General features: G+C 44.0%; 2 protein-coding genes across 3 annotated transcripts; one reads left to right on the plus strand and one right to left on the minus strand.

Annotated features, from left to right (window-relative positions):
• Window positions 1–21,269: 21,269 nt before the first annotated feature.
• Window positions 21,270–42,335, minus strand: LOC308149890 (piwi-like protein 2; the record flags this gene model as incomplete). Its single annotated transcript, XM_080522770.1, has 20 exons — window positions 21,270–21,426; window positions 21,564–21,677; window positions 21,993–22,246; window positions 24,402–24,507; window positions 24,965–25,053; window positions 29,375–29,491; window positions 32,337–32,438; window positions 32,682–32,870; window positions 33,611–33,724; window positions 36,009–36,149; window positions 36,655–36,747; window positions 37,482–37,566; window positions 38,023–38,211; window positions 38,699–38,812; window positions 38,925–39,005; window positions 39,508–39,632; window positions 39,751–39,868; window positions 40,013–40,123; window positions 40,929–41,049; window positions 42,062–42,335. 20 exons carry the CDS (start codon window positions 42,333–42,335, stop codon window positions 21,270–21,272), a joined length of 2,694 nt encoding a protein of 897 aa, XP_080378896.1.
• A 7,958-nt stretch (window positions 42,336–50,293) lies between these two features.
• Window positions 50,294–56,860, plus strand: LOC308149616 (dnaJ homolog subfamily A member 3, mitochondrial-like; the record flags this gene model as incomplete). Of its 2 annotated transcripts, XM_080522487.1 has the most annotated exons (12): window positions 50,294–50,495; window positions 51,001–51,137; window positions 51,946–52,029; window positions 53,138–53,347; window positions 54,137–54,289; window positions 54,503–54,650; window positions 54,809–54,873; window positions 55,284–55,412; window positions 55,581–55,696; window positions 55,857–55,951; window positions 56,097–56,199; window positions 56,394–56,860. In XM_080522487.1, 11 exons carry the CDS (start codon window positions 50,294–50,296, stop codon window positions 56,183–56,185), a joined length of 1,428 nt encoding a protein of 475 aa, XP_080378613.1. In that variant the 3' UTR covers window positions 56,186–56,199; window positions 56,394–56,860. The 2 variants fall into 2 exon arrangements, with proteins under 2 accessions (XP_080378613.1, XP_080378614.1); XM_080522488.1 differs by lacking the exon at window positions 56,097–56,199.
• Window positions 56,861–57,500: the final 640 nt, after the last annotated feature.

Raw genomic sequence — 57,500 nt, forward strand, 5'->3', positions numbered from 1 at the left:
TGACAGATAACAGGTAACACATATGTCCAACTATGATATTAATATGAATGAATGAATGGTCTTTATTGTCATTGCTACAGTACAGGTACCAAACAACGAAATTTAGGAGGGGTGGCTCCCCTGGTGTTAGGAAAGAAAAAAAAAGAAAAAACACAAGAAAGGAGCTGGTTTACATAAATAAAGGCTATGTACACTATCCACTATACTATACTGTACAGATAGACGACTAGGGTTGTCATATTGCACACAGTGTTATTGCACATTTATTTAAAGTATCGCAGTTTGCAGGCTTGAAATGTACATATTTGTGCCTCAGCACTACACCTGATTTTTTCAGTCCAGCAGCTGCCATCAATCCGTCCAGACTGTCCAGGGCCCAGAACCTAGGTCTTTGCTGTGTTCAGGGCCTGGACGGCCCTGGGGTAGAAGCTGTTCTTCAGTCTGTTTGTCCTTGCGGCCATGGTCCTGAACCGCCTTTTCGAGGGCAGCCGGGTAAAGTGTTCGTACCCAGGGTGGGTTGGGTCCCTGGAGATCTTGGAGGCCTTCCTGAGACAGCGTGTGTTGTACAGCTCTTCCAGAGAGGGGAGGGGGGCGCCGGTGATCTTCTGGGCTGTTCTCACGACTCTCTGTAGCGCATTTCTCTCCGCGGTTGTGCAGCTGGAGAACCAGTTGCAGATGCCGTAGGTGAGGATGCTCTCCACTGCGCCGCGGTAGAAGGTCACCAGTATCTCCTGCTTGCTGTATTCCTTCCTGAGGACTCTCAGGATGTATAGCCGCTGTTGTGCCTTCTTGATGGTGGCTTTTGTGTTGTCCTTCCAGGTCAGGTCATCCTGCATGTGCACCCCCAGGAATCGGAGGGTTGAGACTCTCTCCACGCTCTCTCCGTCGATGAGCAGGGGCTGGATCTCGGACTTTTTCCTCCTGAAGTCTACGATGATTTCCTGGGTCTTTGACTTGTTCAGCAGCAGGTTGTTAACCTTGCACAGCTTGCTCAGTTGCTCTACCTCATCCCTGTACGCCGCCTCGTCCCCCCCCGAGATGCATCCCACCACGGTGGTGTCGTCTGCAAACTTTACGATGGAGTTGCTGGGGTGGACGGGGGTGAAGTCGTAGGTGTAGAGGTTGTAGAGGATGGGGCTTAGCACGCAGCCCTGGGGGGACCCAGTGCTGAGTCTGAGGGCTGTGGAGGTGTGGGGGCCCACCCGCACCCTCTGGGGGCGGTCGGTCAGGAAGTCCTTGATCCATGCACATATAGAGTGTGATAGACCCAGGTCTAGTAGTTTGGTCACTAGCCTGTCTGGAAGGATGGTGTTGAAGGCGGAGCTGAAGTCCACAAAGAGCAGTCTCGCGTAGCTGTTTCCCCTCTCCAGGTGGGATAGAGTGGCGTGGAGAGTCGTCGCGATGGCGTCCTCTGTGTTGTTGAATATGTTGTTAGATTTGTGAGCTTTTAAACCATAGTGCAGGCATTCTGATCTAGGCAGAGGCTAGCAGAGGCTAGCTAACAGAGGCTAGCTAACAGAGGCTAGCATAAATTAATTGTGTGTGTGTGTGTGTTTTCCATATTTACCAGAGTTCACTGTAACAATGGAGCCAACAGGGCCAACGCAGACAGCTAGCCAGCCATATTTACAGACACTGGATGAAAAGGTCTGCTTATTATGTGAAAAAGCTCTACAAGGACATCAAAATAATCCATATGTCAAGAATCCCACTTTACAAGGACTCAGAACCATACTGAACGTTGCTCAAGGACGAGATGATGAAGTTCATAAGAGACTATCGCCCCACTCAGATGACATACTGTCCTTCAAGGTCAAGGTTTCATATCACAAGTCATGTCGGGCCAGTTATTCAAGCACACATAACTATACGCCTACAACCAGTGATCAAGAACCACCCCAGGATCAGTGTCAAAGTAAAAGACTTAGACTGTCCAGAGACACTAGATTTGACATCCGTAGCCAGTGTTTCATTTGCAGCCAATGTTTCAATTGCAGCCGGAAAGTCACAAAGAGAGAAGTCCTGACCCCTATCTGTACCGGTACAGGTGAAAGTACAAGGTCAAAGGTCCTCAATGCAGCCTCAGAGAGGTTTGATGAAATAATACATCACCGTATGCTGACCTATCAAGATCTTTTTGCCTATGATGCAAAGTATCACAGAAGTTGCCTAGGACACTATCTTTCAGAAAGGAACATTCTATCAGCTCGAAACAAACATTTAACAGAAAAGAAGTTAAATGAACATGAAAGAGCTTTCATTGAGCTAACTGAAGAATTAACTAAGACAGTTTTTTCAAAGCATATGACTGTCACAACACTGAGTGCTGTAACTGAGAGCTATATAGGAAAACTGAGTACAGCTACAGAACCAACAATGTATAAATCCTGGAAACTCAAAGAAAAGTTGATCCAGCATTATGGGGATAAACTCATCTTCATTGAACGTCCTGGAAAATCTGATCTGATCTGTTCTGGTGCCATGACTGTTGGCCATGCAATGAGAGAAGCTTCTCTCCTCAGAGAAAACATAACAGAAGACAGGGAGACAATGCCTCCACAGAGAACAGAGACCCTCACTGACACTCAAATCCTCCACCAGGCTGCAGGTATATTGAGGAAAACTATGGAAAAGGTTGAGCATGAGCCTCAATTCTACATAAGCAGTGACAAGCTTTCCCTTCTCCAGTGTAGTGAATATGTGCCAAACACTCTGTATGATTTTGTGAACTGGTGTGTCAATGCAGGTGCATTTAAAAATGTGCAGACCTGTGACGAGGACCCAGCTCTGAAGAATAACACAAGTGTTATAACCTTTTGCCATGATCTAATTGCACAATGCTACAGCAGACGTACACCTATCACACTAGGACTTGGGATTATGATCCATCATGAGTTTGGCAGCAAGGCCCTTATCAACAAGCTACACATGATGGGTCATTGTGTGTCGTATGATGAAGTGCGTCAATTTCTCACATCAGTAGCAGCAGATCAATTACAGAGAAGCAAAGGTGTTTACATTCCAAATGGACTGACAAGAACCACAGAACATGGGATAATTGATGCAGCCATTGACAACTTTGACCAGAATGAAGAGACGCTGGATGGCAAAAATACAACACATTCCATGGCAATTGTTGTATACAGAAGAGGTGATGTTGCCACAGCACACAACCCCATCCTGAGAATCCCGGAGAGATCTCTCCATGCCCTGGACAGCTGTGATTTGGATAATGAAGAGGTTCAGAGGTAAATATTATAGACCAACTATCTGCCAGACACATGCAATACTTGATTGAAATGGCTCGGATATACTGTATGTTAATGCAATATAATCCAATATTAAAATGTTAAATGTGTAATGTGCACTGGAGGCTTCAAGTTTCACATTACACTTGTGTAAGTCAGACTAGCATTTGTCCAATATTCAAGTTACACATTATTTGTGAGGTCACACATTATAATCTAAGGAATCTGGAGTGTTGTTGTTTGTAAGGGAATTTTGTTAAAGATTGAATTATATGACAAAAGATGCCTAATGACTTGTTCTTGAATTTCAGATACATCAAGCCAGGTAGGCGATCTGAACCACCAGCAGTTCTACCACAGGTCCTCAAATCAGACAGCACAAAAGCTCAGGCAGCAGAAGGCCAAGACTTACTTTGGAAGGTGAGCCGTATCATGAAAGAAGAAGAACAGAGAATCCCAGGATGGTCTGCATTCAATGCCTATGTATCCACGTCAGACATCCCATTAACAACAGTACAATATATGCCCTTCATAAGAGCTTCACCATCAGACCTATCTACAATCTATACAGCTCTTTTGCAGCTCACACAGCTTGCTCAAGAACTGGGACAGAGGCATATACTTGTAACTGCTGACCTTGCCATCTACAGCAAAGCACAGCAAATTCTGTGGAGCAAACCTGAAGCTTTGGATGGCAAGATCACCATGAGAATTGGAGGAATGCACGTCACCATGGCCTTTCTGGCAAGCATTGGGAAGGTGTATGCAGACGGGGGCCTCTTTGACATGATAACCGAGTCTGGAGTCTATGCTGACGCAACAGCTCGGCAGATGCTTCAGGGGAAACAACTGACAAGAGGTGTGAGGAGCATCAAGGTTGTTTCAGAGGCTCTGTTCAGGCTCTTCTGGATGGCACTGGTCTCCTGGCTGAACAAAAAAGGCCAAAGTCCATTGTCTGCTGAACAAGAACACCTCCTGCGAGATGTCATGCACTCACTGGCTGTGACACAACAAGTAGTTTGTACAGAATAGGAAAGACAACAGCATTCAACAAACTCAAGACCCATCTCAGCGAGCTCAAAGATCTGGCCCATTTTGGACTCTCTGCCAGCTTGGAAGAGTCTTTGCCAGTCGCAAGAGAATTTGCGCTTCTCCTATATAGAAAAAAGAAAATGGAAAATGGATTGATGTGCACAAACCTGGATGAACTGAGGTTCATAATTGCATCAACATCTGATACAGCCTCTGCAAATCTGCCGCCAACAGAGGATGCATTTCAGCAGCATGTGCAGAGAGCAATGTTCCAGACAGCGGTATGGTGTCACAGCCACATGCCCAAACCCCTGTTATGGAGTCCTATTGGCAAGGGGTGGATTATCAGAGATGGGGCCATTCAACCTGTCCTTTTCACAAAACCCCCAGCACCTACAGAAGTGAGAGACATCACTCACTTATATTGCAAAGATGCAAAGTGTGGAGAGAGTGGAAAGTGCCAGTGCCTCTCTGTTGGCCTTCCCTGTACAGAGTTCTGCACCTGCTGTGCAGAATGTCAAAATGTGTCCCCTAATGTTTGAGGACTGTATTTAATTGTACTTTGAATTAAGGTTCCAGTTTTAATAAAACCTGTACTATTTACACCTATGTTTTAGAGGCTTGTAATTTAGAACTAATACACTTTATTTTATTGGGTTACTCTTATTCTGACTATTTGGTGATGTAGTTCAGCCACCTGGTATTTCCCTCTCCAAATATGATGACCATCAGAGTGAGCATTCTTAACTTATAGGCTATTATGCCACTTATCCCCCATTCGGAATTTGACTGTATCAGAGAAGAGGTAGGCCTATGTCTAAAGACATTTTCAGGGATTGGGGTAGCTCTAAAGAACAACGAAAAAAACATATTTTCCCCCAAAATAAAATTTGACAACAATCAATTTCATTAATGGGAGACCCTAAAGATAAGAAAAATCATTGTTGTCATTTGCTCTACCTCGGGTAGGGGTATCTCAAAATCTGAGGGCCCTTCCTGCTAGACTATTAGACAAATGTATTTGTTGTAAGTGAATAATCTGTATAATCAGTCAGTCATCGCAAGAAATGTAAGAAAGAAATAACTAAAGAAGGAACGAACAGACAGACGAATGGAAGAACTGAATTACAAACGAACAGAAGAAACGGACGAACAGAAGAACTAAACAACTGAAGTACGAGCGAACAGAAGAATCAGGCGAACAGAGTAACTGAATTGCAAATGAATGAAAGATCTAAATAACTGAATTGCAAACGAATGGACGAATGAAAGAAACGGGCGGACGAATCTAAGAACTGAATTATGAATGAACGGAAGAACTAAATAATTTAAGTACGACCAAACAGAAGAAACGGAATTGGACAGACGAACGGAAGAAAGAAATAACTCAAGTACATACGAACAGACAGACGAATGTAAGAACTGAATTATGAACGAACAGAAGAAACGGACAAACTAAACAACTGAATTAGGAATGAACAAACGGACGAACTAAATAACTGAAGTATGAACAAACAGAAAAAACAGGTGGACAGAAAAACGAACAGAAGAAAGAAATGGGCGGAGAGACAATCCTAACCGATGAATGGAGGAAAGAAATGGGCGAACGAATTAATGAAGTACAAACTAACAAAAAAAAGGAACGACAAACAAACGGATAAAATAACAGAAGAAAGAAGATGGAGTACGACAGGAAATCATCCTCTTCAACAAAAATAATACAAAACAATATAAACAATACAAAACACCAAATCATCATGGGGTAGTGGTAGGGGATCATCATCATCATCATCATCATCATCATCATGGGGTAGTGGTAGAGGATCATCATCATCATCATCATGGGGTAGTGGACGTGCATCATCATCATCATCATCATGGGGTAGTGGTAGAGGATCATCATCATCATCATCATCATGGGGTAGTGGTAGAGGATCATCATCATCATCATCATCATGGGGTAGTGGTAGAGGATCATCATCATCATCATCATGGGGTAGTGGACGTGCATCATCATCATCATCATCATGGGGTAGTGGTAGAGGATCATCATCATCATCATCATCATGGGGTAGTGGTAGAGGATCATCATCATGGGGTAGTGGTAAGGCATCATCATCATCATTGGGTAGTGATAGGGCATCATCATCATCATTGGGTAGTGATAGGGCATCATCATCATCATGGGGTAGTGATAGGGCATCATCATCATCATTGGGTAGTGATAGGGCATCATCATCATCATGGGGTAGTGATAGGGCATCATCATCATCATGGGGTAGTGGTAAGGCATCATCATCATCATGGGGTAGTGATAGGGCATCATCATCATCATGGGGTAGTGGTAGAGGATCATCATCATCATCATCATCATCATCATCATGGGGTAGTGGTAAGGCATCATCATCATCATCATGAGGTAGTGGTAGGGCAGCATCATCATGGGGTAGTGGACGTGCATCATTATCATCATCATGGGGTAGTGGACGTGCATCATTATCATCATCATGGGGTAGTGGACGTGCATCATTATCATCATCATGGGGTAGTGGACGTGCATCATTATCATCATCATGGGGTAGTGGACGTGCATCATTATCATCATCATGGGGTAGTGGTAGGGCATCATCATCATCATGGGGTAGTTGTAGGGCATCATCAGCTAGTGGAAGACACACATTGTGGAGGTAATGGAAGAGAAGCAGTTCAACTCTTGGTCCAGTCACTGCTCATCTTCCGCCTTGACTACTACAATGCACTCCTGGCCGGGCTCCCCGCTTCCTCCATCAGACATCTGCAGCTCATTCAGAATGCTGCTGCCCATCCTCCCCAAATTCTCTCATGTTACCCCTTCTCCTTCACACCCTCCACTGGCTCCCGATAGCAGCTTGCATCAGATTCAAGACCCTGGTGCTCACCTACCGGGCAGCAAAGGGAACAGCCCCTGCCTACCTGCAAGCAATGGTCACCCTTCAAACATCAGCCCGTTCACTCCGTTCTTCCACCTCTGCTGGCCAACTGGCTCCACCGTCTCTAAGCGGATGCAGCAGTTGCAATATCCAGTCACGTCTCTTCACTATATTGGCTCCCCGCTGGTGGAACGAGCTTCCTACTGCTGTCAGGACTGCAGAGTCACTCCCTATCTTCCACCGTGGACTTGAGGCAACGGGAGGGGGTGTGGGGGGGGACGGGGTCGGCAAGGTAGGAGGGGGCCAGATTGTTGATGGCTTTGTAAGTGGTGAGTAGGATTTTGAATTGGATCCTGTATTTGACCGGGAGCCAGTGTAGGTTTTGGAGGACAGTGGTGATGTGGTCACGGCGGCGAGTGGAGGTGAGCAGATGGGCAGCAGAGTTCTGGACGTATTGGAATTTGTTTAGAATGTTATTAGGCAAACTGTAGAGTTTGGTGCATCCATGATTTTATGTCGCTGAGGCAGGTAGTGAGGGTGGAGTGGGTGTTAGGGGAGATGGTTTTGGAGGATATTTTATTAAGGATCCCCATTAGCTAGTGCCGTAGCAACTAGCTAGTCTTCCTGAGGTCCACACATAAAACACATAAGTAACAATTATCAACAACAATCAGTCTGTACTACAAAAATTATACATAATTCAGCATTGTGCAATGAATATAACTACCAAACTAAGTGATAGATGAAAAAGAAAATATAAAAGTGTAAGGTATAAAAAGAACCGACATAACAGGGCCAACAAAAACATGATCAAAACAAAATACATAAATATACAAATACATCTAACCTCCTTTTAGAAAATAAATTTAAGTTTGGTTTTAAAACACAATTTACTGTGGGTGGTGCGAAGGTTCCTAGGCAGGTTGTTCCAGAAAGCTATTGACCTATAAATAAATGACCGTTTTAATGCATTTGTTCTAGGTATAAGTACCAGCTGACCTGGCACCTCTTGTGTTGTGGTCCTGTATACTTTTTCTGTGGACTAGCTGTTTACACAAAAAAGATGGATTTTTACTCAACTCAACAGTCTTCAACAGCACGAGTGAGTTCAAAGATAGCCTGTTCTCCACTGTAAGCCAGGAGCGATCAACATGCATGCTGTTCACATTAGTTCGGACTGAGCAACCCAGAACCAACCGCGCCGCCCTATTCTGGGCCACCTGGAGCCTCCTAATCTCACCTCTGGCAGCCGAAGACCAGACTGGAGAGCAATAATCAAGATGACACAATACTAAACTCTGCACAATCTGACGTAAAAGAGGACGATCTACAAGGGATGCACATTTCCTGGAAATGCCGATAGCTCTACCCATCTTTGACACAGTGTTATTGATGTGCTTCTTCCAAGCTAGAGAACCATCTAGCGTCACCCCCAGGAGCTTAGCACTATCCGCTTGTTCAACGGTTGAGTTACATAAACCCAAGATGAGCTTTGGGTTGCAAGCCAGCCTGAGCCTTGACCCAAACACCATGCTTTTTGTCTTAGAGATATTTAGGACAAGTCTGTTCGATACTATCCAGTCATTTACTATGTTAAGTTCACTACTCAGGACCTAATTTAGCTGCTTGCATGACTGTGCAGCATAATGTAAGGTGGAATCGTCTGCGTATTGAACCAATTTGGCCTGCTGAGTGGCCCATGGCAGGTCATTGGTGAAGACAGAGTAGAGCAGAGGCCCCAGGGAACTTCCCTGTGGAACCCCACACTCCAGACTCCTGCTCTTGGACAGACTGCCATTCCAATACACCTGCTGTGACCTGGAGGACAGATAGCTCCGCATCCACATCAGAGCCAGAGGGTTGAAACCATAACATTCAAGTTTCTCAAGCAGAAGAGAATGGTCTAACACATCGAATGCAGCACTGAAGTCCAAAAATACAGCTCCAACCAACATGGTGTTATCAATGGCTCCGAGCCAGGCATCCGTCATCTGTATCAGAGCAGTGGACGTAGAATAGCCATCTCTATATGCATGTTGTGACTCAGTTGCCAGTCCGTTGACCTGAAAAAAATCCTTAATCTGCACAAACACACCTCTCCATGATTTTGCATAATACAGGCAAGATGCTTATAGGTCTGGAGTTTCCTTCATTGAAGACTGATTTGGTATCTTTTGGTATGGGTGTAACCATGGCCTCTTTCCATATCTTTGGACATCGTCCCTCATGTAAACATCTATTTATGATATGACAGACAGGAATAGCTATAATGCTAGCCGTCATCTGTAACAATTTGCTATCCATGTTGTCAGTGCCAGCTAACTTACTTCCAGGAAGAGCATGGAGGAGACTTTCAATCTTACCAACTTCAACCTGTTCAAATTCAAATTTACAGCATTTGTCTTTCATAATGATGCTCTTAATGATGTCCGTAGATATTGTGTTCTTTGAGACTTGCGTACTCTCCCTGAGCTTGGTTATCTTATCCACATAAAAGTCATTAAAATGGTTAGCAATATCACATGGTTTGGTTAGTACAATATCATTTGATTCAACTACAGGTGTAAGGACATTGGACTTTTTCCTACCCATGATTTAATTTAAAACATTCCATAGGTATTTACCTTCATGTCTTGCATCATATAACTTTTGTTTGAAGTACTCCCTCTTTTTCACCTTGTTCAACTTTGTAACATTATTTCGTAAAGCGCAGTACTTTTTCCTATTGTCCATAGAACTGGAACTCACTAAAAGTTTTTTAGCCAAGTCTCTCTCCTTCATCATCCTTCTTAGGCTACTATCTATCCATGGGGCAGACTTGTTTTTTACTGTGAACTTTTTTAAAGGTGCATGTTTATCTGCGATGGTAGCTGACATGAGGCATGTGGGCACAACTGCCTGGGCCAGTGACCGGTTAAAAATGTCAGTGAAGACCTCGGCCAGCTGCCCCGCGCACTCCCTGAGGACACGGCCAGGGATGCCGTTGGGGCCAGCAGCCTTGCGTGCATTCACCTTCCTTAGCGCACAGTACACATCGTTGATGGACTGTTAGAGGGGCTGGTCGTCTGGGGTGGGCACAGCTTTGGTGGCTGGGACCTTGTTCTCCTGGTCGAAGCGAGCATAGAACTGGTTGAGCTTGTCAGGTAGGGAGGCAGTGCTGGTAGGGGAGGCTGTGTTTTTAGGCTTGTAGTCTGTGATGGCCTGGATGCCTTGCGTCGGGGTCGGAGTTGTTCTGGAAGTGCTCCTCCATCTTCTGTTTGTAGCTGAGCTTGGCCTCCCTGATGCCCCTCTTCAGGTTGGCCCTGGATGAGCTGTAGGCCTCTGCATCACCAGATCCAAAGGCAGCATTGTGTGTTTTCAGCTGTAGGGGGACCTCACTGTTCATCCATGGCTTCTGGTTGGGGAAATAAAAGCTGTTATCTATTTGTGGGTGGTGACATATTTAACACAATTGTTGATATATTCCAAAACAGAAGCATATAAATCAATGTCCTGATTGATATAATGCACTCTAGTCTTAGCTGTCCTCACTGTAGGTTTAATCCGTTGATTTGCAGTGTATACTTGGGGAGTAGGAGAAATGAGAGATGATCAGACTGTCCTAAGTGGGGGAGGGGGATGGCTCGGTAACCATCAGCAATGTTTGTGTACACATGGTCGAGAGTTTTGTTTCGTCTAGTGACACAGGAGACATCTTGGTGGAATTTAGGGAGTACAGTCTTTAAGTTGGAGTGGTTGAAGTCCCCTCCGACAATAAAGACGCCATCTGGCTGTGCAGTTTGTTGTTTGCTAATAGCTGCATGTAGTTCTTTCATTGCTAGCTTAGTATTGGCATCTGGGGTAATATAGGCCACAATGACAATGATAGTTGGAAACTCTCTAGGCAGGTAAAACGGTCTACACTTGATCACCAGATATTCTATGTTAGCGGAGCAGTGGCTCTCAACAGTGTCAGGACATCACGTCTTGCTAACATAAACACACACCCCTCCACCCCTCATTTTACCTGTGACCTCCGCAGTTCAATCCGATCTGAAGACGCTGCGACCCTCCAGCACAGTCACATCATCACGGAGTAGTGGAAGAGCATCATCATCAAGGTGTAGTGGAAGTGCATCATCATCATCATCATCATTGATTGAAAACCTTTATTGTCCCCAATGGGGAAATGTTGTTGTCAAACAGCTCAGTTAGGGCAGACAGAAAACATTCAATAAATACATAAAACAGTGCAGGCTCAATAAAATACATAAAACAGTGCAGGCTCAATAAGTAAAAAGTTCCAAGTTCCAAAGATCCAGCTCCAGGTCTCCCCCACCCTGCAGGGCCTGGTTGTAGAGTCGGAGTGCAGCTGGAACAAAGGACTGTCCTTGGGGTATCATGGGGTAGTGGAAGTGCATCATCATCATGGAGGTGATGGAAGAGAAGCAGCTCAACTCTTGGTCCAGTCACTGGTCATCTTCCGCCTTGACTACTACAATGCACTCCTGGCGGGGCTCCTCGCCTCCGCCATCAGACCTCTGCAGCTCATTTAGAACGCTGCTGCCCGTCTCGTGTTCAACCTCCCCAAATTCACTCATGTTACCCCTTCTCCTTCACACCCTCCACCCAGGCAACACCTGAACTGTCCCTCCTGAGACATCTATTACCCCCCTGTACTGTTTCTCCAGTGTAAAAAACAAAACAAAAAAACTCTTCCTTCTTCTAGAACGACGACTGCCAATGGCTGCAGGCCTGAGCATAGATTACTTTTTCCTGATATGACTGGTGGATAGATTATTCACTTAGACAAATGTATTTGTTGTAAGTCGCTTTGGATAAAGCCATCTGCTAAATGGCAAAAATGTTAATGTAAGAGGGACATTGTGAGAAGAGACACACGGTGGAAGTTGTGGAAGAGACATTGTGGAGGAGACAGTGGAAGTGGAAGACAGTGTGATATTGTGGGTTAGTGGAAGAGAAATTTACATTTATATCTTTTGGCACTTAGCAGATAAGCGACTTACTTAGACAAATGTATTTGTTTTAAGTTAATAATTTATCCAGTCATAGCAAGAAATGTAATCTCTGTTCGGGCCATTGGCAGTCATAATACAAGAAAGAAGAAAGTTTTGTTTGTTTTTTTACAGTGGAGAAACTATACAGGAGAGTAGAGAGGTTTCAGGAGAGACAGTCCACGGCGGAAGATAGGGAGTGAGTCTGCAGTCCTGACAGCAGCAGGAAGCTCCTTCCACCAGCGGGGCACCAGTATAGTGAAAAGACGTGTCCGGGTAGTGCAACTGCTGCAACCACGTAGAGACGGTGGAGCCAGTCGGCCAGCAGAGGTGAAAGAGCGGAGTGAATGGGCTTATGTTTGAGGGGTGACCATTGCTTGCAGGTAGAAAGGGGCAGTTCCCTTTGCCACCCGGTAGGCGAGCACCACGGTCTTGAATTTGATGCGAGCTGGTACCAGGAGCCAGTGAACGGTACGAAGGAGAAGGATGACATGGGAGAATCATCACTATGGGGTAGTGGAAGTGCATCATCATCATGGGGTAGTGTTAAGTAAGAAAGTGGTAAGTAAGACATGATGGAGGTGATGCTAGAGAGACGGTGGTGTAGACATCACCGAGGTGGTAGCAGAGACACAACAGAGGTGGTGGTGGTAGAGACATCGTGGTGGTGGTAGAGACATCACGAAGGAGGTGGTGGTGGTAGAGACATCACAGAGGAGGTGGTAGAGACATCACAGAGGAGGTGGTGGTAGAGACATCACAGAGGAGGTGGTAGAGACACAACAGAGGTGGTGGTGGTAGAGACATCGTGGTGGTGGTAGAGACATCACAGAGGAGGTGGTGGTAGAGACATCACAGAGGAGGTGGTGGTAGAGACATCGTGGTGGTGGTAGAGACATCAGAGAGGAGGTGGTGGTAGAGACATCACAGAGGAGGTGGTGGTAGAGACATCACGGAGGTGGTGGTAGAGACATCACAGAGGAGGTGGTGGTAGAGACATCACAGAGGAGGTGGTGGTAGAGACATCACGAAGGAGGTGGTGGTAGAGACATCACAGAGGAGGTGGTGGTAGAGACATCACAGAGGAGGTGGTGGTAGAGACATCACAGAGGAGGTGGTAGAGACATCACAGAGGAGGTGGTAGAGACATCACAGAGGAGGTGGTGGTAGAGACATCGTGGTGGTGGTAGAGACATCACAGAGGAGGTGGTGGCAGAGACATCACAGAGGTGGTGGTGGTAGAGACATCACAGAGGAGGTGGTGGCAGAGACATCACAGAGGAGGTGGTGGTAGAGACATCACAGAGGAGGTGGTAGAGACATCACAAAGGAGGTGGTAGAGACATCACAAAGGTGGTGGTGGTAGAGACATCACAGAGGAGGTGGTAGAGACATCACAAAGGAGGTGGTAGAGACATCACAAAGGTGGTGGTGGTAGAGACATCACAGAGGAGGTGGTGGTAGAGACATCACAGAGGAGGTGGTGGCAGAGACATCACAAAGGTGGTGGTGGTAGAGACATCACAAAGGAGGTGGTGGTAGAGACATCACAGAGGAGGTGGTGGTAGAGACATCACAGAGGAGGTGGTGGTAGAGACATCACAGAGGAGGTGGTAGAGACATCACAGAGGAGGTGGTGGTAGAGACATCACAGAGGAGGTGGTGGTAGAGACATCACAGAGGAGGTGGTGGTAGAGACATCACAGAGGAGGTGGTGGCAGAGACATCACAAAGGTGGTGGTGGTAGAGACATCACAAAGGAGGTGGTGGTAGAGACATCACAGAGGAGGTGGTGGTAGAGACATCACAGAGGAGGTGGTGGTAGAGACATCACAGAGGTGGTGGTAGAGACATCACAGAGGAGGTGGTAGAGACATCACAGAGGAGGTGGTGGTAGAGACATCACAGAGGAGGTGGTGGCAGAGACATCACAAAGGTGGTGGTGGTAGAGACATCACAGAGGAGGTGGTGGCAGAGACATCACAGAGGAGGTGGTGGTAGAGACATCACAGAGGAGGTGGTGGCAGAGACATCACAGAGGAGGTGGTGGTAGAGACATCACGGAGGAAATGGTGGTAGAGACATCACAGAGGAGGTGGTGGTAGAGACATCACAGAGGAGGTGGTGGTAGAGACATCACAGAGGTGGTGGTGGTAGAGACATCACAGAGGAGGTGGTGGTAGAGACATCACAGAGGAGGTGGTGGCAGAGACATCACAGAGGAGGTGGTGGTAGAGACATCACAAAGGTGGTGGTGGTAGAGACATCACAGAGGAGGTGTTGGTAGAGACATCACGGAGGAAATGGTGGTAGAGACATCACAGAGGAGGTGGTGGTAGAGACATCACGGAGGAAATGGTGGTAGAGACATCACAGAGGAGGTGGTGGTAGAGACATCACAGAGGAGGTGGTGGTAGAGACATCACAGAGGAGGTGGTGGTAGAGACATCACTGAAGGCCGATTTCAGCTTCTGCGTCGAATTTACGCGCGTCTACGCCGTAGCCTACGTAAGGGGTCTCCACGTTTATAGTTCTACGTTCTAGTTCTACGTTCTACGCGGACCGCGTCGCGTTGGTCGGTGTACTCATAGCGGCATAGAAAAATATGCTTTTCTTATTCTATCTCGTTAACGGTACATGACTAAGACTCCATTCAAAGTTCAGTGTGTTCAGCATGCTATTGTGATCATGGAGAATATCAGTTTGGAATTTTAACCCATTGTGACGCGGAGATATTCGGCCGTAAGTGACGGGTCCCCCCCCCCCCCGGCTGCTGCGCGCACCACCGCTTCCTGGTGGATGAAACTCCCGTTGACAGCGAGGGGAGAGACAAGTTCTTCCTGGGAATTCGCTCCTAGCTGTGTCGATCGTGATAGGAGTGTCATATCGACACCATTCAAATTGTTTCAGATTCCCTGTCCTCTCCCCTATCCGGACACGTTTGAATTGTTATCCTAACCCACGGTAAACCACAGTTATTAACCCGCAAAGGGTGCCTCCGGGCACCGTGTTTGTCCGTGAATAACACCGGCTATGAAGGTGGTAGGGCGATGCATAATAGTGATCAAAAAACTTATTTTTGTTATGCTTGTTGTAAAGAAAATGTCTATAATGCATTGAAATGACAGTAAACTAAGATAATAAGATGGTTATCATACATTTTCAAATCTTTATTAATAAGTAATTACAGAAAAAGTAAATGACATTTCTGTCATGACTTCCGCATTTACGAGAGAGTCGGAATGTGACACTACCAAGCGGACCAATCACAGTTCTTATAGATAACTTAACATTAAATATGTCTATCATAAATATAATTTAAACCCAACGAACAGCCATGTAACTAATCATTTATTTCTAAATAAACAAGATTGTACATCTCATAAATGTGAATCGCGCTCCTTATAGGAAGGCTGTGCCTGACGCTTCCATAGGGCGCTCTACTCAAAGCGGCATAATAGCGTTTTATTTTATTTGATGCTTGTTGTAAATAAAAGTTCTAAGATGCATTGAAATGACATTAAACTAAGATAATACGATGGTTATCATAATTTTTCTAATCTTTATTAATAAGTAATTACAGACTTAATTACATGGCTTCTGCATTTTGGCCGACGAGAGTCGGAATCTTGTGCTACCAAGCGGACCAATCACAGAGCTTACGGTTGCGTAGAAACTGACGCGTACTTACATTTTTGGAGAGGTGCGCGTCAACCCTCTCCGTAGGCTACGCAAGGCTACGCGGGCCTACGCAAGCTACGCCGTAGCCTACGCCGTCGATTTTACGCAGGAGCGTAAACTGGGCTTGAGGAGGTGGTGGTAGAGACATCACAGAGGAGGTGGTGGTAGACATCAGAGAGGTGGTGGTGGTAGAGACATCACGGAGGTGATGGTAGTAGACAATAGATGTCTGTGTTTGGAGGTGTGTGTCTGTGTGTGAACATGGTTGGAAACACAGTTGTGCTCACAGGTGTGTGTGTGTGTGTGTGTCTGCTAAATGGTTGAAATGTAAAAATCCCATCTATTCTAGCCGCGTGTGTGTGTGTACACCGTTGCAAACATAGTTGTGCTCGCGTGTGTGTGTGTGTGTGCTAAAAGGTGTGTGTGTGTCAGGGTTTCCGTTAACCGGTAATTACCGGTCTTTGTCCGGTAAAATTTGTTGAAGTCCGACAAATTGAAAACTCGTCGGACATAATGTCCGGTGAAAATAATTCCCTCTAAGCACAATTTGAATTCAAATTGGCTTCGGGCCACCATTTTCAGCTGAGCACCAAACACACACACACTCATACACACACAACACTGCCCGAGAGAGAAGGACCCGCCCCCTTTAGTTAGCCTATATTATATATTATATATACTATATTATAGGCTAACTAAAGGGGGCGGGTCCTTCTCTCTCGGGCAGTGTTGTGTGTGTATGAGTGTGTGTGTGTTTGGTGCTCAGCTGAAAATGGTGGCCCGAAGCGGAGCGCCTTAACTTTATTGCACAATAACAAGGATAACAAACGAAACGGACAACATTTACACTAAGATGGAGACAAACTTCAGCGATATGATCTAACAGCCGGTCTTCAGGACGACATACAGACCCGTATGAGCTTACAGGGCTATCCCCTATCTATCTGAGAAAAGGCATAGGCCTAGGCTGTAACATCGAACGGAAATTAGCCTATACGCATTGCAAGTTAATTTAAAGCCTATTTATTTTCAAAGAGTTTTATTCTATTCTATTTTATCTGATAAAAGGCATATGAATAATATGAAATTAGGCTAGCCGTGTCACGCCAGAAGCCTACATGCTTGCACTGTTCAATAAAATGTTATACATCTAGACATTGTGTGGTATTTCTTTATATACGTATCCCAGCCTGCCTATCAATTGTTTTTCAATAAACAGTTATGTTCTCCTCATTGTCATACTCCCGAGTCCGATTAAGTATGATTTGACAGGCAGCTAAACGAAATGCCTTCCCAACCAGCGAGACCTGGTTATAGAAATGACGTTGTTTTATTGATAAAAAAAGGGTAAAACTGGAAAGAGAAAATAGAAAACTCACATTAATCCCAAACAATTTAACAAACTTCAGTTAACGTAATGTGGAGTCCGTTCATTGATCGATGCTGTCTGTTCAGTTCCCAGTGAGGCGCCCGTTCAGCGCTGGACATAATGGCATAGCGCGCATGCGAATCATGTTATATTATTATATATTATATAGCTCGCATCTAATCGTATCGGATGAGAAATAGACATTAAATGGCATATATAGGCCGCTACACAACAGTAATCACCGCGACAAACAGCTATATTATATTTTAATATGATGACCGGAATCTCACGTTTATCCGGTAAATCGAAATCTTCCCGGACACGATGTCCGGCGGCAATTTTTTCTAACGGAAACCCTGGTGTGTGTGTGTGTGTGTTAAATGGTTGAAATGTAAAAATGCATCCTATATATTCTAGGTGTGTGTGGCAAGTTCTGCACCTCTCTCCAGGTGAATGTAGGTCTAGTTGACCGACCTGTAGGAAGAAGTGTCCAGAGAGAGAGAGAGAGAGAGACAGACATACAGACAGACAGAGACATACAGTGTGTGTGTCTGCTAAGTTGAAATGTAAAAATGCATCCTGTCTTCTAGGCGCATGTGTGGGTGTGTTTGTAGGTGTGTGTGTGTGTGTGTTAGGGATGTTACGCTCGACGCAGTAGTCACGACACGGCGTCTATCTTCCGACGCAATGTGCGTCGATACAAATGTAACGATGCTTGTGTCAAATTGGCAAAAACCACGTGACTACTCGAAGAAAGATTCGTACGTCACACGAGCACATCTGACGCATGTCAATCATTCCGCAGACGAGGCAGTGTTCCAAGTTTGGTACTGCATAAAATGACCATGACCATGACCTGACCAGCAGATGGCAGTATAGAACTGCTGTACCACGACCTGACCAGCAGATGGCAGTATAGGCAGTACCATGACCTGACCAGCAGATGGCAGTATGGAGTTGCTGTATCGACTGCATCGATAGATCGACACTTTTTCCGACACAATTGTGTCGAACGTGTCAATTGCGTCGAAAGCTTCGTTTCCCCCATCACTAGTGTGTGTGTGTGTGTGTGTACACAGTTGTGAACACAGTTGCGCTCGCAGGTGTGTGTGAATATGGGCACATAGTGTCGACTAGTCTTTTCACCTGAGACACGTCTCCGTTCCGGCAGGCCTCGAACAGCTCCCTGAAAGCCCCGCCGACCCCCCCGCCGCCGCTGTCCCCGGGGCTGGTGACTCCCGACCCGGGGCTGGAGACGCTGCTGCTCCCCAGGGGTGGTGGTGGCGGAGCTGGCGCTGCTCCCACCCAGGGCCGGGGCTGGAGGATCAGGCGAGGCCGGAGAGATCTCCATACCTCCTCTGTATTCACGCTCGCCGTCCGGAGGCACAACAGTCGCCGTAACGAGAGCCATTGACGGTGGGGATCCCGGAGGACTGGCCGACAGAGTGCTGTTTCGTGGCAGAGATTGCAGGGTGCGAGCAGCGACGAGACACCGCCATTTTCGCAGCTCTCTGGCAACAATAATAGCCCAGTTACATTTCCTGTGAAAGTCATCTATGCTTCCGGTTATGCAATCATGACACCCTGGTCGGGTTCTCTTTTTTGCAATCGATTTTATTGAGCAATAAACAACGTACAATACTCTTATTTATGTGAAGACAAAAAGGTTTTCTGTGTTAATGGGAGACTGTCGTAGCTATAGCCTGCCTTGTATACATATGCTGCTGTACAATGCCACCCACTTTCCCTTTCACAACCCTCAATGTTTGGATTCAGTAGGAAGCCCGAGTCCTTTTCAGCTGATTTCTGGTTACTTAATGATTAGACATTGGGTAGAGACATCTACCCTGGGGGCCATTCCACTAAAGGTGGATCAGTATAGCCGCGATATAAATAAATGCGGCGCTCAGGCAACTCGAGATTGGAATTCAAGCCTCAGGTGATTCCTCGAACGAGGATCAGCCTTGTGTCATCAGTGTTCACAGAAGACAGGCTTACATATCTTCGATATGGGCGCGTGCACGCAGACATAAAAAGCCCAGAAGAGTCGATCTGTCGAAATGAAGATACTCCACTCTGCAGGGGTTCTACATTTGCGCAGCATTCCGAATTATTGATTTTTATGAAGACGGAAAAATAAGATGTAAAATAGTGCAATACTGCCGCAATTAACAAGGCGAGGGAAATGGTTTGGCAAGAAATTGCTGACCGATTAAATGCGTAGGTCATACTAGCCCCAGTTATTGTTATATGTTCATATTTTAATAAATGAATATTTACTACTGTGGTGATATCAGCAGCAGGCTACAAACCGTCATAACGCCACAATGGCCTAGTGGTATCGACCGCTGCCATAGGATTTATTCGTCATTTTATATCGGTGGTTCAAATCCCTCTTCAGACGCACTTTTTACTGCATTTCGTTGTCTGAATCTAATCTAAAATCTCATCTAAAAAAGTATGTAGGCTATAAAATTATGGTGCAGGCTAATTTACAAGAACTGACACGATTACAATGGTGTTTGAAGCCTTTGCATGAAATCTTCGGTTAAATGTAAAAAAAATAAAAATAAGAATGACTTAGTCAAGTCTCGAACACGCAACCTTTGGAACTCCAGTCGGCTGCCTTAACCACTACGCCAGCCAGACCGCTGTGATGACAGCAATGCAAGTTGACAATTACTTTTTTTTTTACACTCTTTTCTTTATTGATCTATCGATCTATCTATCACACTTTCAAAATATCAAGTTATCTATCACACAATCAAACTATCTATCGATCGATCACTTTCAAAATATCAAATTATCTATCTATCACACAGTCAAACTATCTAATCTATCTATCTCGTGTGAAGTGGGAACTAATATTTCCTAAAAGACACATGAGGAACTGTCCTTCGGGGTTTAGTTTCCGCCTGTGAGCCTTTTTTGACACACGGATGACTATAGCCTGTGTTTTAGCCTGGTCGGGAGCAGGCTAATTATATCTGACTCAGAAGGAGCTCAACCAAGCAGCGAATTATTTGAGCCACATTGATGGCCCAAATGCCACATTTGAGCCACATTGATTGGCATTGATGCAAGCTAACATTTTCGAGGCTTAGAACTTTATCGAGGCTTAGAACTTTATCGAGCTCCGTGGAATAGGGCCCTGGTCTTATATGGATATATGTAAGCAGGAAGGATGTCGAATGTTCCAATGTCATATTACAGCACTGAGCTGCGTTTTTCCAGAGCCGAAATAACAGACCAAAGCCAAGCCGGATCTAAGAACACTTTTTAATTTGCAACAGCAGTCTGGAGCAAACCGAACTCCAAGTAAAAACAAACAAGCATTACAGTATAGAAAGCAGTATATACCTGTATAACCCATGTTGACCACTAATTTAATTTGTAAAATGTTTAATTTGTAAAAAAATTAATTTGTAAATGTATAATTTTTAAAAATTATACTTTTTAAAATGTATACAAATTTATTATTTTATTATTTTGCTCCGCTCTCAGTGCTGTTGAAAAACCTTACTCTAAAAAAAAACATACACTAATGCACTTCATTTTTTTTTTTTTAATTACTTTATTTTTTATTTAAATGTTTAATTTCTATAATGTTTAATTTTTAAAATGTTTAATTTTTAAAAAATGTAAATTTTAAAATGTTTAATGTTTAAAAATGTTAATGTTTAAAATGTTTAAAATGTGTAATTGTTAAAATGTTTAATTGCAAAAATTGTAATTTAAAAAATTTGTAATTTTAAAAATGTTTAATTTAAAAAAAAAAAAATTTGTAAATTTTTTAATTTTATTTAATTTTATTTAATTTTATTTCATTTTAAATACAGGTTCATTTCATTTCATTTCATTACAGTATGTGCAATTTTTCAGTGCAATTTTTTTAAAGTAAAAAAATAAAAGAATATATTCTTTATATAAAATAATTAAGGTTTTTCAACAGCACTGAGAGCGGAGCAAAGAAAACAACCAAAAATTGTCTGACAAAAAAGACAAGTGGGTGGGGGCCGCTGGCTAGAGGCATAGATCAGAGGAAGTAGAGCTTGTCTGCCAGCTGTCTCCCTGGCACCGTGCGTAGGTACTGGCCTGACAGGTACGCCAATTTGTGGGCATACATGCATGGCGCTGGCACATGGATGGTTCCGGGCCACTTCCAGTACAGGTGGCACATCTTGAAGGTCAGCCTGGCATGAGACCCAAGGGTTGTATGATGTTAATTCGGCGACAACAAACGTACCCACTTCATCCACCAACCTATGACATCATCCATAACTAATAAGTGAAAACCGTTATTTCTCCAACCGCCAACTGGTTCCATTACCTCTGCAGGTGGTCTGGACTGAGATCGGCCGTGTTGTAGATGATGATGTAGTGGGTGGGGAGGCCACAGCCGTGTCGGATCTGTGTCGGATGTGCCATCAGGAAGAAGTCCACCCTGGAGAATAATAAAATGTTGTGATATATGAGAAGGCATTATAGGAGGACTTAAAAGTATGACAGAAAAAAGTATAACATCTAATATAAAAGTAATAATAGAAAAAAGTGCATGCGGTCTTGTTCTCAGTGCAAATCAGCCTGACGTTCCAGTTATTAAGCGGACGTCCTTATCCAGAGCGAACTACATTAAGTTCATCCGCCAAAAGTAAGTGACTCTCTACAATAGGTGCGAGCAGCCAAAAGTAAGTAGGGAAGAAAGACTCTCTCTAATAGCTGCTAGCAGCCACTGCTGGGGAAAGGGAACAGGACTAACCATTCCCTGTTGGTGACGGTGTGGTCTAGTACGGTCCCGGGTGGGGCGCTACCAAAGCGGTCTCCGGAGCAGGAGTACAGTGTGATGTTGATGCGTTTCTTGACCACGATGAAGACGAGCTTGGGCTCGTAGTTGGGGAACGCCTCGAAGCACTTGAGCAGCTGTGGGATCTCGTAGAGCTCCACCGCCTTCAGCTGGCCGTCCGAGACGCCGTCCCGGTACACCACAATCTTCTCTGGTAAAATGTGATTCACCTGGCAGAAAAAAAAATGAAGTGCATTAGTGTATGCAGTGGGCGATTTTAGCATGGCATTTCAGGAGGGGAAGTTTTGGATGACGTCTGTGTGGCCCACAAAAAATAAAGGTAGTCTACGGTAGGCATATGCCATGGGGCTGCGCTGTGAGTACCAGGGAGCAGAAAGATTTGATCCGAGTATGCTTCATATGCTTCAGCGCGACAGAACTCTACATTGAGGTTGCAACAAAGTAAAAAGACGAGACAGACACGTGTCTTTGGAGAGGGATTTTGGGCGTCATCGTCGATGTCAATGTGTCTAACAAACTATTTGCAGTTGAATGAGCCTGGCGGACATCCTGAAGAAGTCACACCCACACCATTTGTCAATTCCTTTGCGATTGTAATGTGGCTGAGGAAATCACACCCTGGCCACCCCTATGTGTAATGTATCTCACACCTTGTCCTTGGTTGGAAATTATATTTAAATTGAGGGACAGCGTTATTCTTGGAGTTTTGGGTTAGGCCTGTCGCGGGCACCATTCTCCTGTGTGTTCTTGACGCACGTTAATGCATGGGTAAAACTTAGTCACATGTTGCTTTGAAACTATTACGTTGGTTATTATATTTTGTTGATTAATTATTCTAATTTTCTGTTAAAACAGCACAACATCATCATGACCAGGTTATCACAGAGTTTACCATCAATGTCTAATGTTCACATGCATTGTTAATGAGACGGAGAGAGTCAGCAGTTTCAGTTACTGGCCTGAGTGTAAACTTACTCAAGCCGATTTATCTTAACGTGAGGGCATGGTGAAATAGCATTTTGAGTATTCTTAATGGAATCTAGGATCCGATATGATCGAGTCTGTCACATAGAGATGAGCAAAGCATTGTCAATCATTATTAACCATGAAATGTCTTTTGGAGTCAGACATAACGTAATGTTAAGTTGTGTTAGTCACGTGACCACATGTATGAGTTTGTTCGATCATGTCCATGACCGAAATAATTATGGGGGAATAAATGTCTTAAATTTAACCCGTCATCTATTCTTCAGTGTTTTATTTTCATATTTTATATCTTCAATAATTCGCATGCTTTATCGAAATACAAGCATGGAGCACATTGTTAACATGTAGGAACGTTTTTATCAATTGTATTTCTTTAAATGTCAAATATATGAACATACAGCCCAGAACATACACATTCTCCTAGGTCTGTTTGTTGTGCTCCGCGATGCTATGGCGATATGCACCATCTATGGCACTATTCAGATCGGACGCAGAGCTTTCATGCTTCTGTTCTTCTGACAGATGTTTCATGTCTTTGAATCCATCCAATGGCCAAACAGAGTCTCTGTCATGCCAGATTAAGTCTGACCTGGCCAAATAGTGTCCGTCTGAGTAATCAATATTTTTCGAATGCCATTGCTATGCACTTATCTAGTCTTATTGCACTTGAATAGCATTAAGGTTGATACGGGCTCACTAGTCAGCCATAGCTTTTATGTTGGCATGGCCATTTTATATGAAAACACCTGCTAGCATGCTAATTTTTTATTTGGCAGGCGGACATAATCTGGCATGACATCTCCACCAATAGCATACACGGGAAACAGAGCAGTGCATGTTTCGAGGTGCTAACCGTTAGCCGTCTGTTTGTCAAACCATTCCTCTTTGGATGTACGGGTCACTTTATGTGTGGCCCTAAACGTTTTATCTCCAACTTCTCTTCCAAAGGCAATGTACTCATTGTACACACGCTATAATAAGGATTGTGAGTCAAGTTTATTATATGTATGCACACCAATACTTTGCTCTATAAGCAAAGTAATGGCAGCTTTCACTTCTGGCATCTTTTTTTATCAATAAGCTGGCCAGCATTGATGGCTTCTATCCTTCCCTGTCCTCCTTGTTAACGCCGCGTGTGCTGTTGCTTACCGTTGTCTTTCCAGCCACATGCGGCTACTATGGTTGTTGAACCATGCCAGAGCACCCCTCCTCTCGCCATGAGCATATAGACAAATGACACTTCTAAGATTATAAAGTAAATACTGCATCAGGCATTTATGCTAGGAAATTAAGCGAGAAAACCCCAACTAGTTTTCTATACATAATTATTATTATCATACACAAACACTGACTTCCATGAGACTTTGTGATGGTTACCTCGTAGTACTTCTCCAGCGCAGCCTGCAGGCACACCCTGAATCCATCGATGATCTCATCGTTGGGCTTCTGGAATGTCACTTGGGAGTACCACTTGGTCATCAGGCTGTGAGAGGAAGGTTAGGAGACAATGTCAACATGTGACGGCAGCTGGTGAACGCAGGAACAACTCGACAACCGGCAAAATGTTCTGAATTTTATTCTGGAAAAATGTAAATCAATTTCAACGTTGTTGGAAATCAATGACGCACTCGCCAAAATATTGCAATGCAGTGGATTCGCTGAGTAATCCCCACGACTACCTACTACCAGTTGCTGTCACAAATAAGTCTAAAGGGCTTTCTTAACCATTTTAATTGCATTCACTACCCTTAGTGTGTAGCTATGTCATTTGAGGAGAATGTCAATGGCTTGTAAAAACATAATTTACATAAAGGCAAAAGTAATTGTGTATGTTCCTAGATATGTTGTATCCTTTGTATGGGTCAATATGATTATGTCTTAAGTAAGAACAAAGAACATTTTCCGGCTTGAATCGGACAATGAAGTTATATCCTATTTACCTGTTCTGACTTGCGACAAAGCCCATGACGGACCGGTTCTTCTTGCTGGTGTCGTGGTAGACGTCAACCCCGATCACCATCAGGTGTTTCTATTGAGAAAACTCCTTCACTTTAAAATATAGATTTTTCATTACAAACAACAACACATGGATGACGTCAGACTGGGGTGAATCTGGAATTAAGTTTGTGCCTCGCAGCAAAGCAGCAAAGCTCTCCAGCTCGTAGTCAAACTTTCAGCAATATTATTCCAGTCCGAGCCACCAGGCACCACGGTGGCAGGACAGTCTGTTCTGCAGCCTAGTGGCAGCACGCTTTAGTACACCCTAGTGGGAGCACACCCTAGTGGCAGCACACCCTAGTACGCCCTAGTGGCAGCACGCTTTAGTACGCCCTAGTATGCCCTAGTGGCAGCACACCCTAGTGGCAGCACGCCTTAGTACGCCCTAGTGGCAGCACACCCTAGTGGCAGCACGCCCTAGTGGCAGCACGCCCTAGTGGCAGCACACACTAGTACGCCCTAGTGGCAGCACACCCTAGTACGCCCTAGTGGCAGCACACCCTAGTACACCCTAGTGGCAGCACACCCTAGTACGCCCTAGTGGCAGCACACCCTAGTGTAAATATCGGCGCACACCACACACAATACGATCAAGGCTGTTCAATCCAAGATTTTTTTTCTTTTTAAAATTAAAACGTTTTTGTAACAAAAAAACGTAAATAAAACAATTTCTTTTGCCCATGATTTGGCGGTCCATTTGCAGTACTCTCGCGGACCACCAGCGGGCCGCGGCCCATAGGTTGGGAACCGCTGCCCTAGTGGCAGCAAGCCCTAGTGGCAGCACACCCTAGTACGCCCTAGTGGCAGCACACCCTAGTACGCCCTAGTGGCAGCACGCCCTAGTACTCCCTAGTGGCAGCACGTCCTAGTGGCAGCACGCCCTAGTACGCCCTAGTGGCAGCACACCCTGGCCACCTGCTCCTCAGGCCCTGCCTCTGGTCAGGGGGAAGGAGGTCCCCACCCAGACCACAGCTGCTGAGTGAAGGGAACATTCTATGACACAAACTTAACTTCCCTTCTTCAGGCTGCAAACTGTAAATGTAAATTCTGTTGCATGAATATTCTTTGTTTTATGTGATTGAATAGTAAAATTCCGTTTGGATAATTATTAAGTCGATTGTCAAAAATAATCGATATCTATGGGCCAATTTGATCTCATTTCATTTTATGAATACATTTCATGTATTGGCTCATTAACCCAGAGGAAACATAAATCACTGACTTCCATGTGTACATATAACATATAGCTTGTCCTACTAACATAAATCCTATCACATACATATTATTTATTTTGTGTTGTTTCAGTATTAATAATGGAAAATTATGTTTATTTATTTATTTTGTGTTGTTTCAATATTATGAATGAAATATTATTAGTACGGTTGATACTGACATTTATGAATTAATTAACTGGATTATATAATTTAAGTATAATTGTTCTCACTTGAAAGTGACGGATAGGGGTAGGACATGATAAGCTTAGGCTTCATCCTACTCCCTTTCCAACATTAATAGGTCTGTACTCTTCGTATTAGTTATTTGTTCTTTTATTATTTTAAATCATGTTAGAAATAAAAAGATTCATTCATTCATTCACATGATCGTCTTCCCAACAACCAAATAAGAAAATGACACCCCTGCACATGGCACATAAAGTTATAAGCGTGCCTGTTTGCATCTATGATTGATTTCTTTTTCATTTATTTATTTTATTATCACTACATATCTTCCGCCGTAGACTGACCCATCTCTTAAGCCTACATATTGACTGTCCCTCCTAAAGACCTCTTCATCCCTACTACCCCCCTGTACAGTTTCTCTACTGAAATAAGTAGTAGTAGTTCTTCTAGCATTGTGACTGCCAATGGCCCCTGGTCCTAGCATAGATTTGTTTTTATTATGATGACTGATGTAAAGATGATTCACTTACTTACAACTACTTGTTGCAAGTCGCTTTGTATAAAGGCATCTGCTAAATGTCCAAAATGTAATGTAATGTCGGCTTGGTATTAACTTCCATCCATAACAACATTGCAAAATTACAATTCTTACAATGCTGCTTATATATCATGCATGATTTTGATTGAACCAAGCAAACACCGTCACCTCTCCAGTCTGTTTAGTCTGATTTTAGTCTCAGAGATAATTGTCTCATCTTGTCTTAGTCAAACAATATGAAAATGTACACTGCTCCAAAAAACTAAGGGAACACTTAATCATCACAGTATAACACCAAGTCAATTAAACTTCTGGGATCGATCTGTCTAGTTAGGAAGCGTAAACGATTGTTAATCAACTTCACCTGCTTTGGTGCAAATGAAAGCGACAACAGGTGGACAGGAGAGGCAACAGCAAGACAACCCCCAGAAAGGAAATGGTTTTGCAGGTGGTGGCCATAGACCAATTTTCTCTCCTTATCCTTCCTGACAGATCTTTCTCTTGTTTTGCATTTTGCTAGTGACCTTGTCACTACTGGTAGCATGACGCGGTACCTGCAGCCCATTCAGGTTGCACAGGTAGTCCAGCTCCTCTAGGATGGCACATCCATACATGCCGTCGCAAGAACAGGGCTTAAAGTGGGGAAAAATCCTGTGCCTGAAACTTTTTCTTGGGGAGGGGGGTCACAGTTTGAGATATTGGGAGAGCGGGTACAGAAGACAGCTTCTTGTCTCAATGTTTAAATGCATTAATACTATTTTATAGTCAATACAAAATATATGTCTCAATGTTAAAATGCATTAATACTTTAAATGAATGTGCAACAATACTATGTGCAATATGACAACCCTTGTGTACATAAGGTTCAGATATAGGAAAAGTTAGGATATTTATAGCATAGCATAGAGTACAGCACAGTGTTTTATTGTATAGTATAGTAGTATAGTAGATAGTGTACATAGCCTTTATTTATGTAAACCAGCTCTTTTCCCTTTTTTATTTTACCCTTGGCCCTCGTGTTTTTAGTATTTTTCCAAGCACCAGGGGAGCCCCCCCTCCTAAATTTCGTTGTATGGTACCTGTACTGTATTAATGACAATAAAGACCATTCATTCATAATACTGTTTTATACTCAATACAAAATAAAATAATATATTTAGATGTCTTTAAAAGGCCAAACTGATTGCATCACACACAATTAAGCCACTATCACTATAACAATACAGAATAAAATATATACATGTCTTTAAAAGAACAAACTGATTACTTATTAAGCCACTATCACTTATATTCTCCTTCTTGGCACCACGTCCCATAAGGCTTCCCGTCACTACTCAGGGTTTTTCCTGGGGAGGTGGTACCAGTGGTGTTTGACATCGGGGGGGACCCATGAAGCAGGGCTGTCTGGGGGTCCTTAAACATCAAACACTTAATTTCTTGCATTCTGGTGAATTGATATGCACCAATTTGTGCCCTTTCTCCATCAATTTATGGTGGAAATGTCATTATATATGTAAAGGAAAACACAATATTCAGGCACCAGATGACCATTCAAAATATAATGTAATATAATGCAATATAAGGCTCTCAGGCATTCTGTACTTTCAAATATGTATTCTCCTTGAGCAGTCAACATCAACTATCAGCTGTTTCGCTAGCAAACACGAAAGCTAACTTATTTGTGAAACAGCGCCCCCGCCACCACGTCGGCGCAATGCCGCAATTGCAGTTAGAAATGAAGCTTGTAGAAAATACGACTGTCAGAGTTTTGTCGAGAGCTGGGACGGAGGCGGCCGCCTCATAGTTCTCTATGCAGGAAAAACCCTGCTACTCTCCTCTATCCATGCCCAGCGCCATTTATTCATTACTCCTCGTTCTAGTATAGCTGTGTCTTCGCCAGGTTTAAGAAACTTGGCTTCCATTTTAATAGACTCTTACTAAAGTTAGCGAGATAGCGGGCTGCTAAAAGCGAACGTCTCTACAAGCTAACATTACACTCATTCAAACTTCTTAAGGCCCGCCCCACTACTCTGCCTCCGATTGGCTAGAAGTCGTTGGTTGGCTTGAGCAATGTGATACCATTGGTAGGCGGAACTGTCTCTTTGCTGAAGATGACTCTTTAAATTACGATGTAAACAAAAAGCATGTGATTTTTTTTGCTCAAAATTCCCCAGTGCATTTTCGTTCAGTTATCGTCTCGTCTTTTGTCACAGAAAAACTAATATTTTAATATTTACAGAACATCTTTGTCCTTTATCTTGTTTAATATCTCTCAGTTTTTATCTTGTTGTGTTTTTGATATCTCTTTGTTTTTACCTACTTGTCCTGCATTATAGTATAAATACAGTCTGGTTGATTGATCTTACCATAGTCACCTTCGTGGACACCCAGCATAATACGAGTTTCATACTCACCAGAGGGATTTTCACAGTCCACAGCGCTCCCCCAAGTTTACAGTTCATCTGCAGCAAAATCTTCTGGGCGATGCTCCTCAGATTCTGAGGCTGGGAGATGGTCCGGATATTGATGACCTACACAATGTGAACAAACACAAGTGATTAAACCTTTGGGTTTGACTGAACAAGCAGTTGAGAAACATTTGGTTTTGTGTACAGTCTCTGTCCCTAGCCCCTACTCCCAGCATTCACAAATCAAATCAAATCAAATTTTATTTGTATAGCGCATTTCTTACAAGATGCAACTCAATGCGCTTCACATAATGAACATTCTCAGTCAGTCAATCAATCAATACTGACAGAGCCGCAAGCAGGCAAAAGTAAAAGTAAAAACCTGTACACTATGTAGCCAGGAAAATTCCCTTGCAGCCCTCTACACATAGAGTGACTACTAGCCAGTTTGCCTACCAGCACCAAGCGGTGGGCCCCCCCCCCCCCGGGGAGCCCCCGCCGCCCCACACACCCAGCCCGCCCCACCACCAGCACACCCGGCCCAGCCAAGCAAGCACAGATCACAAAGGCCCAGCACAAGGACGGCCAAGCAGGTGCCCTGGCGGAGGAACAGACCAAGCACACCGGGCAGCCGGGGGCCCCCAAGGGGAGGCCCAAGGACCACCGGCGCCAAGCAAGCAAGGGCGAAAAAACCTGTACACCATGTATCCAGGAAAAGTTCCATGCATATTATCGGCGTACACATATCTCCCTCATTACACATATCTCCCTCCCCACAGTGATCCGCAACGCCCCCACCCTGGACTCAAACTAGCCCTCAAAACTCATCTGTTCTCCGAGGCCTTTGGCCCCTAGTCATTGTTTCAGTTTTGCTTTTGTTTGTTTTCTGTTTTGTCTGTCCGATCATTCCCCTGTCAAGCGTCCTTGGGCTTTTTGAAAGGCGCTATATAAATTAAAGTTATTATTATTATTATTATCTGAAAGGATATAACTGTGATGGGAGACCGTTTTCTCATCTGTCATTTATTATATTCTTATAATTATCGTAGAAAAGATACCGCTTCAGTCAAACTATACAACCATCTAACTAACTATCCAAATCCCACAGGACTACTTTAACACATCATACCAAACGGACGCCCGCGGGTGCGAGGTGAGACTATAATAAAACAACTCTGCCATTGTGAAGCCCATGCCCTCCTCCATCCCCCATTTTACCCTAATCGTGTTTTTAACATAATAGCATTATTCCAATGTCAAAAATCACACAGAAAAAAAAAACGGGAGGCATTTCCATGACTACCACAGCTTTTTTTGATCGCCGACTTCTCCTAGTCACGTCCTGAGGTGTGGTTAACGCCTGCTCCCAAAAGGCGCAAATGGACCGCTTGCACTCAGTCTAGCTTTGACCCTCATGATGATGAATTGAAGCTGACACTACAGTTATGAATGGCTTACCCATTTCAACCTCAACAGCAACACAGACAGGCTATCATTATTTGCATGATGAAAGCGATGACATAAAACCCAGTGCAGCATGTGAAGAACCGCCATGCGCCCTTCATCACACCGGTGTTTCCAAACGTTAATTACATTAGTTTCACTCCAGACGTCACATTTGACTGCAGGTTGTTGTTGTTTTTACAGTAGGCTATTTACCGTTACACCAACGATGTCCGTCAATGTTATATTCAATATGGAAGCTCTTTAAAATGATATTCTAATGATTCCTAAGTCCTGACCTGACACCGCCAGTTCATTATTTGCAACATCGTATTGACTGAATTCAATGCAGGGGTGCAAACTGGTGATGGCCCAAAAAGGTGACACTTTTGCCTGAAAACTAAGAAAATGATCAATGCGTGGCTAACCTTAGAGGTTCCCGGGGGGGGGGGGGGGGGGGGGGGGGGGGTAGTGCTAGCACTAATAGTGCTAAATGGATATCGCTAGCACTAACGGTGGTCTAACAATGAGGCGCGTGTAAGTAGCGGCAGCCCTGACCTTAACACCTGCAGAATTACTTCGAAAACAGTTTACTGTGACTGTTGTTCTCCACGCTGTCAGGAATTGTACCTAGCTGCCTGAAGCTAAAAGTTATTTCAACAGTAGTGGAGTTCAGCAGACAGGAAGATTAGTTAGCTCGCGCATCATGAGTCTTGGATGACACTTAGACCCCCCCCCCACCCAAAATATTTTTTTTGCAGATCGACACAATTCACATGGATGACCTATTTTAAGGTGAAAACTGCTAATTTAGCAGAAAGGTGACAAGTTTGCACCCCTGCAATGATTCCACTGATACACTAAGGAATGGCAGGCTCCAGACATAAACCTGGGTACGTTGGTTAGTAAGGAGGGCCGGGCTTCTAGTGTCAAAATGTGCTCTTTGGCGTTAACATTTTTATTTTCTATTTCTTACATATGTAAGAAGAAGAATGTGAGTATTGTCTAATTATAGTTTTTTCAAATACAGATCAAAACGTGTATGTTCTTGCTGGATTTAAAACCAAAGTAGTGCCTACACAGATGGATGGAGGCCTGTTCACCTAGGTTATGTTCTAGTTCTCCTTGAAGCAAGCCCACATTACATCCATGTAGTGGTTCTGTTATCGCACTCCATGTTGTCTATCTACATTACCACGACGACAGCATGCGTAACAGGGCAGCAGAGCACTCGTCAATTGAAACAGAGGGAAACAAAACCGAAGTGGTTATATATTGCTCGCAAAAAAACCAACAACATCTGAAATGATATTCCAGGATAATTCTCATGGAACTTCGAAATCAATTGAGACCCAACTGAGAAACTGTCAGATTTTCAAGGTCTTACATTTAATTTCTGAGCGTCAAATTCGAGTACTTTAAGCGCTTTGAACATTGAAGGGGTTTGGGTCTGTGGTGAGCCCTGCTTTGAACATTGAAGGGGTTTGGGTCTGTGGTGATCCCAGTGGTGAGAGGCGTGACGGACCTGCGAGGGGACGGGGTTCTGGACGCAGCACATCGTCTTGATGGCGCTGTAGAGGTCGTCTCTGTTGCCTGTCATGATGCACACCACCATCTGCACGTTGGGCTGAAACGCGCCACGATAAAAGAGAGAGAGAGAGAGAGGGAAAGTTCATGAATACAGTCACTATGGTAACCTGAACCACCCCACTCACTGGCTTTTGTTCTGTACGATAAACTCAATCAAATCAATAAACTCATTACTTCACAACACTTGTCTCAAGTCGGCAGGCACTACCGTCCGTGTGTTATGAACGACAATCTCGCGGAGTGAGACAGACAGACGCCTGTCGGCCCCCCCCCCCCCTACCTGTCTGGTGAGCTGGGAGTGGATGCTCTTGACGTAGGTCTCCGTGCGGTCGTCCCTCAGCTCCACCCGGATGGGTCGGTCCAGACGCAGACCCATGGGCCCCGCCACCTTCCCGAAGGTGGCCACCAGCTCCTCCGTCTGGTCGGCGCAGCAGGGGGGGTAGAAGATGGCCCAGCGGCGCATGGGGATCTTGAGAGACAAACGGACCAGGACAGTGAGCGGATGAAAACCGAACGCTCTACACTTTTTCTATCTTATTTGAAACAAATAATACATTGAACAAGACAAGAAAGTGGCCTGGGGAGTAGCACCACGGTTCTACAGTGCACACATACGCCCATGTCGGCCTGGGTTCGAATCAGACCCATGCCCTGCTGACATACCCTTCTTCTCCTTACTCTCCTGTCTGTCTTCACTATCTCTGTCCAATGAAATGACAAATATGAGTGGGACTGCCCCACTCAGAAAAAAATAACCTGTAAACGGTGGCAATAAAAAAATGCAGGTGAGACAGGAGGACGTACTTGTATATAAACATCTCACCTGATGGCTGTTCTACATTTGACAACCAAGATAACCCGAGAGGTAGACATACCTCCAGGCAATCAGTGAAGCCTGAAGAAACCAACCACTCACACACGGTAATGGAAATTTGCCCTCGACAGCATGAAATGAGAAGAGAGCGATACAGACACAATTAATCAGGCTGAGTGAGTTGCCGCTCAGAAAGCCAAAAAAACAAAAAAACATTTGTGTGACAGGGAGGCCCTCAGGCTGTTTTCAATTTCTCTTGTTTTGTCGATTAACAGTTTGAGGGGTCCACGTATCGCGGCGGCACGGAGCATCTTTAATCAACTCTGATAAAGATTGCGGCGCATGCACAAGTCAGTCCCTTGGCAGGATAACGCAGTGGTCGACCCTAGACTCACACAGCTGATGGAAGCGTCCCTGCAAATCTCCCTGGACCAGTTGACGTCAGCGCCCGTGACAAAGGATGCAGACTGCAGACAGATGGTCTCCAAGGGCAGAGATCTTCCTGTAGTCTGACGCAAAAAAGAGAAGTGTTAAAATCGGTCAAAGAGAAGGTTCAGGGTCTGTGTTAGTGATAGAAACTTTCCATGTCAGTGTCCATCATTGTAGTTGCATTTCCTCAGCCGGTGCTTACTTAGTTAGAACAAAACATTTCTAGTTTATAGTGCAAGTCGTGCTTCGGTAGCAAGTCGTGCTTCGGTAGCAAGTCGCAGCCCAATGCTGACAACAGCTAAAGACCTCACATGCCCATGCTTTTTACATTTACATTTCTTACATTTTTGGCATTTAGTAGACGGCTTATTCCAAAGCGACTTACAATCAATACATTTGACTAAGCAAGTGAATCATCAATCCACCAGTCGTAGCAGGAAGAGTAATCCAGCTCAGGCCCGGGGCCATTGATAGAAGGAAAACCTTCTTCTATCACCTTCTTCTAAACCTCGTTTTTTTTTTTTATATAGACACTGGAGAAACAGAGAAACAGTACAACGGGGTCAATAGAAGTTTTTAGGGGACACAGTAGAGGGGAAAAGCGGGTGTCTTCAGGAGACGCAGTGCTGGGGGGCAGTAGATGTCTCAGGAGGAGCAGTTAAGGTGTAACCTGAAGAGATGGGTCTTCAGTCTAGACGGAAGATGGGTAGTGACTCTGCAGTTCTGACAGCCGTGGGAAGCTCATTCCACCAGCGGGGAGCCAGTGTATGTGTGCAGTTTTTCAAGTTTGCTAGAAACCCATCTTTGCAAATAGGATACATTTTGAACACCAAAGGAATCAACTTACATTTGTATTTCTACCAGTCGGTTACGTACGTCTGTTCTGTGAGCTTAATGGCTGACTGGCCGGGGAAATGTTCATGCACCCTTGCGACCAACAATGTTTACATGATCATAAAGAGGAAGGAGAGAGTTATATTCGTGATATACCACTCTCATATCGATGTTGACTCATATCTATAGCGTATCGAATGATCGACATTGGTGCTCGTCGCGAGTTTGTGTGCATTAAATGTTTCAAGTGGGAAATCAGTCCCAGGTGCTCGTAAAACCAGGTTGTGGATTTGTGCATATGTGCATGAAGGATTAGGAGTCAGGGGCTATGCATAAACGCTCTTTCGCCTTCACCGTAGAGTCCTCTGTAACTCGTTAGGTGTTTGTGTTTCAGCAGCTGTCCTGATCCATTAGGAGATGTCAGAAAGTCCTCTGGAGTCCTGCCAGCTGTCCATCATCAGCGGGGAGGGACTCTTGAGAATAGCTCTTACCCTTCTCGCTGTACACTGCTTTTAGTTGATTAAGGAGGACAGCCCTCTAACAAGCCACTTTAGGGGAGGAGTTTTCCCCCCCTCTCGTCTACATCAGTTCCTTCACTTTTCTAAGGATCCTAACTTCCGGTGGCGCTGCTCTGTAGCGACCCGGGCTGCCTCGTCCTAGATGTTTGTTTGTTTTATCGTGTTTTTAGCAGTTTAACGCTGTGTGAGCCTGTATTCATACCTGTGTGGTAACGAGATGATGGTTTTAGCAAGACTACTGTTCATTATTTTTATCGTCTGGGAGCTTATAAAACAATGTCGAAACTTTTAAACTGCACCAGATGAATGTGAACATATCTTGCTTATCGTTTTATTTCCACTCCTGTTTTAATCAGGGCTGCCTTCTGTTTGTGTGTTAACATTCTGTATTGTCTGTTGCTCTTTGTTGGCTGCTGTGGGGTGCAAGCCCAATACAAATCTCCCAGTGATGAGACAATAAAGTGACTTTTGACTTTGACTTCTTCATTTAGGCCTAGACAGAGTTCCTACAAGTCAAATTTAAGACCTTTTTGGAGACCTCTTTAAATAGAATTTTAGACCTATTCGCAACACCATATGATCGCTTTGTGTCATCCTTGAGGTGATGAAATTAGGGATTTCACTGCCATACAGACAAAAAAGGAAGCGAATTTGATTTTTTTTTGGTTCCAGCTTGATTAATTTCTGCATAAATAGATGTGGTCGGACTGATTTCCTTGCAGGATCTCATTTTTAAGACTTAGTACCTCATTTTTAGACCGAATAACTGAATAACTAACTTTGTTGGATTTTAGACTTTAAGGCTTTTTAAGACCAGCGCGGGAACCCTGAATAAGGCATTACGCTTTATAGATTCTAGAAAGGTTGTGGAGTACAGCTTTTTGTGCTTGGTGAACAGACAGTTACAGGTAACGACAGAGAAACAGTAGAGTGACAGAAGAGAGAGAATGACAGAAGGGCCAGAGAGTAAGGAGGTTGTGTGTGTGTGTGTGTGTGTGTGTGGAGGTCTCACCACCAGGATGTCCTGGCTGACGTCCAGCCCCCAGCGAGCCAGCTCTGTCTCGGCTTCCTGGTTAGTGTTGATGTGCTTCAGGAGCTGCTTCAGTGAATGGGTGTGATGCTCAGCGTTCACGTTGATGTGCATGGTCAGGTCCTAGGTACACAAAAGCAAGGCCGAGTTACTGTTACCGTCAATGACTGTGTTAAGAACAGGGCTTCATACAGGAACAGTAGCTGGACATTGTCTGAGACATTTTTGTTATGGAAAAGATGACATACCTTTTGAGACTCAAAATCAATATATTTGAAAAATACTGGGGAAAAATGGAACATTTATATGAAACGTGACATCTTCTAATTTAATACCCATTCAGAATATATTACCAGTAACATGTTTATTCTTATTTTCTCCCTTTTTTCTTACTTTTCTTTTTCTTTTCACTTTTTTACCCCTCTGTTGAGGGGCCATGCTTTGTTTCTTTACCCTTTGTTTTACCATTTAAGATGGAGATATGATGTCCTGTCCATGTCTATGCTGAAACCCAATAAAAACTCAAGTGATAGAAAAAAAAGAAAAAAAAGAACAGGGCTTCATGAACGGTGGAGGTCAAGGGACACCACCCCAGGCGGAGCCTGAGCGGCTGACACGACGACTTTACCTTCATGGCCCGGAAGTCCTTTCTCATCCTGTCAGGGATCCCCGTCATGAAGGACAGTTCGGGCAGGAGGAGGATCTCGCGGGTTATGACTTGCTGTAAGACACATAGGTTCCCGTAACATTATCTAGCACCAGTGGTGTAGTCTAGTTTTTTTCTAGTGGGTATACTGTGATTTTTCCCTCCCAGCCTCATATCGTTAATTCCGGAACGCCATATAAATAAATCTGCGCTCTCTGTCTAACGTTATATATCTAACATTACATGTTATAAGGCTGATCTGTGCATGATAGTGCTGCATTTTGACATATTTCAGGTCGCATTTCTCCCCCCCCGTTGATGATATATGACGCTATAGTCAGTCCCAGTGGTCCAAAAGTCAAGTGAGTCATAACACAGACGGGGTGAATTTTATGAATGAAAGTGTGAAAGTTCTGTCACAAAACGCTGTTACGTATCCTCACACATTTTTAAGTGGTTATACGGAAATCCTTGGCCTTTCCTATAGTGCTATAGTGGGTATACGGCGTAGTCCTGCGTATCACGAAGACTACACCACTGTCTAGGAGGTAAATGTGCTAATACAATAGAGGTATGAAAAGCCCACACGTGCTGAAATGACGTTCAATACTCAGCACAGACAGTAGGTGGCATTGATTTTTAAGAATTTAGACGAGTCCTGTATAAAGTCTAGATGTTGTGATCCAAATCCTAGTTTGAGATGAATATTGCACACCATGAGTATGTAGCACAATAACAACAGCTGCATTGAGGTACAGAAATCTAGTGCCCTTCTTTGCATTTCATGTGAACTAGGACGATAGTTTGACCTTTTCTCCGGGCTTGGACCTTTCCTTTGGGCGGTGGACCAGCATGGGTTGGTCTCCCTCTTTTACAGTGATGCCATAGTTTTTTCTGTTGAGATAAGAAGTAAAGCAGAGAATATACACTAGACTATTTATTTTTATTGCTGCATTTAATTGTAGTATTGTTCATTTTGACTGTATTGCTGTAGTTTAATTGTATTGTTGTTCATGTTTACTTTATTGTGTATTAGAATTGTATTGTCGTATTTTCATTTTACTGTTAAGCCCCTTGTATTGCACGAAAGGCTCTATATAAATAAAGCTTGATTGATGGGCATTAAAAATATATAAAAAATAATTTAAAAAGAAAAACACTTTATTCAAACGTGGCATGGCACTCGTCCTTCCAAAGCTGATCTCTGAACCATCAGACCTACCTGTAGTAGTCCATAAAGCTGATCTGGGACCAGTCAGACCTACCTGTATAGACCACAAAGCTGATCTCTGAACCATCAGACCTACCTGTAGTAGTCCACAAAGCTGATCTGGGAACAGTCAGACCTACCTGTAGTAGTCCACAAAGCTGATCTGGGAACCGTCGGCCATAGTGTAGGTGTCTTTGGGGGACTTGCTCCACTCGATGTCGTCGATGCGGTAGGTGCGGTTGTTGTAGCGGGTGATGACGATGCTGCCTATCAACTCCTTGGTGCACTCGTCCCGGAAGCTCTCTCCGCTCAGCCGGAAGATCACGTTCCTTCAAAGCAGAAGGGCCCATGAGTCCCCCTGTCACCGCTCACTGTCTTACCGCATCCACCTGTCAGTCTATCTACAAGCTACAAGCCCCGTAGGTGGGCTTAAAGTGGTTGAAGCCAAGGACTTTGTATCCTTGAGTTGTATCCTATTCTATCCTATCCTTGTGTCTAAATCCGTGTCACTGCACAGATTGAAAATGATGCCTGTGTTTAAACATATACAGTATATGAAGTGAGTATATATGAGTATCAGTGAATGTGCCAAGACTGTGTGGTCTGTATGCCCAGGGACAAGGCATAATGTGTGTTTAAATGTGGATGAACATTCTAAGCACTGTGAGTAAAAATGCATCACTTCCATGAAAAGTTGTATCATGTACAATTCGCTGCAGCACATTGTGTCTTGGCAAGCGCTCTGGTCGTACGGTAAGCCCAATGTGACCACCCCTTCGGGGAGGGAGGCCGTGACAGACGCAGGGTGCTGCTCACATGACATCCAGGACCGAGTCGTTCCTCAGCACTTTGTGGGACACGTCCACTGCGAGGTACAGGCCTCCGTCCGTGCGCTTTATGGTGGTGGAGTAGCCTGGCCACACCTGCAGCCTGTGGGGACAGAGGGTCAGCTGCAAGTTAGCATGGGAAAAAAACACCAAAGAAAGAAAAAAAGAGTTTAAAATGCGTTTCTTTGAAGTCCAAACTCGTTACCAGTACTTACCGGTGTTTCCCCAGTATGACCGCGCTGGTCGGATCGTAGTGATACCCCCCCACCAGCTTCAGGCCCAGGATCCTCATGACCCTTGACCCCACACACACACACACACACACACACACACACACACATTGATGGCAGCTGCTGGACTGAAAAAAATCAGGTGTAGTGCTGAGGCACAAATATGTACATTTCAAGCCTGCAAACTGCGACACTTTAAATAAATGTGCAATAACACTATGTGCAATATGACAACCCTAGTCGTCTATCTGTACAGTATAGTATAGTGGATAGTGTACATAGCCTTTATTTATGTAAACCAGCTCCTTCCCTTCTTGTGTTTTTTTAAAGTGTTTTTTTTTCTTTCCCAACACCAGGGGAGCCACCCCTCCTAAATTTCGTTGTTTGGTACCTGTACTGTAGCAATGACAATAAAGACCATTCATTCACACACACACAGGACAGACATAATTCAATCAAGCTCAATTGAACGTTCGGTACAGACATCCCTTTTTTTCCTATGGTTACACATGTCAAATGTCAATGTGCAGTGGTCATGAATGGGATTAAGGGCTTGCGCTTTCCGTACCTCCTCAACACCACGTTGTAAAACGGGAGGCACAGATCAGAACTGGGAGCTAGGATCTTGGTCATCTGGATCTTGATGTCGATCTCCTGGTTGTCAGTCCGTCTCTCGCTCTTTAGGTAAACCACCTGTAAGGGGGCGCGGGTTAACATCAGAACGGGTGCTGTTTGTCCTCGTTAGGGCTTATAAGTGCATATTCACAATTAGAATCAGCCAGGTGTCATAGAAAACCTCTATTAGACACACCTCATCCATCCGCACAGGCAGGTAGAGGACTGAGCCGTCGAAGGCGACGACCTCCCCCGTGACTGAGCGATGGTCCTTCATCATGCCAAATCTCATACCCATGGACTCAACGTTCGGACTGTGAAGCGGGACGAAAATTGAGAAAAACGTTTCACTCCTCAACAGCAGGCCAAAGTTACATTTACTCAGCTCCTAATCGCTGTCCTCTGAATATAACCTGCAATTGGATAAACAAGAGGCTAGTTTTGGTCGTAATGCTTACGTGAACGTGACGTGGTACTGGTAGACGGCCTCGTTCTTGCAACCGACGGTGAAGTGGTTTGAAGCGATGAGCAGTGGAGTTCCTTGCACACCAGTCTTATGCAATGGCTCACTGCAATGAGAGAGAGAAAACAAACACATACAGACCAATAACAATAACAATACATCCCATTTTAGATCTTGGCATCCTAAGACGAATTCAATTTGCGGTACACGCATAATGACAGCAATATCACTTACTTCCTGATACGGTCTGAGCTAACAGTATTGGTTGTTACCGTGTGAACGGTTGCTTACCGAGCCACTTCCATCTTCAGCTCTGCCTTGGGCGGCGGTCTACCTGCAGGCATGGAAGCCTCTTGAGATGGGGATGGAGACGGCGGACGGGCACCGGCGGAGGATGGAGACGGCATTGGACCAGGGGGGAGAGCGGGCGGCACAGTAGGCCCTCTCCCAACACCCCACGGGGGCAGCGCCGACCTTCCAACGCCCACCGTCTGAGAAGCAAAGCCTCGGCCGAGGAAGCTGTAAACAGACAGACCTCAGGTCCAATATCAACGTCCTAAAACACCCTCCCGTCCCCGATTGGGTGTGAACGTACAACACATAGCTGGTAACATTTCCGGCAGGCGGGCATACAGCATAACGATCACACGGAACGATTACCTGCGCATTTACTTCAAGAAACTTTCTACAGGTAATTCCGACAGAAACAAGTGCAGAAATGAAGTGAGGGATCTGTAGGAGGGTGCACTCTGCACTAAGGCCAATGCCTCACGCTATGAAGGTCCTTGGACGTCAGGCAGTGGTGCTGGTAGAACGCGTCACCCGGACTAACACAGCGTGAGGCGTTGGCCTTAGTCAGCCGACGGCTAGGCAGAGCTGGAGCTCGTGTGCAGCCGTGTCCCGTTCCCTACCTGCTGCCTCTCCCCATCACCTCCTCCGGGGCTCCGGCTCCCCCCGGGCCGCTGGTGACACTGACCGGGGCTGTCTGGGGCTGCAGCTCTGCCCCCCCGAAATCTCCAGTCACCCCCCGTCCTTCACCCAAAAACAACAGCAGAGAACACCACAGGGGGATTCAGCACACGTCTCATCCGTTCTAGAGCTTGGGAACATTGGTAATCACAGCAAGCAGCCGTACCGTTGAGTCTTTACACATTTAACTCACATTTATGCTCACAACCACAGACACAAGAGAATTGACTGGTTACTGAAGATGACTCTGTACATCAATAATAGACTTTAGGACTGCACTGTTCGGCCTCCCCCCATCTGAGAATATGCCCACTACTATGTGCCGTGTCATTGCCTTCACTACTCTACTAGCTAGACGTTCTATTCTCTTCAAATGGAAGCAAGCTTCCCCACCAACACACGATCAATGGATACGGGATGTCTTACAATGCCTTCAAATGGAGAAGTTAAGATTTTCATTAAAAGGATCTCTGAAATCCTTCCACACTACCTGGGATCCCCTATTAGACCATATCAAAGAACTTAGTATCACTCCTCTTTATTAAAAAAATAATAAAAAATTAAAATGTAAACAAAGACTGCTATTACTTCTTGTCACGTGCTAATGATTGTTTGCAATAATAAGATTTGTAAAAAAAAAAAAAAAGACTATGGGAGATTCCATGTTCAAATGTTATTCAATGTGGAGTACTCATTTTAACTCTGGGTTGGGGGGGGGGGAGTCGAAGATAACCACATCCCAGCCTGACTTCATTCTAGTCTTTTTTGGTTTTATTGGAGAATAGAAGCATATAAGTCAGGTATAAGAATATACAAATGTCAAATACGAGTTATAGAATTGACTTCAAAATAAGTAAATGAACACCGTTTTTTTCTTTATCCCCCATTTGGTGTTCGAACAGAGAACTAGAACACCTTCTTTTTTTCTTTTTTTTTTTTTTACCCCTAAACACCCACCCAGCCCAGACTCTCGAGTGAGAGACAAAACAAAACAAAAAAACTACGCACAAAAACAAAATGTATATAAATAAAATTAATTCAAAAAACACTTCATTCTAGTCTTTAATATACTCACCCACTGCCGGTGTTCCCCGGGCCCACGAGGGCTCTATGCCCCTTCCTCTGAACATGGACACCAGCTCTCTGGCACGACCAAGTCCATCATTTCTGGATGGCTGGGGGAGGCCCCTGGCAAAGCCGACAGGAGGCTCACACACAAGGAAAGGCACACCTCTCCCATAAGGCACACCTCTTCCTATGGCGGACTCATCTGACAGGCGTCCACGCCCCCTCGCCTGCTGCTGCCAAGTACTGGGGTGGCCTGGGAACTGAGGCTTCTTTGGATCCATTCCAGATGGCTCTCACATGCAATGTCTGTTAAGTTAAAATTGAAAAGAAAATGGTTAATAATGTTACTTACTGGGGAAAATCCAAACAAAAAGGCATCCGACGTCAATTAAATTTCACGAAAAAACTAAAAAGTTTTTCTGTTATATCCTGTGCATTTATTTTGAATAGGTGAACGGGCTTCCACAATTGTCAAGCTAGTGTTAGGGGCGGCAGTGGCTCAGCAGGTAGAGCCGGCGGTTAATGATCGCGAGGTCGGCGGTTCGAACCCCAGTCAGTCACGTGTCTTTGAGCAAGGCACCGAACCCCTAATTGCTCCAGGGTCGCCGTCTATGGCCGACCCCTTGCCTAGATAGTTGATTTCATCGATATGATGAATGATATATGAAATATATATCTATTTACAGTACAGGCCAAAAGTTTGGACACACCTTCTTATTCAATGCATTTCCTTTATTTTCATGACTATTTGGTACATTGTAGATTCTCACTGAAGGCATCAAAACTATGAATGAACACATAGGAATTATGTATTTAACAATAAAGTGTGAAATAACTCTAAATGTCTTATATTTTAGATTCCTCAAAGTAGCCACCCTTTGCTTTTTTGTTGTTAATAAAATATATAATAATAATATGTGTTAATAATAATATGTTATTATATATATATATTTAATATTATTATTATATATTTTATTAACAACAAAACATTTTTTTTTTTTTTACTCATTGACTGCCAAAGATAGTAACGTTGACTGCCAAAGACGCCATTTGAAAAACCAGATACTTTATTTTTCTGTTTTGGTAGTCTGTCCAATGTCACACTTGCCCTTCTCCACCGGCACTAGTTTTGGATCCAGCTTGCTGTTCATTATTTTGATGATAAATTGTAGATAGCTAGCTATAACATCTCATGAGTCATCTACGTTTCTACATCTCTGTCGAATACTACACAGCAGAGGTTGACGCTTGAGTATTTACAACGCGCAACTGCCAGAAAAACATACCGGCATATACAGTAAATCGATATTGTCGAACCCTATATATATATATATATATATATATATATATATACACACACACACACACACACACACACACACACACATACACATACATAACCATACAGGCTAAATACTGATTAACAGTTCATCACTGTAACCCCTCACCCCCCCCTACGCAAAACGTGTCCACCGCGTGTACCGATAATGGACATGTCCGGACAGCCCACCTGGGGGTCAGGGTTCAATAGCTGTAGAATGTAGATTGGTTTCACGGCTACATTATTGTCATAGTGCAGCATTTGGAATATATTTTATACATAACTAGCTAGATTTGATAGCTTGGTAGCTTACAATCAATTATAGCGCGTTTTCCGAATGCGGACGATTGACCCTTAGCTAGCATCTAATTGGAAAGAGTCCGAATTGTCCAACTACCGAATAAGTCCACTTGACGAACTGTTTTACCTATAACATACATAACTAGTTATGTTTAATGACCTATATGTAATATATGACCTATATTTAATGACCGTATACCAGCCGTCAATGACGAAAGCTCTAATGAATAGCAACTAAGCTAACGAAATGCTAACGCTAACACAGCTAGTTCAATGACAGTGCACACACCGTTTAAAGCAAGATTAATTCAATAACATAATTGCAGCACGTGAGATATTAACACATTAATATGTACATTGATAAGATATGAAAATGTCTTCCATACATTGTGGAAGGCTTTCCGCGGTAAGGTGACCAGATGCAATGGTGTCTTGGCGGTCTGGGCGGTGGGCAGCAAACAGGTTGATGGTCGGAGAGAAAGAAGACTCTGTGACCTGGAGTGTCTAGGACCGGGCGGGAAGGAGTCACGTGAGCGGAAACAGGACCCGTGCAATTTGCACTTCTGAAAAAAACACGCAATTAAACTCTGTTATCATTGAAAATGTGAGATAGTTCAACAGTTTACAACAACATTTAAGTTTTGCCCATATACATGCACCTTAATTTATGGATACCTATATTACCGGTATATCTTGTATTTTTATTAACTGCTGTGCAACACATTGTCTCTGAATATTTATCTGAAAATAGCAGCTATGGAGTCCATAAGGAGCCTATCATTTACTGTGTCTTTTAGCTCAACTTCATACTTTGATTTTTTTTTCCTTCTTTTTTTTTTCAGTAAACTGTTTCGGAACTACTTGACTGTGCTACTTAATGAGTCAATTGCGTAGTCAGTGGCAGGTGTGAGAGATGAGTAAGTGGTGGCTTGCCTCAGGCATGAATCTAACCACCACAAATCAAACAACCAACCGAACTGATCTTGAACCAGTTTATTAAGACGCCACCAGATCATCGCTCATCAAAGACACAGTAAATAGGCTGATTATGGACTCTATAGATGCTATTTTCAGATAACTAAATTAAGAGACAATGTGTTGCACAGCAACAGTTAACAAAATACAAGATAGAATATAGGTAGCCTATCCATAAATTAACATGCATGTATATGGGCAAACTTTAATTTGGTTGTAAACTGTTGAACTATCTCACGTCTTAACGGAGTGAACACGTGATTCCTTCCCTGTTATTCCTGGTCGTGGACGATTCTGTCTTTCTGACTTTCTCAGCCTGCTCGCTGCCACATCCAAGACCGTCAAGACACTGCGGAAAGTGTTGCGTAATGTATGGAAGACATTTGATCAAATTACATATAAATGTGTTAATGTCTTACACGTGCTGCAATTATGTTATTGAATTAATCTTGCTTTATGGTGTGCACTATCATTGAACTAGCTGGGTTACTGTTAACATTTCGTTAACCTAGTTGCTATTAATTAAAGCTTTAGTAATTAACGGTTGGTATACGGCCAGGTAATTAAACATAATTAGTTATGTATTGTATAGCTAAAACAGTTTGGTAAGTGGACTAATTCGGGGATTTTGCTCAAGCGTTTGGACAATTCTGACTCTTTCCAATTAGCAGGATCGTTCGCATTTGGAAAACGCGCTATAGTTGATTGTTAGCTACCAACCTATCAAACTGGAGTGAGTGGGGGGGGGGGGAGGAGGGCAGGGCTGCAAATGCATTTGTCTCCATAATTGCTGATGATGATCAATCAGTAGCATTTAAGCCTAAAGATTTGTTGCCATGACACTGTAATTCTTTTACTACAGCCAATCCCAAAACCAATCATGGAAGAATGGGACGAGGTAATTTGCCACCTGACCATTAACTTCATCAAACACATTTTGATATGAATCATACTAAAATGAAGAGGCAGTTTTTTCCCCCCAAATCACATTCTCTGTTTGCAGGATGCTACTATCAGTACCAGCAATGGTAAGTTAAAGACCCATTTTAAGTTATGAAAAGTTACATTTACATTTTTGGCATTTAGCAGACGCCTTATTCCAAATTACAATCGATACATTTGACTAAGCAAGTGAATCATCAATTCACTAGTTGTAGCAGGAAGAGTTATCCAGCTCAGGCCAGGGGCCATTGGCAGTCGTGCTAGAAGAAGAAAGAATTTTACATTTACAAATAATCAATAGCCTGATGGTTCCTTATCACACTGGCAGAGCTAACAAGTTCACAGGTGACATGGCTTTGTACACAGAATACTGAAGGAATGATTTCCTTTTTTTAGGGGGTGTTCTCACTAGAACATTTGCTTCACTTGAAACGGAGTTTAGGATAAAGTTCGCTTTGCTCTGTGTTGTTTGGAGCTGTGAGAACTCGCATTCGAAGTCGCTCCCGCAGCAAAGAACCCTCGGATGCTCCGCTTGAAAAGGGTGGTTTCGCTTCGGTTAGAAACGACGCATCCATCACTTTGCTTCGCTTTTGGTGAGAACGCTGCTCGAGGCAGTCCATAGGAAAACAACAGCGCACGCGTGTTGATCTGTATAAGAGCGGGACAACGGGCAACGGACAACTACCACGTCTGTTACTTCGATTGCGTATGTTACTTCGTTTACATGAAGGCTTGTGAAAAATAATTTATGCAACAATGTTGCGAAGTCATCCACTTGCTTCGGGTCTCGATTCGGACTTTCATGTGAGAACATGACCTTAAAGACTAAGCATCTCCTCTCCCAGTGGCATGACCTCATGAAACAGTGAAGGCCACAGTTAGTACACTGCTCCAAAAAAATGAAGGAAACACTTAATCACAGTATTTTCAGGTTCGCCATTGGTGCCCCGTTCTCTTCACAGATGAGAACAGGTTCACACTGAGCATGTGACAGACATGAAAGAGTGTGGAGACGCCGTTGCGAATGTTATGCTGCCTGCAACATCATCCAGCATGACCGGTTTGTCAGTGATGGTATGGGGAGGCATATCCTCGAAGTGTCCCCATTCATTTCTTTGAGCAGTGTATATTGGATACAAAACTAGGAGCGAATGATGGTAGGATGGTGCCTTTTTCATATGGTATATGCTAACTGATGCTTGGGAATGCCTGACTGATGGCACCCCATTTAAGTTGAAATGTAATGATTAGGTGAATCCCACTTGGCGTCCTCCATGTTTGTCTTCTTATAAGGTAGAATATTAGATGTATAAGATCAGCTGATTCGATGTCATTGGTGTGTTTAGATAACGGTGCGTCCAGGAACAGTGGAGGAGGCTTTGGTGGTAGTGGTAAGTTCTATAGGCATGGTTGTTAAGTTCTGCCAGTGGCTGGTTGGGTAGAGTTTGCACTGAGCCAATTAAAAGGTAATGTAAATTCCACCAAGGTGGTAAATTAAACGTTTACCAATTGAATAGGCATCTGAATATCTGGGATGAATGATCGCTAGATGGGCTGTTATGCTGATCTGAACCTCCTGTCTACTCTTCCACAGGCAGAGGAGCTAGGGGAGGAGGCGGAGGCTTCAAACGCTTTGCTTCAGGTGGTTACATTTAGTACCTAATATAAAGAGTGTTTCAAGCCATTTTGTTCTTTGTGTTTTTTGAATTAAGAAAAACAGACTAGTTACAGAAAGAAATTCAAGCCAATCTTGAGTTGCAATTGTAGTAAAACTCAACAAAATTCCATTTTATGTACTATGATAATTGAGAGAAGTTGCTTTACTCCATTCGGTCTGACGAAACTTCTCCAATATTACTAGAGACATTTTCTCAACCATACAATTCTTATCTGAATGTTCTGAACAGGCCTCCTGAAAGGCATTACCGGTAGTTTGTATGGTGTGGATTCATTGAGCTGAGTTTTTTAACCAATGCTTGACAATTGAATGCTTCTAAACCCTGAAGTAATGTAATGTCCTGTTGTCTTAACAGGGGGTGGAAGTGGTGGATTCAGAAGTGGTATATTCAGTTTATCATTTTTTCCTTCGTTGTGCCTCTTAATGTGTTGATCTTTCATTGTCTGACAAGCTTCTTTGTGACTTGCTGCAAAACATTTTTCTGTTTTACAGGGGATGGTGATAACATCAATGAAAAAGGTATGATGGACTGAATGCAGGATAACATGCTCTGTTGCCAAGTTCACACAATGGCGCAGTGCCACTCTTACATTGTTTGGGGAGAACCTTGGGGGTGTAATGGCGGTAAACCATTGAATTCTCCTCACTTCTGCTATTTCCCCTCAGGTTTTGGAGGTGGCAGAGGAGGTCGTGGGGGCAGAGGAGGCTTCCACTCTAGAGGTACATCTGATTCTGCACCACTGGAGGCTGGTGACGGTGAAATGAGGAACACCCCATTCCTCCTTCCATCCGAATGAGCCTGTCTCCTGATTTCTGCCTCCACTGATCTCCCCTTCTAGAATGTTCTGTTAGCTCCATGACTGATGAAGAACAAACATGTCACACACCTGATACAGGCACACGCAGATGCTTGGTTAATCTGTGAAGATGAACACCAACTATGCTCATAAGAATGTACTAGTTGAGTTGCTGATGGGTGTGATCTCAAACGTGATTTCCTGGTTTCAGATGGTGAAGATGGAGGTGGAAGAGGAGGCGGAAGAGGAGGCTTCGGTGGAGGAGGTAATTCACTGGGCTTTTGTGTGTTTTTAAAAAACTTTTATTTTAGCAGGAATTTCCATTGATGTCTGAGGACATGGAGTTAGAGTGTTGGATGAAACTGCCTTGCCGCACAAGTCCATCTCCTTAGAGTGTGTCTTGTCTTTGTTCTCCTCAGGCTACCGTGGAAGAGACGAAGAAGTGTTCTCCAAAGGTTCTGTCTTTGAGATATTACCTTATCAATGAATGGTCATGATTGATTTGTAGGGGGTCTTTCTGCCTTTAGTTTTGTCTTCAGCAAGTGAAATGCATGCTTGATTGGGTTGAGATCAGGTGATTGACTCTGGCCATTGCCGAATATTCCACTTCTTTGCCTTAAAAAAGTCCCGGGTTGCTTACACACTATATTTTGGGTCATTGTCCATCTGTATTGTGAAGCACCATCCAATCAACTTTGCTGAATTTGTCTGAATCTGAGCAGACAGAATATCCCTAAACACTTCAGAATTCATCTGTCTGCTTCTGTCTTCACATCATCAATAAACACTAGTGACCCAGTGCCATTGGAAGCCATGCATGTCCATGTCATCACACTCACCCGTGCATTATTTTTTTCTCAGAATGTACCAAACAGTTAATTTGGCCAGTATTAATGTTCCCACTATCTCTCTGATGGATTTTTGTTTTGTTTTTACAGCCTAAGGATGGCCTGTTTCAGTTGCATTGAGAGCTCTGTTGACTGCATGTTGTGCGTATACAGCAACAGCCTCCAAATGCAAATGCCACACTTGGAATCAACTCAGACCTTTTACCTGCTTAATTGATAAAGAAATAATGAAGGAATAAATAGCCCACACTGGCCCATGAAACAGCTTTTGAGTCAATTGTCTAATTACTTTTGGTTATTATATATAAGAGCTATAATTCATAAACCCTTCCTTCAATTTGGATGTGAATACCCTTAACCTAAAGCTGAGAGTCTGCACTTTAAGCCCAGTAAATTCTGTTGGAAATCTCATATAAGATACGTTAGATCCAAAGTATCAAGGAGTATTGCAGTATTGTGCAGGGCAAAACATATTCTGGAACAGAGGATGTTGTATACTCTATATTGTTGTCTTGTCTTACCCTATTTGAGTTACTGTGTGGAGATATGGGGAAATGAATATAAAAGCACTTTAAACCCATTGATTACACTACAGAAAAAAGCTATGAGGATTGTACATAATTTTGCCATTTTAGCAGACGCTTTTAATCCAAAGCGATTTTACAATTACGAATTACAGGGACATTCCCCCTGGAGTAACTGAGGGCTAAGTGCCTTACTCAAGGGCACACTAGTAGTGGTGTGGTTTCAGGCGGGATTTGAACTCACAACCTTCCGATCACAAGTCCAACTCACTATCCACTAGACCACCACTACCCCGTGTACATGAGGTCGGATATCGTGATCACACTAATAACTTGTTCCTAATGTCAAAAATATGAAGAAAATATGAAGGAAAGCAGAAATATTGCTCTATTGCTCTATTTTAAAAAAGGTTTAAATTATTTTTAATGAAAAAGTATTAGAACGGATGATACTGAAATATATGTATTAATTAATTGGATTATATAATGTAAGCATAATTGTTAAGTATAAACAGGGGTAGGACAGGCTTCTTCCTACTCCTTTTCGAACAATTGATAGGACTGTACTCTACATATTAGTTCACCGTAGTAAGGCCGTAGTAAGGCGATTCATGGTTTCCACCGTTACCGTAGTAAGGCGATGACGTAGTCTATGCAAATATGCAGGCGCGGTATGATGACGTATGGTACATCACATTTCCGGGTGTTGGATTTGATGCGCGCAGTTGGACCCTACTCGGAATATCAGAGTTAGAGACAAGAAAGTAACCCGGATGTTTTCAGATACACCCACATCGTTCTAACTCGCACTTGCGCAGTGCACAGCCGGCCTTTGGCATGAGAGGGATGCAAAGATGGCGTCCTCGGCAGCTCGCGGTACAACACGCTGGTTATCGAGAGCAGTCTCTTCTGGGCACCGGGCTTGCTCGTTGCTTGCCACCGCACGACACGGAGACGCATGTGTCACGTCGATGTTGGCGACACAGCGGTGCAAAATTGGGGGAAACTTGGGCTGTTGGAGACCTGGAAATGCCGTGACATTGAGAGGGTTGACAGGTGAGAGAGGTGGACTGGAGGGGACATCAGCTGCTAAACTTGATAAACCAGTTTTCGCAAACAACCTGTTGAAATGGTCAGTCATCCTACCTGTTGTAGACGACATTAGGGCATGTGTTTGAGTTGATACGTGTTGTGCCAACTACTGTTTTCAGTCCGAAGAGAGAGCTCAAACCTCGCCAGCTGTACTAGTCTAGTGCATGACATAACCGTCCTTCTCCATAAGGACTTGATGATTTAATTCAAAAGTCGAGTATACACTAGCCAATAGCTCTTGCAGACAGTGCAATATGATGTATATTATACAATATGAATAGCCTATACCAGTACTGTTCGTGTACTACTTGATATGTGCATTGTTTTGATCCTTTTGCCCAAGACAGAGTTGTGTCAAAACAACATTACCCAACATGCAATGCACGCTGCACAAGGATGGACCGTGGATTTTCATATGAATAATGATGATGAATAAATAACCATATCTCTATCTCCCCTCTCTCCACAGGAATGAGATCACCTCATGTCTTAAGCAGTCATTCCTTCCACACTAGCTGCCCCTCTGCCAACAAACAGGACTTCTATGACGTTCTGGGGGTACCTCGTACAGCCTCACAGAAAGAGATTAAGAAGGCATACTATCAGGTCAGAGAGTGTTTCATAATAGACGATCTACTGTTTGATGCATAACAGCCTCTATGAACAATGTGTCGCTTTATACAACAGTTAGTTCCGACCAAGTCATTTGATTGGACAAGAGGCATTCCATGAGTGCCGATATACAGTATAACAGCACTGGGACTTTTAACTATATGTGTCACTCCGCCGCGTTAAAAAGTTGCTGGAGACCATCCGACGAGAACAGGAAACGATGGAGCAATGTACTATCTGATGTCAACTCGTCTGAATGGCATTCACACATGCCACCAAAGCGACTGTCAATATCGAGTATTTCACTGGTTGCACAATAATTGGAAACGTACAGATAAATGTACACGATACAAAGTAGCTAGCCTGCGGATGTTTGTGTTCAGGTTACTAGGCAACAGTCCAGTTGAAGTTCAGTTGCGGAACTATTTTTTGTTGGCGGAGCCAAAATAAATGATTAAATAAACAAACAAATCATAATCTGTTGTCGCTTATTACTGTTAATTAATAAATGGCGCTGCCTGCGGCCTCGTACCTACAACCGAATCACAGCCGTGCTGATATTCAGTATAACAGCACTCCCTCTTGTGTGATATTGCTTAAATATGAGTGGTTTTTGAAAGCCTTCCGTTGTTCTCACTATGACAACACTAGGTTCAATACCGTATGGACCTTTGTTCTGTCTTTTGCTGAATGAAGCATTCGCCCAGGTTATTAATTAGATTCTGTTTTTATTCCCATGTTTTCTTGACTTGAGCTGTCACGGTGATGAAGATGTTGATATCATTGGTTTCTCCCTCTGCAGATGGCGAAGAAGTATCATCCTGACACCAATCAGGACGACCCTCAGGCCAAGGAGAAGTTTGGCAAGCTGGCTGAAGCCTACGAGGTATACAAAGCACACACACTCACTATAGGATTGAATCAAAACAATGGATGTAACTGTAATGGAGAATTATTAGAGGGAAAATATTGCTCATAGGTCCTACGGGTTTACACTGTATTCATTGTACTGTACTGTGACTCTACTGTGATTGTCAACAACTTCCCTTTGGTATATGAAAACAATCAAAATGGCAAAGCCTCCCTGACACAAACAACCTCTATACTATCCAAGCACTATATTCTACACTATAGGTATAACATTATACTGTACATATTCCATTGGTCCTGTGGACTGTAAACAATATATGGCAAAAATATTGTCGCACTTGAATGAATGAATGAATGAATAAATTGACTTTATTGTCATTGCTACAGTACAGGTACCAAACAACGAAATTTAGGAGGGGTGGCTCCCCTGGTGTTAGGAAAGGGGAAAAAAAAACACTTTTAGAAAAAAAAATCACAAGAAGGGAAGGAGCTGGTTTACATAAATAAAGGCTATGTACACTATCCACTGTACTATACTGTACAGATAGTCGACTAGGGTTGTCATATTGCACAATAGTATTTTTTCACGTTATTTAAAGTGTCACAGTTTGCAGGCTTGAAATGTACATGTTTGTGCCTCAGCACTACACCTGATTTTTTCAGTCCAGCAGCTGCCATACAATCCGTCCAGACTGTCCAGGGCCCAGAACTTAGGTCTTTGCTGTGTTCAGGGCCTGGACCGCCCTGTGGTAGAAGCAGTTCTTCAGTCTGTTTGTCTTAGCGGCCAGGGTCCTGAACCTCCTTTTCGAGGGCAGCCTGGTAAAGTGTACGTGCCCAGGGTGGGTCGGGTCCCTGGAGATCTTTGAGGCCTTCCTGAGACAGCGTGTGTTGTACAGCTCTTCCAGAGAGGGGAGGGGGGCGCCGGTGATCTTCTGTGCTGTTCTCACTACTCTCTGTAGCGCATTTCTCTCCGCTGTTGTGCAGCTGGAGAACCAGTACACTTGGTGTACTTTGAGCAAGTCATCATATACCTGCCTTCTTAATTCAAGTAGCTTAAGTGTTGACATGAAGACACGCTCTCTTAACAACTACTAGCCTATCGTTTTGTTTGTCCCTCCCCCCAGGTGTTGAGTGACGAGGTGAAGAGGAAGCAGTATGACACGTACGGAGCGGCAGGGTTCGACCCTGGGCGGGCCGGGGCAGGCCAGCAGCAGTACTACCGGGCCGGGGGCAGCCATGTGGATCCTGAAGAGCTCTTCAGGAAGATCTTCGGGGAGTTCACCGGGGGGAAGGGGTTCGGGGACTTCAACAGCATGTTCGAACAGAGGCCTGAGGTGAGGTTAGTGGTGGCCTAGTGGATAGTGAGTTGGATTGGTGATCAGAAGGTCATGAGTTCGAATCCCACCTGGGAACACCTCCACTAGTGTGCCCAAAGTTACTCTAGGGAGACTGTCCCTGTAATCTCTAATTTTGGATCACTTTGGATAAAAGCGTCTGCTAAATGGTAAAAATGTAAAGGTAATGTAGATAATCTGATCACTGGTCTGAGATCAACAACAGGCTGATTCTCACATTCAGAGTCATAGTCCATGAATTCATACAAAAAATATTACGGCTTACTTCCAGTCGCAAAACAACAGTGCTCAAATACGTGAAACACTTTAGAGAATTCGAGGTGTGTTTAATTTAGTTTGGAGTTAAAAGGATAATTCACCCAAATGGCAAAATCACATTTTTGGTTCCTTACCATGAATTGAGTTTAAGGACAAACTTCAATCAACGCTTTGGTTCTGTTGATCAGACCAGTGGAACTAACAGCCAATTGTTAGCATTTTTAACCAAAACCCAATCCCTAAATTAGCATGTTTGAAATGTCATGCTCAAGTCATCTAAAATTCTCTGATGGGGCTTGAGCATGACATTTCAAACAAGACTGTCCTTGTCTATAGACTCCTCCTATTACCACCTTTCAGGGTAAGGAACCAAATATGTGATTTTGTCATTTGGGTAAACTCCCTTTAACAGGGTTATGTTTCCAATGCACCAGGCAAACTAAATAACGCGCTGCTTAAGTCATTGAAACTATGCAGTGTTACTAACCTTCTTTCTCTCTCTTCCATCAGTTTGTGATGGAGCTGACATTTACCCAGGCGGCCAAGGGCGTGAACAAGGAGATCACCATCAACCTGGATGACGCGTGTCCCAGGTGTGACGGTAAAGGCAGCGAGCCAGGCACCAAGGTCCAACACTGCAACTACTGCAACGGCACAGGCACGGTGAGTGTTGTCCCTCACCTGAACCCTTACGCTGCCGCGGCAACCAACTGTCAATCCTATCAGGGGGGCCTGATGCTAGCATAGCGACTAGCTATCAATCATCAACGAAAGAGCTCTTCCATACTTCTTTGAAACCTGTAGCTATGTCGCCTTTCGTGTTTTGACAGCCAGATGCATTTTGATGTTATTGATACTCACTACCGCCCCCTACAGGAGTCTATAAACACTGGTCCGTTCCTCATGCGCTCCACGTGTCGCCGCTGTGGTGGGAAGGGCACCATCATGACCACGCCCTGCGTGCTGTGTCGGGCGACGGGACAGACCAAGCAGAGACAGACTGTCACTGTACCTGTGCCTGCAGGTGTGTGTGTGTGTGTGTGTGTGTGTGTGTTTGAGTTTGAGGGAGGAGTGTGTGCTCATGATTTGCTTAAGATGATTGTAATGATGAAAGCGTACTGTAAGCTTTCATCATATCCCATCATATTTCATCATATCATGCTTTGTGTTGTTGTCTGACAGGAGTGGAGGACGGACAGACGGTGCGCATGTCGGCGGGGAAGAAAGAAATTCTGATCACATTCAGAGTGAGTGCGGTCGCCCGCATGAAGCTGTTTCTAGCATAGCATCGAGCCTGCATGAAGCTGCTGTTAGCATGGCATCGAGCCTGCATGAAGCTGCTGTTAGCATAGCATCGAGCCTGCATGAAGCTGCTGTTAGCATAGCATCGAGCCTGCATGAAGCTGCTGTTAGCATAGCATCGAGCCTGCATGAAGCTGCTGTTAGCATAGCATCGAGCCGTGTGTACACAGTAGCCCTTCGGTTGCTTTCTTCATAAACAAAAACACCAGCCCACACACTTCCACTCCAGTTGTATTTGTAGAAAGCGCTGCTACACAAGATACGTGGGTTTAAGATTAGTGTCATGGGTTTAATTATCGATTGATGGAATGAGAGATTGATTGATTGGGGTTCTGGTGACTTCTGCCCCTCGCAGGTCCAGAGGAGTCCAGTGTTCAGACGGGACGGTCAGGACATCCACTCTGACGTGCTGATCTCTGTGGCCCAGGCCATCCTAGGGGGCACCGCCCGGGCACAGGGCCTCTACGAGACCATCAGCATTGCGGTGAGACGGAGGGAGGGAGCGAGGGATGGATGGATGGGGGAGGACAATTGATAGAAAAAGATAGTTGGATAGATTTCTTACCAATGCTCTGGCTGTGTTATCTACATAAATTAATCAATAGAAATAAAAAAAAAAATACATTTTTAATATTGACATGCTTGCCTGCAGATCCCTGCTGGTTGCCAGGCCGACCAGAAGATCCGGCTGGGAGGAAAGGGCATCCAGAGGCTGAACAGCTACAGTTATGGAGACCACCACGTCCACATTAAGATCAGAGTGCCTAAGTAAGACACACATAACGCTACACACACACACAAGGTAGAAGAGGCAACAATAACCAAAGTCTGCCATGATTTTTGTGATGTTTGTGTCTTCTCCAACAACCTCAGCTTCCAAAAATTCTCTTTACCATCTTTCTCTCTCTTCCTCTTTCCCCTCTTTCAGGAAGTTAACTCGCAATCAGCGCGCCTGCCTCCTGAGCTATGCAGAAGACGAGACTGACGTGGAGGGGACTGTCAATGGAGTTACAACTCCTACAGGTACAGTAGGATGGCAGTTCACCTGGCTTCACTCTCTCTCTTTCCCCCCCTCACAAACATACACACACACACACTGCACTAGCATGTTATATCATGATACTGTCCCTAGTCCTCTGTGCCTGATGCAGTACCCGTTTGTATCCAGGTGGGGGCAGGAGTGGTCGGCCAGAGGAAGGGCAGGAAAAGGAGGAGGAGGGTGGTATCCTCTCCAAAATAAAGAAAATGTTTAGCTGACAGCCACACCGCAGGTAGGTCATCTCACAAACCTAAGGTGTGGCTGTCCTACGTTATTATGCAGTAGACTTTATACCTGTCGCTCCTACTCTTCTCCTTTAGCCTCATGTCTTCTACCTGTCTCACACCTGCATCTGTGTGTCTTTGTGCTTGTGATGTGGATTGGGAGTGGGAGCGCTTCTCTGACCTCCTGTGTTTCCCCCCCAAGGTAAGAGGTAACGAAGAGAAGTGGGGAGCCAGTCTTCCGTCCAATTCCACCTATTCCACCATTCGGAGAGAGGGAAAGAGAGGAAAAGAGAAATAGAGAGAGAGCGGTTTGAAGGTGTAGAGTCTGGATTATGGACATCCATAGTGACAGAGCATGCCCCACCTGGAAGCCTGGAAGCCAAGGCCACCTGTACATCGCTCAGTCGTCACAGACACAGTGTTGGGTTGAGAAACAAGCAGTCCTGTATTAGCAGGAGTGAAAGCTAAATGGATGCTGGAGCCTGCCTGTTTGGCAAGGAAGAGAAGACAGGAGAAGAGGAGAGTGAAGGAGAAGGGAGGAGATGATAAGAACTGGAGGGACCACTGTTGGTGCAGCCTGTTTTGATCTGATGCAGAATTTTGCAGTTACCGTACTTGTATTTACATTGTTGTACTTGTGCGACAACACTAATGTTTGTTATTTAAATAAATCACAATAGATCATAGATCAACCACTGGTCATTGTTTGCTGTCATTATTGTCTTTGTAACAAATGATTCAAGAATTAACCCCATGAATTGTGTTTTACTTGTATTACAACTATATATTTTTATATATATCTCGAGACCTCTGATAAAACAAGCTTGCAATTTCATCTAGTTTCCCAAGCGAACCACGCACCAGATATAAAACATACAGCAACAACGTTCATTCATTCAATGTAAGGTTGGCAATACACAGAAATGTTCACTCTATGGTAGTGTGATACTGTGTAATATTATTTGTCTGATATTGGAAGTCTAGAGTCGAGAACACATTCTGCACATTGTTTTAGTACTCCTGTAAGTTAGTCTTGTATAGTCTGGTATGTATGATACTGTACAGACAGATTGAAAAGGGTTCTGGACTTGGTGCAGATAGCATATCCAATTGTTTTTTCAATATAAGTTTATGTGCTCACTCACATGCAATATAGAATCCCAAACGCAGCCTGGTCATATGATACTTCTGCCTGCATATAGTAGTAGATCATACTGTGTGTGCTAAACGTGAGAGATAATTTAAAAGATAATGTCTTCAGAATGGGTCAATGTTGTACAGTGTAAGTGACCTATTACTGAGGCTGTAA

The sequence above is a fragment of the Nansenia antarctica genome (assembly GCF_963989245.1).
Source record: "Nansenia antarctica genome assembly, chromosome: 2".
NCBI lineage: Eukaryota > Metazoa > Chordata > Actinopteri > Argentiniformes > Microstomatidae > Nansenia > Nansenia antarctica.